This window comes from Phocoena sinus, chromosome 4, assembly GCF_008692025.1.
Source record: "Phocoena sinus isolate mPhoSin1 chromosome 4, mPhoSin1.pri, whole genome shotgun sequence".
In the NCBI taxonomy this organism is placed as follows: Eukaryota; Metazoa; Chordata; class Mammalia; order Artiodactyla; family Phocoenidae; genus Phocoena; species Phocoena sinus.
This window is the reverse complement of record NC_045766.1, coordinates 22,524,831-22,596,919: the sequence shown is the minus strand read 5'-3', so window position 1 is coordinate 22,596,919 and position 72,089 is coordinate 22,524,831. Positions and strand designations below refer to the sequence as shown.

The 72,089-nt window shown below is 44.1% G+C and overlaps 1 protein-coding gene across 1 annotated transcript; it reads right to left on the bottom strand.

Annotated features, from left to right (window-relative positions):
• Positions 1 to 24,023: 24,023 nt before the first annotated feature.
• GRK7 (G protein-coupled receptor kinase 7) lies at positions 24,024 to 59,672 on the bottom strand. Its single transcript, XM_032631108.1, has 4 exons — positions 58,970 to 59,672; positions 56,976 to 57,413; positions 34,194 to 34,468; positions 24,024 to 25,040 (listed from the first exon to the last, which is right to left on the bottom strand). The coding sequence occupies exons 1-4, from the start codon at positions 59,573 to 59,575 to the stop codon at positions 24,704 to 24,706; spliced, it is 1,656 nt and encodes a 551-aa protein (XP_032486999.1). The 5' UTR covers positions 59,576 to 59,672; the 3' UTR covers positions 24,024 to 24,703.
• Positions 59,673 to 72,089: the final 12,417 nt, after the last annotated feature.

The window sequence follows — 72,089 nt, the reverse complement described above, 5'->3', positions numbered from 1 at the left end:
GCAATGAGAAGCCCGCGCACCTCAACGAAGAGTAGCCCCTGCTCGCCGCAACTAGAGAAAGCCAGCGCACAGCAACAGAGACCCAATGCAACCAAAAATAAATAAATAAATAAATTTTTAAAAAATTATAAAACAAAACAAAACCAAATTAACAAGGACAAGATTTAATGCACCATATATCCAGAAACAGTAATTGGATGGGAAAGGACATTGAGATCCTTGCAAGGGTATTTAGAAGAGATTAAGTTGAGTCATGATGCGGGGAGGGATGCAGTGCAAATATTTGGAGTGCTCTTATGTGGGAGAACGAGTGAATTTCTGCATCATTCCAGAGCGTCTAGCCCAACTCTATGCAGGGCTAGATGTTGGATGCAGTCCAACACCAGCATGCTTGCTCTAATGCACAGGCAACTTCTGAACTGCTTTTTTGTTTTTAATTCCTTCAGCCCCCAGTTCATTTGACTCATTTTCTATTTGAGGCCTGGAAGCTGGCTCTCAAATCCAACCCTTGGTCCAACCTTTGGTCTAGCAACTTCTTCCTTCATCCTGACTGGATTTTCCCCCTAGAAGGCTGCCTCCAGCTGCCTCTGGGTAAATACCTTGCTGGGTTTGCCAGGACTCACTAGTAGGACTTGGACTCAGAAGAGAAACTGGGACCAAGGAATTCAAGTTGCAGGGGATAGGTTTCCGCTCCAGGAAGTGAAGGAGGCTGTCCTTCACCCTGTCACTGGGCATATGCTACAAGTGACTGGAGGGTCACCTCTCTGAATGGAGCAAAGGGAACTCCTGCACTGTGATGGGGTTGAAGGCCAGCACCTTTTCCAAATCTCATCTCCCAACGGCCCAAGAACTGACAATACAAAGTGGTCTAGGACTAGCCAAGGATATGACTCTTCATGTTCATGTCCATTTTGTATTCCAGAAGATGGTGAAGGTGTTCCAGATTTAACCATTTTGAGTCTGTTTCTTTAGCTCTAAAAATTGGGAAAATAAAAATACTATACCACAGGGGTTATTGTGAGAATTAGGGGTGTTCATTTTGTAAAACACTTGAAAATATAAATAGGTCTGGAAGAGAATAAACCAAACTGTTGACAGTGGTTACTCCCAAGGAGTGGCCTTGAATAAAAACTTTGAATCCTTTTCAATGACCTTGTATTAACTTTGCCATAAAAAAAGTAAAGATTTTAAAATATTACACATAGTATATAGTGATTCTGTAATTACACATGAACCCATAAGCATGTTTCTACGAAGACGTATATCCTTTCAGTCTTTTTCTCCCTTTGACCATCAGGTTATAATATGAGTTAACATCATTCCATGCTATTACACATTCTTTGATAACATTCCTATAACGATGCCCAGAGATTTACTTAACTGGTTCCTTATTGTGGCTGTCTGGGTTGGCTCCAGTTTTTCCATATTATAAACAATACTGTGATGAATATTCTTGTGTCTATTTCTGATTATTCCCTTAGGATGGCTTCCTAGAATTAGAATTCCTGGGTCAAAGGGAAAGCTTGTTTTCCACACTTCTGATTCTTGTTACCAAAAAGCCCTCCATAAAAATTGTACCAATTATGTTTCTGCCAGCGGTGTATTGTCGAAAAAAATTGAAGTCCAACGTACTGAAACCATGAAAATGCAAAATAAATGACAGCAGCTGGATGGTTTCTCTGCCAGATGACCCAGGAAACTTTGAGTTGAGGTGGGAGATTCGTGGGCTGGTTCAGGCCCTGAAGGGAAGTCTTACTTTACTAGAACCTTGTCATTTGTAAACTGCTTTAAGCTTCCATGTTTCATTTCCCCTGTAAGAAGCCCACTGGGTCAGATACACCCCCTCCACTGTGGTACCTCTTGGCGTGAGCAGGGTGGAGACACTCCCTCTAGCTCTCCCAGGCCCACCTTCTAGGAGCCAAGCTGATAGAGTGGTCTGGTAGCCCAGCCAGCCTGGCCAGCTTCCTGCATAGCCTGCAGCTAGAATGAGTCTCTTTGCTGCTGGCTTCGCTGTCCTTCGCCCCCAAATTATCTGAAAACTGGCTGTGGATCAGGTCCTGCAAAGGAGCAGAAGCCCAGCCCTTTCCCCTCCCCTTGTGCAGAAGTGGATCCACACCACCCCCAACCCCCAACCCTGCTTGAGGTTTTTAATGAACGTGGGCCCAGCCTCACCAGCAGAACTGACAAGGTCAGCATTTTCTCTCCTATTCCCCACCACCACCCCAAGACCTAGAGGAAATGAATAACAATTCTTTTCATGCTTTCAAGTATTTGTTGTTGTTGTTGCTATGGTTATCCGGAGTCAAATCTGAAGCAGAAAGGAAGGGAGGCCTCTGGAAAGTCTTTGACCTCTTATTTCTTCAATAGCTTTTGGTTCCCAGCTTGTACTGTAATGTTTTGCCATTTCCAGGCTGAACAGCAGATGGTGTGGTAGGGGGTGGGGTGGGGTGTGTAGGGGAGAAAGCATCATTTCTGGACAGTAGAGACATAGAAAACACCTGTGGATTAGTGAAAAAGACCACTGGACTCAATATCCTAGGCGTCTTCACACTGTACTTCATTATAGCCCCAAAGTGGAAGAATCAATCCTCGTGTCTGTCCATAGCAGGTAAGTAAATTGTGGTATAGTCACACAACAGAATACTATACAGCCATGAAAAAGAACATATTCCATTTATACAGAACATGGGTGGCTCTCACAAACATAATGTTGGATGAAAGAAGCCTGACCCAGCCTGACTCTGGGTATCATATGACCCCATTTATACAAAGTTCAGTAAGAGGCAAGATGTAACTACAGTAAGTCCCCTACATACAAATGAGTTCTGTTCTGAGTACGCATTCATAAGTCCAGTTTGTTCGTAAGTCTGACAAAGTTAGCCGAGGTACCCAACTAACACAATCAGCTGTGTACTATAATAGGTTTATAATACTTTTCATGCAAATAATACATAAAAAACAAACACAAAAAATAAAGAAAACATGTTTAATCTTACAGTATGGTAGCGTGAAAAGTACAGTAGTCCAGTACAACAGCTGGCATCCAGGGGCTGGCATCGCGTGAACAGGCAAGAAGAGTTACTGACTGGAGGAGGGAGAGGAGGTGGGAGATGGTAGAGCTGAAGGATCGTCAGCAACAGGAGATGGAGGGCAAGCTGCAATTTCACTCACGCCTGACTTTGATGGCACAGGTTCTGGTTCCTTGCTGGATTCAATTCTATCTACCCTCTTTTTTTTTTTTTTTTTTTTTAAATACATTTATTTATTTATTTTTGGCTGTGTTGGGTCTTTGTTGCTGTGCGTGGGCTTCCACTAGTTGCAGCGAGCAGGGCCCACCCTTCTTTGCGGTGCAGGCTTCTCACTGCGGCGGCCTCTCCCGCTGCGGAACATGGGCTCCGGGCGTGTGGGCTTCAGTAGTTGTGGCACGCAGGCTCAGCAGCTGTGTCTCATGGGCTCTCGAGCACAGGCTCAGTAGCTGTGGTGCATGGGCCCAGTTGCTCCGCGGCATGTGGGATCTTCCCAGACCAGGGATCGAACCCGTGTCCCCCGCATCGGCAGGCAGACTCCCAACCACTGGGCCACCAGAGAAGCCCCTATCTACCCTCTTGAAAAAACAATCCAGTGATGCCTGGCTAGTAGCTCTTTTTTCTTCGTCATCGATGACACAGTAGCACTGGATTGCATTCTGAACGGGTGCTGCAACCTTCGTGTACCTTTCTGCATTCGGGTCCTGTGCCTCAGAGACTAACAGTGCCTCCTGAAATAAAGAAAATCCCCTGCCATTTCCTGCTTTGTGAATCTCTTCAGTTCTGCAGTTACTTCTTCCTCTTGTCTCTCTTGGCGATTCTTAGCAGTACCAGCTTACATCACCACCGCTTTTACACTTGCTTCTGGACATACTGAGCTTGAAATAAAGATATTGTACTACTGTACTCTATACAGTACTGTACAGTAAAGTACACAAAAGCACAACCACTTGTAGAGGATGCATGCACATGACAATGTTCTCCAGACAGGTGAACTAACTTATGTGATTGGACATGGGAACGCACGTTCGCATCTTTGAAAGATTGCAACTTGAAGGTTCGTGTGAGGAGGACTTACTGTATAGTGTTTAGGAATGCCTATTGGGTAATACACTATTAAGAAAAGGAAATAAGTGATTTCCATAAAAGTCAAGGTAGTAGTTACCTCTGGTAGAAGAGACGGTGATTGGGAGGGGGCATGACGGGGCTTCTGGTGGCTGGTGATGAGCTCTTTCTTTTTTTTTTTTAATTGAGGTGTAGTTGATGTACAACATTATATAAGTTTCAGGTGTACAACGTAGTGATTCACAATATTTAAAAACAATATTTATTTATTTGGCTGCGCCACGTCTTAGTTGCAGCACGCAGGATCTTTGTTGTGGCCTGCAGGATCTTTAGTTGTGGCATGCAAACTCTTAGTTGTGGCATGTGGGATCTAGTTCCCTGACCAGGGATCAAACCTGGGCCCCCTGCATTGGGAACGTGGAGTCTTAGCCACTGGACCACCAGGGAAGTCCTGTGATTCACGATTTTTAAAGGTTATATTCCATTTATAGTTATTATAAAATATTGTCTATATTCTCCATGTTGCACAATATATCCTTATAGCTAATTTATGGTGATGAGCTATTTCTTTCTTTCTTTTTTTAAAGGCAATTTTATTTTATTTATTTATTTATTTATTTTTAAATTATTGATTGATTGATTGATTTATGGCTGTGTTGGGTCTTCGTTTCTGTGCGAGGGCTTTCTCCAGTTGTGGCAAGCGGGGGCCACTCTTCATCGCGGTGCACTGGCCTCTCACTATCGCGGCCTCTCTTGTTGCGGAGCACAGGCTCCAGATGCGCAGGCTCAGCAGTTGTAGCTCACGGGCCTCGCTGCTCCCCGGCATGTGGGATCTTCCCAGACCAGGGCTCGAACTCGTGTCCCCTGCATTGGCAGGCAGATTCTCAGCCACTGCGCCACCAGCGAAGCCCAATGAGCTATTTCTTGACCTGGGAGGTAGTTATATGGATTTTTACTTTATCATAATTCTTCAAGCTTGCATTCTATGTTTTGTCCATTTTTAGGTATGTCTGTTGTTTCTCACAACTTGAAAAGTGTGTCTGTGTGTTTTTGTGTTTGTGTATGTTTAGAAAGATTAAGAGTCACTATTTTCCAGAGTCAAACGTTCTATGATGCAAACGTTCTATGTCTGTGATGTATTTCGAGGACCCCTCTGAGGCCACACATGTTATACCACCCTGGTGAAGGACAACTAGGACTGTGTGACAGGGCAGAAAAAGAAGGAGAGCAACCCAACTACTGAGTCACAAAGCTGTTGACATACTTATCTATTTTACCTTCTCAAAGACTAGAGCAGTGGGAATCACAAAAGAATCATTCCTGTTTAAAAGGTGGAGCATAATCTATTAGAAAGAAATGGAGTCAAATAGCCTGGAGTCAAAACTTGTCCAAGCTTGAGGGATCTGTAAAACAGAGCAGAATAATCCCTTCCTCTAGGGCTTTGGAGAGGAATAAGTGAGCTTATCGGTAAAGTGCCTGAAACATGTAGATAATAAATGGTAGAAATAGTATCCTCATTTTACTCAAGAAGACACAGAGCCCAGTCTGGCTGGGACTTGCCCAAGGTCACCCAGCTAGCAAGGGGAGGACCAGAGAGTCAAGCCTGGGCATCTCCCTTTTGGAGCTCAGGGCACCACCTCCCCACAAGCTGTGTTGTAATAGAAGTTTCCTCTGGGAACTCAGGGGAGGCAGCAGGTACATGGCTGGGTGGGAAGGCTTGTCACAGAGGATGTGACTTTTGAGCTAATCCTTGAAGAAGATGAGGGATATGTTAGGCAGAAGAGAGAGGGAGCACAGACCAGCCTAGGAGGTGTGAAAATTTGTAGAATCACAGGGGAATGGTTGGTGAACGATTAAGTCACTGAACTACACTAGGCATCAAGTTCCGCACGCATGGGGCTGAAAGTAAGAAAAGCTGCCCTGCTTTTTTCAAAGTGTTATTCCAAGGATGGAAGGAAGGTGTATTTGAAAGCTCTTTATAAATTGTTCAGCATTACACAAACGTAAGACCGTGTGTGTGTGTGTGTGTGTGCGTGCACATGTATCCCAGGGAAAATTTAATACTTGGCTTCTGTCTGTGGGTAAAAGAAGGAATCATGGCCTTTCCTTTTGTCCTATAGAGACCACTCCCAAGCCTGGGGCACCGGGGACTAAAGGAAAATTCCTGGAAGTTACTTAGCACAACAATTAAGCCTAGAGTATAGGTATATACTGTTAGGCCAAACGTTGGTAGTTAGAGTTAATTGTTAATAAGAATTGAATTGTTAACACAAACCCTAGGATGACTAGTATCTGCTGGTAGCAAATTTCAGGGGGCAAGGATGAGCCCATCTTCTGGGAAAACTCTATGAACAAAGGACTGGTTTCATTAGCAAAATCACATTCTCCTGGCATCTTGTGCTCCTCTGAAAGTGTTAACAGCTAACACTTCTTCTGTGCTTACCGTGTGTCAGACACTTTGATAAGTACTCTATATGATTTCTTACTATTAAATTAATAATTATAAACATATTGTTAATCATCAGAACAATTCAGTGAGGTATGCTACTTTGCTCACCTCCATTTTACAGATGCGGAGACCTTAGGTAACCTGACCAGGGTCACATAGCTAGTACAAGGTGGAATTTGAACCCAGGCAGGTCTGATCCCAGAGTTCACATGCTTATCCATTTCTCTCTACTATCTTTCAGCCTGATTAATTTTATCAATGACAGTGACCGTTTACAAGAAGAGACTGATTATTTACTTTATCTTTTTCAAATTCAGCCTAGAGTCTCTACACTTCTTAAAGCCAAACTTTCGTCACCAATTTTGAATTCAATGCCACATGTAGAATACAGGTGAGGGTCACCTGTATCTCTGAGAAGTGTTTTTGAATGTTTATTTACTTGTTCAAAGCTTTGAGAGTTTCAAAAAACATATGACCCATGTTCGAGAACTTTGAGAAATCCTAATGAAACCACCGACGATAAAGGAAACAGGTAGAACTGAATGAAGGTCTGTGATGATGGTGAAGCGGGAAAAAAGAGTGAAGACAGAGGAGAGCCTGGGAAAGATGCAGAGCCTGAGAACCATGGGGCTTATCTGAGCTGTAATCAACAGGCACCATTCCCAGTAACGTGTGATGTTGGAGACAGCATGGTGCACTTTGACAGAAATAATGATGTTTAATTAATGTCCATTAAGATATGCCAGCACAGCCCACCAAAACACATGGATAGGTAAAGACAATTTAGTTTGTTTGACCAGGTTACTCTCTATCCTGCTTTCTTAACATCCCTTTTTAAATTGCCTTCTGAGCTTCAGCCAGAAGTGGGTGAATTGGCAAGTGGGCTGTGTGGCTGATTGCTGACGCCCTGGAGAAAGGGAAGGGTGTCCAGGCTCTCTGTCCCCCAGCTCGAAGTCCCAGACATCACAGAACCTGTCAACCACGGCTCCTTTCTGCTACAGATGATTAAGACACACCCTACCTGAGCTGTGCTGCAGGCAGGCTTTGACACCAGAGACAGAGGATTAACTCAAAGTGAGATTTTTTCCTCCAGCAGAAAAAAAATTGGCAATTGACAGAACTAAGGAAACGAGCTGAGAAAAGGCCAGACAAAGAATAGTGGTTGGATGATTCATAAGGTGGGGTGCTCCTTTCCGGCAAAAAAAAATTATTATTGTAAGATTGTAATCTTCTGGTGGCTGTCTTGTTCTTTAATGACTATGTTCTCCTTCAGAATTCTAAGTGTAGGTTAGGTCTGGAAGGGGGAAAAATGTTGAAGGGAAGGACTCTTGTTATAAGTGGGTCCTTCACCTCTGCCTTCCCTTTCTGTGAGCGCTGTGGCCATGACCTTGTTGCCAGCCTTGCAACCCTGCCCAGGTGATGTAACTCATTAGGCTTTGCCACCTTGGAAGACGTAAGGTGGAAAGAGCTTTTAAAATTCTGCCTTGGTTTGCTCCAAAGAGACCTGGGGATTTTTTGCAGGTTACTTGCTTTCCCAGTCCAGTAATGTTTTCCCCTGCTATTGTGAGCGCTTTCATTGTTTTAAGCAAATAATAGTCCAGGAGTGGCCAGGACTTTTTCTTTTTGACAGGAAGACCCCAGGAAGAGCTGTCCATTAGTAACCATTCACAACATACAATTGTTGCGTGTCTATCATCGTTTCCAGTGCTGCGGAAGAGCTAAAAGTTTGGACGTCCAGCTCTAACTAGATTAAGGAGGGGGAAATCATAAACATTGTCCCCTCAGATTCTGCCCGGAGAGGGTTTGCTTTGAGAACAGTAGTTTCTGGGACCTCCTTGGCGGTCCAGTGGTTAGGACTTCGCCTTCCAATGCAGGGGCGGGTTTGATCCCTGGTTGCGGAGCTAAGATCCCACATGCCTCGCGGCCAAAAAACCAAAACATAAAATAGAAGCAATATTGTAACAAATTCAATAAAGACTTTAAAAATGGTCCACATCAAAAAACTCTTAAAAAAAAGAAGGAATAGTAGTTTCTGTTATCGATCAGAAAAGAAGTTTAAGGAACGTGAAGTTCCATAAAAATCCTTCCATTAGGAGGGAGTGAGCAGTGACAGGCGTGAGGGGAGGTGGAGGTATAGAATAGCAGTGACAAGATTCCAGTCACATGTGTGCTCCTGGAAAACTGGGTGGGGACCAGCCTGGCCTGAAAGGAATTTAATTAATTAATTAAGTTATTTATTTATTGGCTGCATTGGGTCTTCGCTGCTGCGTGCAGGCTTTCTCTATTTGTGGCGAGCGGGGGCTACTCTTTGTTGTGGTGTGCGGGCTTCTCATTGCCGTGGCTTCTCTTGTGGTGGAGCACGGGCTCTAGGCGCGCTGGCTTCAGTAGTTGTGGCATGCGGGGTCAGTAGTTGTCGCTCGCGGGCTCTAGAGCCCAGGCTCCGTAGTTGTGGCGCACGGGCTTAATTCCTCCGTGGCATATGGGATCTTCCTGGACCAGGGCTTGAACCCGTGTCCCCTGCATTGGCAGGTGGATTCTTAACCACTGAGCCACAAGGGAAGTCCCTGAAAGGAATTATTCATTCAGTTTCCCTTCCAGGATTAAAAATAAATGATGTGCTGATAATCCATGGTTAAATTCGGGTTTTGGACGTTATTTGTCTGGACTTGAATCTGGGATCTTCAAGGTATTTGCTGTGTGTCCTTTGTCTAGTTACTTCACCTCTTAGTGCCTTTTTTTTTCTTCTCTGTCGCTTTAGCTTTTATTTTTAGTAAAGTGGTACATATCCATTATTTTAAAAAGTCAAATTGTTCTACAAGGTCAATTGTGAAAAACACAGCTCTCTGGTCCCCTTCTCCCTCTATTCCTACTTCCCAAAGATAACCCATTTCATCTATTTTAGCTGCTTCTTTGAGTGTATCCATATTGCTAAATAATTTTTTTTTTTTTTTTCGGTACGCGGGCCTCTCACTGTTGTGGCCTCTCCCGTTGCGGAACACAGGCTCCGGACGCACAGGCTCAGCGGCCATGGCTCACGGGCCCAGCCGCTCCGCGGCATGTGGGATCCTCCCGGACCGGGGCATGAACCCGTGTCCCCTGCATCGGCACGCAGACTCTCAACCACTGTGTCACCAGGGAAGCCCTAAATAATTTATTTTTAATAAATCTTTTTTTTCTGATTGAATACCCTGTGTGAAGGATGAAGATTTCGTCCTCTTACTCGCTCCTTTAAACCACATACATACATCCCTCCCCCATCCTCCTGTATATAATTTTTAGTTTGATCTATATTCAGTTTTTAGATTATTGTGGCTGACAAGTGCCTTCTCAAATGTAAAATGGGGAGGGACCAAATAATGAATCATGAAAAACATGGAGTAAGTGCTCAGCAGATATTAGCTACTATTATTAGGCTACATCATTGTAATAAGTCTTCTGCAGCACAGAAATTCCCGAAAGTTTTCGATTAACTGTACGACCTTGGGGCTGAATTTTCTCATCTGTAAAATTTGGAAGCTGGATCAGATAAGGTCTGAACTGACCTTAAAGGTCTCAAATTACATTCTTTGCATTTTCCTAATGGAAATAGTGAATCATACATCCTAGTAGTACCTGCTCCTGATACATGGCAACCTAGCAACAATCAGGCTGAGGAGGTGGATGGCCCCCAAGCCTTTGATTCTAATAGTTTTCTATTATCTTATCAGAAGATCACAGCCCATGGTTCATGAGAGTGCAACCTGGTATAACATTCCTGGAGGTCAATCTGGCAATATTTATCCAAAGCCTTAAAATTATGTATACCCCCAAATTCCATTTCTAGGAGTTCATCCTAGGACAAAGATAAATAATAATTAGAGATGTTGCAAGATAGCTACAAGGATGTTCATTACAGGATTATTTATAATAAGGAAAAATTGAAAAAATAGTGATAATCAAAACAGAGGATTGGTTAAATTATGGTGCATCTATGGAATGAAATGCAGTTGTAAAAATGATTAACAAGGAATTTTTTGACACGGGAAGATGTTTATAATGCATTGTTAAATGGAAAACACATTCTCAAACAATATATATACTGTGACCCCAGAGTGGTTAAAAACCAATGTGTATCTCTCCACCACAGTCCACCAAATCCACCAAATATATAACCAGTCCGCTAAATGTATTCACCAAAATCTACCAAAATATAAATGGTTTGCTTAAGACAGTGTTTCTTTTTTGTATTTGGTTTTTTACTAATTTTATCCATTGAATATATTTTTTCTGAACTTTTAGTTTTGGAAAAATTAAAACATAAACAAAAAATAGAAAAAATTGTGATAGCCCCCCTCTTCACTATCTACCCATCACTGAATTTCAGTAATTTTTAACCCATGATCAATCTTGCTTCATCTTGTACTACTTTCTAATAGAAAAAAAAATGTTACTTAAAATTTTTTTCAAGACTCTCACCTTATAAGAGGAATTACTGTTCATTTCACCCCAACTACAGGACAAATAATAAAGAAATTAGCTCAAGATTCACAGTGGTCCAGTGGCATTTTTAATCATATCAGGAGCAAGTAAGAGCAATTCTGCACAGACCTAGGCCGGGTCTTTACCAGGCAACCATACCAGTCAAGAGTAGCTTCTGGTACAAGTACAGAAACCCACGGCTACCAAGTGAAGTGGAAAGCAATTGGCTCTTGTGATCCCATGGGAGTGGGAGTGGGGGGCAGACAGAGGTAAAGTGTCCCTGGGGACTCAGGGAATTTCCCGGCGGTCCATCGGTTAGTGTCTCAGGAGCCTAATGCTCCTCTCATGCCTCTGACCTAAGTCACGGGAGCAGCAGCTCACAGGCTCTCAGCAAATGATAAGGGGAGTCCCACTGCTGTCAGTCACACAACCTCGAGTGGCCTCTGTCTGGTAGGCCTTGGGTCAAGTCACTTCCCTATGACCAGAGGGCAGAGAGCCAGGGCCACACTGAGATCGTTAGAGGTTCTCACTATAATATTAACAGCAACAGCTTCCCAACATAAAGCACCTGCTCTGTGCCAGGCACTGTCTAAACACTATGTGTAGATACACTCATTGAAGCCTCACAACAGCCCTAAGATGTAGGTGCTAGTATTAGCATCATTACCCTATTTTAGAGATGGGAAAAACGAAGGCAAGAAAAAGAAAAGAAGAAATCAAGCAACTCGTCCAAGGTTGTATAACTAGTAAGTGACAGAACAGGATTCAAACCCAAGCAGCCTGGCCCTAGGTGCAGTGAGCCCCTCTGTGATTCTATTGCTTGAGATTCTGAGCACCAAAAGCATTGTGCCTCTGGCCATATATAATCCAAATCCAAATCACACTAAATTCTGAAGGAGGGTAAGAAATTTAAAAAATGTTTCCTATGACGACTATGATTTTTTTTTTTTTTTTTTGCGTTACGCGGGCCTCTCACTGTTGTGGCCTCTCCCGTTGTGGAGCACAGGCTCTGGATGCGCAGGCTCAGCGGCCATGGCTCACGGGCCCAACTGCTCCACGGCATGTGGGATCTTCCCGGACCGGGACACGAACCCGCGTCCCCTGCATCAGCAGGCGGGCTCTCAACCACTGTGCCACCAGGGAAGCCCGACGTCTATGATTTTTGCTATTGCATGTTTTTCTCATGGTTCTGGTGCTGGTGCCCTAAGTAAATAACGCTTTGTCTGTCACTTGGATAACCGGCCCCAGTGTTTGGAAAAGGATTTCAGGTGGGCAGAGTGCACAGATGTAGTTCTACCAGCCAAAGTTGTGTTGGGTGTCCCCTGCCCCCCCACAGGGTGTCCTCCAGTCCCCTCTGGGGACTCACTTTGGAAGCTTTGGCAGCAACTGTAGGCCTGACAGTCCACTTTTTCTTTTTTAAAGGGTGATTCAGGGAATTCCCTGGCAGTCCATTGGTTAGGACTCAGCGCTCTCACTGCTGTGGCCCGGGTTCAATCCCTGGTTGGGGAACTAAGATCCCACAAGTTGTGTGGCGTGGCAAAACAAAAAAGTGTGATTCAAATGTTCAATGTCTTTATTGGGGTGGTGGTTACACAGTTTTATACCTAATACAAAATTCATCAAGTTGAACACTTAACGGTGAAGTTTCAACAATTTTAGATTTATTTTTTACTGAAGTGACATTGGTTTATAACACTATACAAGTTTCATGTGTACGACATTACATTTCTACTTCTGGATACCCTGCAGTGTACTCACCACCAAAAATTTAGCTTCCATCTGTCATCACACAGTTGATTCCCTTTACCGTCTCACCCTCCTCTGCACCTCCCACCCCTTCCCCTCTGGTAACCGCTCCTCTGTTCTCTGCTTCTATGCGTTTGTTTTCTGACAGCCCTCTTCTGTAAAAGCATGATATGCATTCCTCTGGATTTCCATCTATTTCCAACTTCTCTCTCGTATTCTTTAAGTGCGTTTGGCAGCAAGTAACCAGAATCTTGACTATCAGTGCAAATTTAAGCCTTAAGAGGCCTATTATCTTCTTCAGAAGTCTGAGGGTGGTAGGTTTGACAGCTCAATAGTGTCATCAAGAACCCAGGCCCTGGGAATTCCCTGGTGGTCCAGTGGTTAGGACTCTGTGCTCTCAAGGTCAAGGGTCTGAGGCGAGGCTGAAAAAAAAAAAAAGAACCCAGGCCCTTCCATCTTGCCACTCTGCCTCATGTGTTAGCTGTTATCTTCAAGCTCATACACTATGGTCTCAAGATGGCCACCTCAGGGCAAGGCATCATGGTCCTCTTCTAACTTAAACATTAAAAAAGAAATGGGCAGGGCTTCCCTGGTGGCGCAGTGGTTGAGAGTCCGCCTGCCGAGGCAGGGGACAAGGGTTCAAGCCCCGGTCTGTGAAGATCCCACATGCCGCGGAGCGGTTGGGCCCGTGAGCCATGGCCGCTGAGCCTGCGCGTCCGGAGCCTGTGCTCCGCAATGGGAGAGGCCACAACAGTAAGAGGCCTGTGTACCGCTAACAGAAAAAAAAAAAAGAAGTGGGCAAAAGGGCTTCTTTTTCATGTGGTTCTTTTTATTTAGAACAATGACCAAAAAATCCATCCAAAAGCATCTCAACAGGCATCTGTTTACTTCTCATTGGCCAGGAAGAGGTCACATGACCGTGCCTAGACCAATTATTGGCAAAGGGGATGCTGGGCTTAGACCAATCATGATTCATCCCCTAGGCAAGGGCATGCAGCTTCCCTGAACGATATTTGGCATCCGTGTGTAATGAAGAAGAAGAGGTGCCTGTTGGGTAGGCTGCCATATAACCTCTTTCTCCTTCTTCTCATGTCCTTCCTCCCAAAAGTCCTAAAAAAAAAACCCTGCCCTCCCCTGGGGCAGGGCCAAGGTCAGGATTGGAGAATAGGGGGCATTGTTTGCTAATTAACACAATTTATAGTTATTCCTTTACAGAATAATTGACCTCTGTATTTTCCTAATTCTCCTAAAGCCTCAGAAAGTTCTTTAATTCCAAGGCCAGAAAAAATATGTTGTACCTTGTATTAGTTTCCTACGTCTTCTGTAACAAATTACCACAAAGTTGATGACTTAACACAAATTTATTCACTTATAGCTCTGGATTCAGAAATCCAAAATCTGTTTCACTGGGCTAAAAGTCAAGTAGTTGGCTGGACTGGTTGCTTCTTGAGAATCCAGGGAGAATCCATTTCCTTGCTTTATTCAGTTTCTGGTAGCTTAGTGCCCCTTCCGCCATCTTCAATGTGGGTAATTCCACCAATGGCATCTGCTTCCCTATATCCCACAGCCCTCTCTGACAGACTCTTGCATCCCCCTTAGAAGGAGGGTTGCAATTATTAATGCGGGATAATCTCCGTATCTCAAGATCCTTTTTTTTTTTTTTTTCACTTTGTCTCCAAGACCTAAAACTGAAAACCACCAGTCAGTCAGTCACGTGGTGCTGGAACTCCTGTAGCACTGGAATGGAACTGACAGCCACAGGCAGACTCGAGATTCTTAAATTAATCACATCTGTAAAGTCCCTTTTGCCATATAAGGTTAACACTGACCAGGAATTAGGACATGAATATCTCCGGGGGCTATTAATCAGCCTATCACCCACCCTAATACCTGATCCTCCAATCTCAAAAGTTTCTGAAGGGGGAACTTACTAGGCAGGAGTGAGTTCTAATGTCTTCTTAGTGACATTCAGCAGCCCAGCAGCTCGTAAGTGTGGTCTTGGGGTCTATGGCTTAAGTTTGTGGGAGATGCTTGGGGTGATGTTTGTGCCCGAAGGACAGAACTCCTAGCAGAAGGAAGTCTCTCTTGGGAACCTGTGGGGGACACTTTTAACTCTGTGCGTCTTGTATTTTTGCAGATGAATGAATCATATTTGCTTTAAGTCAGTGCACATGGAAGAGGTGGCAGATCCCATTAACGTGAAAAAACTTCCATCAAATCACATGCCCACATTAGCTTCGTCACATTTTTAATGAACCCTTGTTGTGGAGTGATGATTCCACAGGACATCTTAGGACGTTAAGTAAAGTTTTGTAGTGAACTTACAGACCACTTGGACCATTTTCCTCTCCCTGCCTTTCTTTCCTTTTGTTCTGGTTTTGGTGGTTGCCCCTCTTTCACGTTCTCTTACGGTCCTCTTTCAGATGTTGGTAGCCTTGCATCCAGCTTTTCCTGGCATTTCTCAGCTTCTCTGGCTGGTGAGTATCTCCCATGGGCAGTGGCTTGTGACTTTAGTTGGTTTCTCCCCTACAGCCTTGCCCACCCCCTGCAAATAGAAGCAAGTCTTGGGGCAGAACTTGTGGGGTGCCGGGCAGAGTCATAACTTAACCAGACACAGTATGTTCCAGGGACAAGTCAGTGAAAAGCTGGTAATGCTTAACAACCCTCTCCCCAGAAAAAAACAAACCTGATTTGTAGGATTTGCCAATTTTCGTGATGGCAGATACACCCACTGCTGTCCAATCCAAGCTACTGAGGTCACCTAGACCGTGGAGTTGGGGAGAGATGCACACACCACGGGGCCAGTGCAGACATGTCCTCATGACACAATATTTCAATAGTCCGCCTCTTCCGAAACAGGGAAGAACTAGTCAAACACATTCTCTCTGGAATTTTTTCTAAAGGAAACCTTCCATGCTCTCACATTCTCCCCGAGTTAGTCTCTGGTGCAAGGGTATGATTAGAAGTAAGCTTTGATGTGGAATTGCACTTTGCTTTTAGTCTATCCCACTGTCCCTCCTTCTTCCTTGTGTCAAGGGATGCTGGCTTATAGTCACTTTTACTGGCAAGATGGTCACCATGCCAGGGAGGAAAAGGGCTAAATATAGGCGATCCAGCTCCTGTGTGTCTCATGTGGTACACACAAGAAAATTCCAACTTAATGTAAATTAAGGTGAATTAGCTGAGTTATCTTTTCATAAAAGAAAGGGGGGTGGGTGGGAGATGTGAGCAGATAGAGTACGTCATTTAAGTGCTAAGAATCCAGAAACCAGTTAATGGCTTTGGCCCTCTTCTTAAATTCCTGTTCCAAAATGGAACGGATTTATTTCTTTTCCTTTCTGCAGCCCTGCACACAATGGGGTAGGGCACAGTGAGTGACAAAGTGACCCCAAATGCACTGTAGGAGGGAGAGGCAAGGTGGCCAGAGAGTCTACAAACTGCAGGTGAGTCTTAAGTGACTTAGAATTGATCAAGCACTCAACTGTGACAGGAAATGCCAACATCGTCATAAAGTAATCATAATCATGAAAACTCCACATGTCCGGGCCAAGCTCTGCCCTGCGGTATGTGCTGTGCTGTTTTATGGGCCTAGCCCGGAACACAACGAGGCAGAGGCCAGGGCCGGAGGGCACCCCGCTCCCTGGGAAGCGAGGTACAGACAAGGGCATCCAAATGTTTGTTTGGTTGAGCTGCTGTTTCACCATTGTTCGCCTCGTTACCAGTTATGACACGTGCCAGAGCAGGCTTTGCCCCCTTCATTCCACTGGCATTTGTTAAAACAACATTCACCAAGATCTGATCTGGATGTGTCTTTTGGCCTGCCTGTAACTTTCCACTTTCAGGGAGATGTAACGAGGAGTTTACAAGTCTTGATTTCACAGCTTTTTAAGGACAAGGAATTTTTTTTTTTTTTTTTTTTTTCCGATACGCGGGCCTCTCACTGTCGTGGCCTCTCCCGTTGCGGAGCACAGGCTCCGGACGCGCAGGCTCAGCGGCCATGGCTCACGGGCCCAGCCGCTCCGCGGCATGTGGGATCTTCCCGGACCGGGACACGAACCCGTGTCCCCTGCATCGGCAGGCGGACTCCCAACCACTGCGCCACCAGGGAAGCCCAAGGACAAAGATTTTAAAGCATAAACCTGGGAGAAATTTTATTTTTTATTTTTTTATTTCTTGGCCACGCCGCGCAGCATGGGGGTTCTTAGTTCCCCGACCACGGATTGAACCCGTGCCCCCTGCAGTGGAAGCTCAGAGTCTTAACCATTGGACCACTAGGGAAGTCCCTGGGAGAAATTTTTTAAAGAGGAGAGGAAGAAGGGAAACTGAATTTCAGTTCTTAACTAACTACCTGGCCCCTGGGCATTGTGCTTCCAAGTCCTTGGCATCAATTAAAGTATGATAAGAGAAGGAAGAAAAATTACTGATCGTGGGACTTTCCTGATGGCGCAGTGGTTAAGAATCCACCTGCCAATGCAAGGGACGTGGGTTCCATCCCTGGTCCGGGAAGATCCCACATGCCGCAGAGCAACTAAGTCCATGCGCCACAACTACTGAGCCCACGCACCACGACTACTGAAGCCTGCACGCATAGAGCCTGTGCTCTACCGCAAGAGAAGCCACCACAGTGAGAAGCCTGCACACTGCAACGAAGACCCAACGCAGCCAAAAATAAATAAAAAATTTAAAATATATTGATCGATATTGCCTAATAGAGATCCAGCCGAAAGGGGACATGTTCTGGACGTGCGTGGTCTGTCTTGGGTGGTATTCCCATCTCCTACAACAAGGCCTAGCATATGGTAAGGCCTCACTTAGAATTTGTTGTATGAATGAATACAGATGATTGTGAAGATGCAGAGAAATAAAGAAATGTAGCTTCAAAAGGATTTTGCTAAGTATCTACACCTGAGCTGTCTAGGACACAGGCCCAGAGTTAGGGTGAGGGGAATGAAAGGTCTAAGGTACAGAACTGAAGGAGGCACTCACTTCCAGTTTTATGCAAGTTTCAAGGCTGCACTTACTGGCATGATCCTGAGAGTGAGTGCCATCTTACATGTCCTAAATATTGTGCCCTACTGCCTCACTCACCTCACTCCTATCCCCGCCCTGCTAGTCCATTTAGAACTGACAAAATATATTTAAAAAAATGATTTCCCCTTTGGGCTTGGTCCACTAGCTCTGCTCTGAAACACAGGAGATGTTTTAGGGAATAGGAACAGAGGCTCTTCTTACCTAGGAAACCAGTGACCACACAGCCAAGAGCTGTCAGGTAGATCCGGGTTTACTCAGCACTTACTGTGTACTTGGATAAGTCCGTTAACCTCCGGAGCTTTCCTTCTTCATCCATAAAATGCAGATAAGAATACCCACTTCACTGGATGATTGTGAGCATTGGGAGTAATATACAAAAAGTGCCAAGTGCAGCACCCGGCACATAGTAAGTGCTCAATAAATGGGAGTCTTTATTGTGTTACTATTAGTGGTGATGCTGGCGATGCCGGCAATGCCGCTTAGCCAACTCTTTAGGTGAAATACAGCACACATATGCACTTGTCGAAAAAGATTCAGGTGGACTTCTGAAGCTGTCTTTGGTTCTTGTGGCTCCTGGCTCTCTCCTCCCTGCTTCTTCTTCCCTGATAGCATCCCCTGCTGTATGCAGGAACTGTGGGCATGGCAGGAATGTGTGTGACAGCTGGCCATGCAGACAGGAGAGGCAGGGTGAGGAGAATAGGTTTAAAAATATAGACTAGTCAGCTGGCCCCATGCACCTCAACCAAACTCCCTGGGAAATGCTAGTGGCTTTCTGGCCTCACCACCGCTCCCACCAGCCCTCTGTTTAGGGGCTCTGCTCTCTGCTGTGTGTTTCATAAGAGAACAAAAAGACAGAGGTTACTTGCTGAGAACTTCTGCTTATGGAAGCAGAATTTTTAAAATGTGCCCCAGGTTCCATGATGGCATTGTGACATTCTGCCTTGTGTTAATGGATAATTCTCAAAAAAAAGGGTAAAATCATGACTGTCATACAGAAATAAAAATGAAAACATGTTAAAGATTTTATTTAACTCTTTAAGGAGGAAACTGGCGTTTCAACCAGTTCAGAGAAGCAATAAAACCCACAGATTTATATGGGGTAAAGGAATGTTGGAACGAATGAGCAAATGGACATAAAATTGGCTTAAGGGGTGTTATAGGCTGAATTGTGTCTCCCCAAATTCATGTGTTAAAGTCCTAACCCTCAGGTACCTCGGACTGTGACTGTATTTGCAGATAGGGTCTTTAAAGAGGTAATCAAGTTAAAATGAGGTCATTAGGGTGGGCCTTAATCCTATATGACTGTTGTCCTTATAAGGAGAAGAAATTAGGACACAGACCCACACAGAAGGAGAACCATGAGACAGAAGGTGGCCATCTAGAAATCAAGCAAGGACAGAGGCCTCATAAGAAACCAATCCCAATGACACATTGATCTCAGACTTCTAGCCTCCAGAACTGAGATAAACTTCGGTTGTATAAACCACCCAGCACTTTGTTATCATAGCCCTAACAAACTAATTCAGTGGGGAAGGGTTATTTGAACATCTATAGACAAGAATTAATTTACATCCCAATTAGTTATCTATAATTTATAGAGTTGTAAAATAGCTCTGTTTGAATCAGATAACCCAGCCAGTTTAATAATGAGACTTATTTACAACTACAATCAGTAAACTACAGCTTGTGGGTCAAATCCAGCTCCACCACCTGTTTTTATAAGTAAAGCTTTATTGGCACACAGACAGAGTTGGTCCTTTCCCTTGTCTGTGGCTGCTTTCCCACTACAAAGGCAGAGTTAAGTAGTTGTCATCTGCAAAAGTCTAAAATATTTACTATATGGTCTTTTTCAGAAAAAGTTTGTAGATCTTCCTCTAGAAAATGCATCATTTCCCACTGAAGCACAATTTCCTTACAGTTGGAATGTCCTTCAAGGTCATCCAGTCCAGGGGGTTCCAGATTTTGAAATCTCATGCATCAATAAAATTTCAAAAAAATACTTGAGGAATAGTCACTGGTCTTCAATTTTTACTTCTGTCGAATATCAACTACTTCATAAAAGAAGACATTTCAGCTATGTGATAAAATAAGATATTTTGAAGAGCGTAGTGCCTGAAAGACTCACTGCATTGTCCTTTCTTTTTTTTCTTTGAGGTTTGGTAAAAACTTTGCCACCAACTAGCCACAGTTCATGGTCTGGATTGTGGGACAACTAATCTGGCTCAACTGTAGACACCAACTGCTGGCTCTGTCCAGGGAGACTCTGCTGGCTCAGACCAGGAGTCCTGGACTTACTCCTGGTTACCAGGCTAGTTCATGTCTTTCGGCCAGGAAGGAGGTCCTCAGGGTCTGGTTATTGCCAGAGCCAGCCTGGGCACACACCCAGCTCCAATTATGACAGGGCCTGCCTTGCTTTAAAAAATATATTTTTTCTTTTCTTTTTTTTTTTTTTACATCTTTATTGGAGTATAATTGCTTTACAATGGTGTGTTAGTTTCTGCTTTATAACAAAGTGAATCAGTTATACATACACATATGTTCCTATATCTCTTCCCTCTTGCGTCTCCCTCCCTCCCACCCTTCCTATCCCACCCCTCTAAGTGGTCACAAGGCACCGAGCTGATCTCCCTGTGCTATGCGGCTGCTTCCCACTAGCTATCTACCTTACATTTGGTAGTGTATATATGTCCATGCCACTCTCTCGCTTTGTCATAGCTTCCCCTTCCTGCTCCCCATATCCTCAAGTCCATTCTCTGGTAGGTCTGTGTCTTTATTCCTGTCTTACTCCTAGGTTCTTCATGACATTTTAAAAAATATATATATTTTTTCTTGATTTTTAAAAGAAAGATATGTGCAGTGCAGAAAACTTAGGAAAAAAATGGAAAGATCAAAACTCATCTCTACCCAGAGAGATATAAAAGTTTAGTGATACACAGGGTGAACAAAAGTGCTTTCCAATCTAAAAAGTTTAAAGGGGCAAAACCCAGCATATCTCCCCGAAATGAGGCCTGGCACATGGCAGGCACCAATAGTTATTGAAAGAATAATTAAACCTAAACAACTGCAATTATTTTTCCCAGATGATCCAAGAAAATTCAGTCTTTTTACTTTTTTGATGATCAAAATGGCTAATATGGTAAATCTTCCAGGTTGGCCTCCTCACCACCAAAAAAATCTTGTATCTATTTTTTTTCTTCTTAAGGCTTATAACTGCCAAGAACAATCATTTAAGAAGCAAGTATTATATATTTTCACTATTTTCATCATGTTTTACTGTCCAAAAATTAACATCAAACTGCCCTAATGATAAACACAATATAATAATAATGATCTTTAAAAATCGATGTAGTATTCTCTCTGATTTCTTTTTCTTTCTTTCTTTGTTTTTTTGTTTTTTGGCAGCACCACACAACTTGTGGGATCATAGTTCCCCGACCAGGGATTGAACCCAGGCCACTGCAGTGCCCAGTGAAAGTGCACTGGGTGAAAGTGAAAGTGAAAGTGCACATCGGTTAGAGTCCTAATCACTGGACTTCCAGGGAATTCTCTCAATGACTTCAAATGAGCAATTCCTAAGAAGCAAAGTTTAAATTATTCAATTATTTCACATTCATGCCTGGTCACCTAAATGAGAAACATCTTGAATTTGATATTCAAAGTAAACAATTGAGAATACTTTTTAAACTCTTTGTGGCTTACAATCCTAAAATTGGGGACTTCCCTGGCGGTCCAGTGGTTAGGACTCTGTGCTTCCACTGCAGGGGCATAGGTTCAATCCCTGGTGGGGGAATTAAGATTTAGCATGCCTCGTGGTGTGGCCAAAAAAAGAAAAGAAGAAAAATTACAACTAAAATCAATCATTCATCACTGTTTCCTGTGAAAACATCATCCATACCTCCTGCTTTGCAAGGCACTTCTAAGCCCCTTCAAGCGGTTTATTAATTCCATCTACCCCTTTAAGAAACAAACATTTCAAACAATCCCTGACAAACCAGAAGAATAAAAATGACTTCTCCTTGGTTCTTCTTTGTCTGAATAGTTCACTCATATATGTCTGTGTTTCCCCTGATGTTTCATTTTGTTTATACGTAAAATTTTTCTCTAAAAACATAAGCTCATTTTAACTGTTTAAAAATAAGCAAGTATCATCCCTTTTCAAAAATCACTTCTTTTCTTTGATAAAACATCTGGTTGCATCTTATTTCAGTCTTGAATCCCACACACAATCTGAGCCAATCCCTTTGCACTGGCTTATTTCGCTCCATCTCTAACATTTAATCTCCATGCTGAGGTCTGTCCCTTACCTGCCCTGCCCCTGTGAGCCTCCTGTACTCTGACTTGGCCCAGGTGGATTCCCACCTGGCATATGATGGGCAGGAGATCTGGGATGGGCCCCCATGCCTCCACTTATTCCAATTAGATTTTTCTTTCATTGTGTGTAAAAAATTTCCTTCTCAACCACTCCCCAGGAACCAGCTCTCTTGCTTCTCTCACCTCCTCTGGAACTTTCAGTGAAGGTTCAGGTCTTAATAGTTTGTCCTTGGACCAGGAATCATTCGACCTGCTGCTACTTACTGACCGTGATCTTCAATTTAGTATGCCCTTACTGTATGCAAGTCAAGCACTAGGTGCTTCCTATACATTATTTCTAGTCTTCACAACAACCCTGCAGAGCTGTGTGACCTTGGACCAGCTACAAAACATCTATGGGCATCAGTTTCCTCTTTTAAAATGTGAATAATAACACCCATAGGAGTCTGCATGCTCCACTACACCACAGGGCCTTTCTTAGATGGTTGTCTTATTTCTCTGCTGTGTCCCCAACATCACCCAGTGCAGGGCTCAATGTATAACTAGAGCTCAACACATACTTACTTACTTGGTGATTCTTTGAATATAGGTATCTTATTCAATTATTTTCCTGAGTTACTTCTAAAACATGAAACAGATTTGCATTTAAAGTTTATCAAAAGCAGTAGGCATTCACATGAAAGAACCAATGCAAGTAGAAGTCACTTTTTAAAATGTCTGATGTTTATAAAGCTAAATCCTGAGATCTACGCTTGGAATGCTCTAGTTAATTGAATTTCTGTTAACTGTTGATTAGTTTTTGTTAAACAGACTTAGAAATTTTATCAAATTTTAATCTACTTTCTTGCCTTAGGGAGAAGAATCTGCAGGACACACCTGTATTCTGCTTTGGTGATTCAGGACTCTACAGTGTCTCTAGGGTAGGGTTTGGAGCTTCAAGGAGCTCACTGAGGATGGAGGATGAGCAGGTGAGTGGCAGGTGTTCTAACCCAGGACTCAACTGCATGGGGGTTTCTTCCTCCTTGTTCCAGATATGGTTGATGTTGTCTTGTAGTTGAGGATTACTGTTAGCTGGATTCCAGTTAACCAAAAAATTTTTGGCCAGTGTTTTTTTGTAATTCTTGGTACCTTTACTCAAGGGACAAAACTTTTAAAATAACTTCAGCCAGGTTTCTCACCTTTGGGCCAAGAGAGATTTCCTTGGGCACACATACATCTTAAAAAAAATATATATATATACACACACACACACACACACACACACATATATATATGGTCACCCCAGATGTATATTTGTGTCATATATATATATATTTTTGGGGGGGGCCTTAAAATTCTCACTTTGGCTGTGCTTTCGAGAAGTGCTAATTCTCCTATAAAGTGCTGGCTGGGCAGCCACCTGAAATGAGGGCCACTGTTTGTTCAAATCAGTTTCTAAGCCCATATGTGTCCTTCAGGTCTTGAAATAGTCAAGAGATCTACTTCCCAAGATATGTGTGAAGAACTAAAGTGTCCAAGGGCAAGGAAATCTACAAGATGAATACGGATGATCTTCAGTTTCATTTAACTGCAATTGCCAAAGTTATGCATTTTTTTGGGTATTTGAAAAGTTGTGGTCAAAATGTAAGACTGAGGTTTTGAGCAACCAAAACAGGGACCCATATGCACTAACGTTTAAATCTGCATGACTGTGGTTCCCAAACTGTTGCACACTGGAACCACCTGGGCAGATTTTGAAAATCTAGATGCCCAGGTTGTACTCCAGACCAATTAAAATCTGGGAGTGGGAGTCACATGTTAGTATTTTAAAAGATTTCTGGGTGATTCCAAAGTTCAGCAAAGTTTGGGAACTGATGGCATACGGAATTATACAGGTAAGCAATTTGTAGACTACTACCTAAAGAACTCAACTTACAGAATACTTTAATCCCCAGACCTCATGTGTATTTACGTTTAACGTGCTTCAACGTTATAATGGTAGAATATTTCAGAAATATGAAAAAGAGACTCTATAAATTAAAACTGATTCTGTAATCAAATATTTCCAAAATAGTACAATCCACTCCTTTTTTTGCAGGGAGGGGGAAAATCAGAAATATTTATTTCCAGGTTCAAAATCCCTTTTATAAGTACAGAAGAAGGAGAAATACTGAAAGATGAAAGGATGAAAAGATATAAACAAAGAAAAACTAAAATGATTGTTTACTAAGAATTGCAAATGCTCGTTTTCTGAGCATACCACAAAGTTCCATTCTCTGTTCTTAGGACTTTGTGTAATTGTCAGGGACATGATGACAAAGGCTCATGCTTTTAGTTTAGCAAAATAAACCTGAGGGTTCCTTTTCAACCAGGTCTCAGTGAAAACTGAGACTGTACGCTTCTTTATGAAGGAAGAAAGAAAGAATAAAGAAAGGAAGTAAGTTAGGGGGGAAGGGAGGAAGGAAGGAAGGAGAGAAAATACGTCTTAGTGGTGAGCTCACCTAACCTTTGAACTGTTTTGTGGTTGAAACGCCCTTCCTGACTGATCAGTGCTCATTCAACAGATTTTCACGTATTAGGAACATTCGAGGATTATGTCAGCTGAGACTCCTGCTGCCCGTGTGGTAGAGAGAACAACTTATAATAGCAAACATATACCAGACTTAGACGAATTACCCTCCCCGCAACCTGCAGGCCTGTTGGGGTCATTCAATTCGGCAAACAGCCCTGTTTCTATAATCTCTTCCTGCCAAGCTATAGGGACAGCACCTGTTGCAAATCTTTGGAAGAACTGCGTATCTTTATCATCAAATTCGACTCCTCGAACCTCAGAGAAATCTTCAATTTCACCGATATCTTTGGCATAAACCACTGATGGGTCTGGCACAAATGGAGGCTCAACTAGGCCAGCTTCCAGGCGAGGAAAGTTGATGGTTTTGAAGAAATGGTGTTTCCTGGGATCATCAGACTTTTCTCTGTGAAGAAAGGAGATGGCCAGCCTGAGACACAGTAACAAACCCAAACAGGAACTGTTCTAGCAATTCAAAATATGTGGCCTTCTTTTCCTGGAATACATTTCATTTTAATTGCAGAGACAATATCACATAAAGAACAATTTAGAAAAATAACAACTTTCAAAACCACCCACAGGGAATTCCCTGGTGGTCCAGTGGTTAGGACTCCATGCTTTCACTGCCAAGGGCCTGGATTCTATCCCTAGTTGGGGAACTAAGGTCCCACGAGCCACACATGGCCAAAAAAAAAAAATTTACCCCACACTTCTACTATATGCAGATAGTCGCATTTTCATTGTTTGTAGACCACCTTCACATTTAGATGTAATTTTTTTTTTTTTTTTGCCATACGCGGGCCTCTCACCGTCGTGGCCCCTCTCGCTGCGGAGCACAGGCTCCGGACGCGCAGGCCCAGCGGCCATGGCTCACGGGCCCAGCCGCTCCGCGGCATGTGGGATCTTCCCGGACCAGGGCACGAACCCGTGTCCTCTGCATCGGCAGGCGGACTCCCAACCACTGCGCCACCAGGGAAGCCCCTAGATGTAATTTTTAAACAGCCAAGTAGTTGACGTGACTTTTGTTCTTGGTGTTTCATGGAAACACCAGCAAAATTCAGTGGGGTCAGAACCTGCTTGCCTGCAGCTTCCAAGGTGTGCTCACTGCCTCTTGCTCTGTCCTTCAGGGTTACATAGAACAAGTGAAGCATGTCTCTTCTTACTTGACCGCCACTTACATTTTAAAAGACAGCAGTCAGATCTCCTCACTCTTCATATGACATGATTTCTAGGAGCCCCACCTACCTCCCTCAACTGCCACAGTAATCTTTAAAGACTTTTAAATAATCCATTAGCAATTTTTAGCAGCATAACTGAGCATACATTCGGTGCTCAAGACTACAGTTGTTTGTTATCAAACCCTCCTTCCCCATGCTAGAAATTATTCTAGTATTTGCCTTAGAATATGGGGGAAAAAAATGTGTGTTTCCAGTTAGTTGTGTAACCTTTTATATTAGTTACCTATTGCTGTGTAACAGATTGCCCCAAGATTTAGTGGCTTAAAACAACAAACATTTGGAACTTTCCTGGCAGTCCAGCGGTTAAGATTCTGTGCTCCCAGTGCAGGGGGCCCGGGTTTGATCCGTGGTCAGGGAACTAGATCCCACATGCTACAATTAAGAAAGAGTTCACGTGCTGCAACTAAGAGTCCTCATGCTGCAACTAAAGATCCTTCATGCAGCAATGAAGATCCTGTGTACTGCAGCTAAGACCCAGAGCAGCTAAATAAATGAATAAATAAATATTTTTTTAAAAGGCTTTATTTAAAAAAACAAAAACATGTATTATTATCTCACAGTTTCTGTGGGGCAAGAATCTAGATTTGGGTTAACTGGGTGCCTCTGACTCAAGGTCGCTAGAGACATCACAGTAAAGCTGTTGGTCAAGGCTGTGGTCTCATCTGAAGGTTCGACTGGGGTGGGGGGTCAGGGTTGGGGTAATCTGCTTCCAGGCTCACTCATATGGTTATTGGAAAGCCTCCATCCCTCACCATGTGAGCCTCTTCACAGGGCTGCCTGATACCATTGTAACTGTCTTTCTTCAGGACAAATGGTCATAGCAAGAGAGAGATAGAGAGAGAGCTCAAGATGTAAGACACAGTATTTTTATAACTTAATCTTAGAAATGACATCTCATTACTTCTGCCATATTCTACTTGTTAGAAGCAAGTCAGTACATACAAGTAAGTCCAGCCCATCCTTAAGGGAAGGGGTTACTCAAGGGTGTGGATGGCAGGAGGTAGGGATCTTTGGGGATCATATTAGGGGTGGTCTACCATACACTCCTCTTGGTTCTTCTTGAGTCCAAGTTTTAAAGAAATAAAAAGAGGGCTGTTTTGTGGCATCAGGTTCAAACGACTTTTTTCTCTTTTTCATTTTTTTAAAAAGATTTACTATTTAATTTATTTATTTATGGCTGCATTGGGTCTTAGTTGCGGCATGCAGGATCTTCGCTGAGGCATACGGGATCTTTCATCATGGCGCACAGGCTTCTCTCTAGTTGTGGTGTGCAGGTTTTCTCTTCTCTAGTTGTGGCATGCAGGCTCCAGGGCGTGTGGGTTCTCTAGTTGAGGTGCACGAGCTCAGTAGTTGTGGCATGCGGGCTTAGTTGCCCCATGGCATGTAGGATCTTAGTTCCCTGACCAGGGATTGAACCCATGACCCCTGCATTGTAAGGCAGATTCTTTACAACTGGACCACCAGGGAAGTCCCCTCTTTTTCTTTTATATGAGTAGGTATGCTGGTCTGACTAAGAGATGTCTTCCTTTTGGAAGAAGTCAATTTATAAATCAACCTTAATAAAGCAAATTACATGCATGGTCTTCCCTTTTTCATTTTTGTTCTAGTAATCAGAAAGCTTTTAGGAAAGGGATTAAGGGCTTCCCACATACATCCCCTTCAGAGACTCCCTACTGTGTTTGAGGATTACTGCAGCAGACTCTGTCCAATAAGATGACTAGAGTCTAAACTCAATAATCACGTTACTAATAACAGGTGGAAATGACCAACATTTATGCAGAGCTACTCTCGGCTAACACAACATTATGCTCTTCACTTACTTTGTCACATTTAACCATCACAACAACCCTATCTGCCTTTTAACTGTATTTTAAACCTCTTTTAACCTCTTTATACTTGCTTTTGCATTTATAAATAGCCGTGTATCTCAGAAACCCAGCAAATATAGGTGAATTTTTCAAAGGAAAAATTGTAGTCAAATATTATTATGGAAAAGAGAAACTCAGTCGAAGGTTTCTGATGTCCAGCAATTCCCCAGTTCTTGCTTTGTGATTCAAGCCTAGCTCCATCCAGAAAGGCCCATCCAGGTTTTCCCATTATGACCCCACTGAAAAGAGAGGTATGGAAAACTGTATCATAAGATACTATAAGGTAACTCTGTTCTCCCCAAAGCCACTGAGTCTCCATGAATTGAAAGAAAGGGAAATGCAGGCTTGCCACCTATTAGAACCTACTGATCAGACTTCCCTGGTGGCACAGTGGTTAAGAATCGGCCTGTCAAAGCAGGCGACACGGGTTCGATCCTTGGTCCAGGAAGATCCCACATGCCACGGAGCAACTAATCCCGTGGCCACAACTACTGAGCCTGCACGCTGCAGCTATTGAAGCCCATGCGCCTAGAGCCCATGCTCCCCAACAAGAGAGGCCACCGCAATGAGAAGCCCGTGCACCGCAATGAAGAGTAGCCCCTGCTCGCCACAACTAGAGAAAGCCCACGCACAGCAACGAAGACCCAATGCAGCCAAAAAAAAAAGAACCTACTGACCAATGTCTGTGTGGTTTACATCCTGTAGAGTAAGAGCCTTGAGGGAGGGTTACTAAGATGAATTGAAACTTCAAGGATGGATTTTTTTTAAAAGTCAGATCTACTGAGGTATAATTTACACAGCAACCTTTTAAAGTATCAGAAAGATTTGAGGAATGGGGGTTGGTACCAGATTTTAAATGTGTTAGAACAAGGATAGAGGTAAAATTCCACCCAAGTAGATCAGGAATGAACCTCAGGCCTGTGTGTCTCAAAGAGAACAGAGGAGTTAGAATGGGACCAGGTGCCATGAGGAAGAAGCTTGTACCATCTTGATGGCCGCTGGCAGGTATGAACACACTGTACCAGAGGTCAAGAGGGCACCTTTAAAGTCACTCTGAGCAGATTTAACTTGGATAAAGGAGAGTGCCCATGGGCTTGGTGACCGTGGGGAACTTGCCATACCAGTCCTCACATCAAGATGCACGATTTTCTTATCTAGGAAATAGACTCACAGATGTAGAGAACAGACTTGCAGTTGCCAAGGGGCAGGGGTGGATTGGGAGTTTGGGATTAGCAGATGTAAACTATTATACACAGGATGGATAAACAACAAGGTCCTGCTGTATAGCACAGGGAACTATATTCAACATCCTGTAATAAACTATAATGGAAAAGAATATGAAAAAAAGAGTATATATATGTATAACTGAATCACTTTGCTGTACAGCAGAAATTAACACAACGTTGTAAATCAACTCTACTTCAATAGAATAAACTTTTTAAAAAATGCGCACCGTTCTTAACTAACATCTCAACCAGGCCCGGATGGCCTTGGCGTGTCCATTAGGGATGGCCAACTGCAGCCTTTTTGCAACTAGTCACAGAAGACTGGGGAAAAACGGGCCACATTGAGGTTTTCTTTATGTTCTGTCACATCCCCAACTAGATGCCCCTGGAGGGCAGGACCCATGCCTTATGCCCCTTTCCAATAAATACCTGTGGGTGCTGATGCTAACAACAAAAGACTAGGCTCTCCAACTTCTGCTCCTTTCCCTCTGCGTCCAGGCTACGGGAAAGCTGATCACTTGGCTATTTTGCACTAGCCATGCTTACCTCAGTTGTGTAATTAGAGTGAAGCTTATTTGACTCCTGAACCTTTCCCTGGCAGATTCGTTCAGGGCTCTTTTTTTTTTTTTTTTTTTTTGCGGTACACGGGCCTCTCACTGTTGTGGCCTCTCCCGTTGCGGAGCACAGGCTCCGGACGCGCAGGCTCAATGGCCATGGCTCACGGGCCCAGCCGCTCCGCGGCATGTGGGATCTTCCCGGACCGGAGCACGAACCCGCGTCCCCTGCATCGGCAGGCGGACCCTCAACCACTGCGCCACCAGGGAAGCCCTGTTCAGGGCTCTTTTGGCCCATCATCATGCAGTGCCCTTGGGCAAATAGGGGAGACTATGGAGGGTGGCAGCACCTTTTGTAAGGGCCAAATCAGCAGCTGCAGGGAGACTTCTCCTGCTTATTGAATATATTTCAGAGCATTGACAGGGGCTATTGTGTTACCAAACCCCACACAGAGATTACAATGGATTTTCTAATAACAGTCAATGAAGGAAAGATACCAGCTGCCCATACATGAGGACCACGCTGTGGGGTTTGGTCTGCCAAGAACAGTGGCTATTGGCCTGAGAAGCACTTAAGTCAGAGACTTGCATGGTTATTTGCCCTTACTTGGCTGCACTGTCTTATCAGAATAAATCCTGCAAAGTACTTAAGTCTTCACCTTTCATTTTATTGGAACACACCATAATTGACCCTATCTGGAGTCCCTGTGAGATGATCAGAAAAGCTTCTGGCTTCTCTGCAAAATTAATTCACAGACCCATAAAGGCAAAAGAGGAGATTCCCTTCAGTGATGTCTAAGGAAGGAGAAGGGGTTTATTTTCTTCCTTTCAAATGCTCGTGAATGCAACAGGGAGGGGGCACTTGACCTCTCCGCTGTGTAACACATTGTCTAGGTATTTGCTCGGCTTTGGAGGATGCCCACGAAAGTAATCAAACATTATCTCATTTGAATGAATGTCTTAAAAATACAAAGAGTTGAAATGAAAACGTTGGAAGGTTTTCTCTTTCACTGAACAGCTGGTTTTTATATGCTTTCTCTCTAATGTTGTAAACAGTTTTTATACAAAACAGTCACAACAACAAATGCTTTTTAAAAAGGTTTTGCTTGACAGAGCAGCTTCAGGCCATGGTCCAGTGCTTTAAGGTGGTGTTTTCCCGAAGAAGTTAGTCAATGTTTCATTTTACAGATTCAAAGTGTGCTTGTAGACTGCCTGGAGGGGTGGGATAGGGAGGGTGGGTGGGAGGGAGACTCGAGAGGGAAGAGATATGGGAACATATGTATATGTATAACTGATTCACTTTGTTATAAAGCAGAAACTAACACACCATTGTAAAGCAATTATACTCCAATAAAGATGTAAAAAAAACAAAAACAAAGTGTGCTTATAAAGTACTGAGATAGATTTTTATTCAAAGACACCAAGTGGGTTGTGTTCCTTTCAGGGAAGTCATCTAAAGAAACTGTTCACTTCTTTCCCTGTCTTGGCCACTGTTGGTACATTCTCTGATTCCCCCCGCATGGGCTTGAGAGCCAAGATGGTAGAGATGGTCTGTGTTCACCATATCCAGCTCTCCTCTCCTTCCTGGACAGACAGAAAGCAGGACTAGTCAGCTCCCTTGCCCTAAGGCAGGGCCCGAGGACTCCTTCTGTCCAACAGAAGTGTATCTGAAATGACCTGTAAAGTGGGTCTGAGGCAGGACAAAGCTCCCCAGGTTCTCTGCATTCTCTCTTATTGCCATAGCAACCGAAACCACCAGTTCCAGTGGGGCTGAAAGGTGGAAGCAGCCTGAAGCTCTGAGTCACCATTCAGAAGGGAGATACCTGGAGAATCCCTGGACCCATAAAGGACTTCATATGAATGAGAAATAATCCTTTAGTTTTAAGCCGCTGAGACTTTGGGATTTGCTTGTTATCACAACGTGGCCTATTTTGACCACACTAATACAACAATGTTGGAATCTACACAGGAAAATCACTTCCACATTTTACTTTCACATCAGTGAAGAGTTCCATCTCATTTCAAAATACTCATTTGTTAGTTTTGCTACCTTTGAAATGCTTTGAAAGTCATTACAAATGAATTTTGTTTCGCTATTTTAAAAAATCTGATCAAAAATAACAAGCTTGCCTCCATACGTAAACATTGTGAGCTAAGGTAGCCCTGTTCTAGAGCTTCCACTGACAACTACTCAGAAGATTTAGAGTAATTTGCCTCTCTAAGTTTTGGTGTAATATTAAAAATCAGTCATATTACTTTATGGTTGTAACTTTCTTTTTGTATGTATTTTTAGATTTTGAAAATTCAGTCCAAGTAATTTAAGACACACGAGCTCGTAGTTTAGTCAAAATATTATCTGATGTCACCCTTGGAACTAATTAATAATAATTGCTATCACATTGAATGATTCCTAAGCTATGTTATATCTAACTTTGCAAGCATTATGTCTAAACCTCAAAATATCCCACTGAATTAGTTAGGGTTCCTTAGAGAAACAGAACCAAAAGGGCGCTGAACTGTCCAAAATGCACAACAGTGGCATAAAAATTATTTTGAGCTGAAGTTATTTGAGAGTCAACAGATGCAGGTTTTGAACTCCCCTTTGTCCGCCTTTAAGATAAGCAGAGTCTTGGAAAAAAACTCAACTCATAAATCTTCTCTCCGGGAATTTCAGGAGTTTTGGAACCAGGAAAGATTGACTCTTATCACCAGTGACAGAACTCAGCACCACACCTAAATAGACATTGCCACAAAGCTATCATATCTCCCATCTATTCTTCTAAGGGCCATTTATCTTTCCTAAAAGTCAACTGTTCTCCCATAAGTACCCTTACCCCACTATTTCAAAGAAGTCATTTGTTTTCCTGTAAGTGACCTTCTCCCCATCCCCCTCCCCTATTAAATGGAATATAAACCCTCAATTCTAACTGCCACCTAGTAACATTTTTTTTTTTGCAGTACGTGGGCCTCTCACTGCCGTGGCCTCTCCCATTGCGGAGCACAGGCTCCGGACCCTCAGGCTCAGTGGCCCTAGCTCACGGGCCTAGCCGCTCCATGGCATGTGGGATCTTCCCGGACCGGGGCACAAACCCGTGTCTCCTGCATCGGCAGGCGGACTCTCAACCACTGCGCCACCAGGGAAGCCCCCTAGTTACACTTTTTTGTGAACTCTTGTGTATGTACATAAATAAAAATCTGTCTTTTCTCTTGCTAATCATCTTTTGGCAGTTTAATTTTTAGGCTTCCATTCCTAAACCTAAGAGGGTAGAAGAAAAGTTCTTTCCTCTCCCCCCAGTACATGTGTATGTATGAGAGAGAGCGAGAGAGAGAGTGAGAGAGAGAGAGAGAGAGAGGGTGGGGGGGGAGGGAGGGAGAGAGGGAGGGAGAGAGAGAGAGAGTTTATTTTAAGGAACTGGCTCAGGCAACTGTGGAGGTTTGGCAAGTTCAAATTCTGCAAGGTAGGCTGTGTAGCTGGAGACTCAGGGAAGAGTCACAGTTCAAGTTCAAAGGTGGTTTGCTGGCAGAATTCCTTCTTCTCCCAGGGAGGTCAGTCCTTTTCTATTAAGGCCTTCAACAAATCACATGAGGCTCATCCACATAATGAAGAATAACCTGCTTTACTCAAAACCTACTCATTTATGTGTTAATCTTACCTTAAAAATACCTGCACAGAAACATCTAGAATAGTATTTGATCAAATATCTGAGTACTGTGGCCTAGTCAAGTTAAGACATAAAATTAACAATCACACCCACAAAAAAACCCCATTTTATATATGAGGATATTGAGACTCCAAGAAAGTAATTCAGTTGCTTGGGGTAAAATGATCAGTATGTAGCCAAGCTGGGTTGTGAGTCTATGTCTGTGACTTGAAAACCCTTGGTTTTCTCCTTACATAACACAGTTACTCACTGCCATAGATCAGGTTTTCTTATTTTTTTCTTCTAAAATATCTTGATCTTATTATTTCTTTGTGGGCAATAAAACTTGACTTTCCTCAAAACTAATTTCAACTGTACTTAACATAGCTGGCAACATCATATGTACTTAATAAATATTTGTTGACTGATTAATGATATTTTACAGATATGTTTAAAGGGGCAGAAACTTTCACTTTAAAATACATCTTGGAGGACTTCCCTGGTAGCGCAGTGGTTAAGAATCCACCTGCCAATGCAGGGGACACGGGTTCAAGCCCTGGTCTGGGAAGATCCCACATGCTGCGGAGCAACTAAGCCCATGTGCCACAACTACTGAGCCCGCGTGCCACAACTACTGAAGCCCGTGTGCCTAGAGCCCATGCTCGGCAACAGGAGAAGCCACCGCAATACGAAGCCAGTGCACGGCAACGAAGAGTAGCCCCCGCTCGTTGCAACTAGAGAAAACCTGCGTGCAGCAACGAAGACCCAGCACAGCCAAAAATAAATAAATAAATAAAATAAAATTTAAAAACTGCAGTATTTATTTTTAAAAAAATACGTCTTGGAGATTGTTCCATATCAAATGTTCATAGTGTTTGAAAGTGTTGAAAATACTTAACCACATAATATACAAATAATAACAGGAAAATACTACTACTACTTAATCCCAAGCCTTTGTCATTAATCCAAAGTATTCTCCAAATCCCTGTGGAAATGCTGACATCACTAATCATGTCTTTATATGATAGTTACCTGCTTCCTAAGCGTTGCTCTGGTGTCTTAGCCAAGAAGAGTCTGCAAATGTCTTTTGCTTCCTCTGTGAAGTTATCGTGTTGGAATCTGACTTCCTCCTTCAGTGTTCTTTGCTTTAAATCCGCTTTACTGACTTTTTCCTTGTAATCTTTGAATGGTGTTCGTCCAGCAACCATTTCATAAATACTGCATCCCATTGCAAACCAGTCCACAGGATAGGAATAACTCGCTTTTTCCATTAGGATTTCAGGAGCCATATAACCATTGGTTCCAGCCTGTAATGCCCCAAACAAAAACAAAACAAAACAAAAACACTAACGTGAGTTGAACAGACACTGCTGACAGCCTACTCAACACCCTTTATCCTTTTCTTTCCTTGTTGAGGGAACCCTAATTTACTTGGAGTGGCCATGTGTCTAACCTATTCTATTCCCTGCTTTCCCAGCAGCCTCTGGTGTAGTCAGGGCAGGCCATGCAATCCATTCTGGCCAATGAGACATAAAGAGGATTTGGTTGGAGTGCATTATGAAAGAGAGAGATACGGCTGATCTTGAAGTGGGAAAATCACCTAGACTCTCCTAGTCCCCTCACCTCATCTTTAAGGTAAAAAGTTCACGCGGCTGTCTCTAAGATCCCCTAAGTCCTGCTTCTGCTTTTTATTCACAGATAATAGAAAATTAGACGCGTGATTTTTTTTAAGTGGAGTTCTTTATTGCTAATATTGGACGTTCACATAATATTATCTGGTCTATGATTTTTTTTACTCTATTTGCTATGTAATGATACTAATGTATCAGCCATCTTTGCCTGTTTGTCTCTGCACTGAAAATTTAATACAGAAATTTTAATCCATAAAATTCCACACATGAAACTTCATTTAACATGCAAGACTACATATTGTAGGCACACTTCTACCGACAATATATACCAAATGACCATTGGGTTAATGTGTGTATATATATATTTTTAAATATACGTAGCATACAATTTACCATCTTACCATTTTAAGTGTTTAAAGAGTTTTAAGTACATTTATGTTGTGCAATGAATCTCCAGAACTCTTCAATCTTTAAAAGCTGAAACTCTATACCCATTAAACAATTCCCCATTGGGCTTCCCTGGTGGTGCAGTGGTTAAGAATCTGCCTGCCAATGTAGGGGACACAGGTTCGAGCCCTGGTCCGGGAAGATCCCACATGCCGTGGAGCAACTAAGCCCGTGCACCACGACTACTGAGCCTACGCTCTACAGCCCATGAACCACAACTACTGAGCCCACGTGCCACAACTACTGAAGCCCGTGTGCCTAGAGCCTGTGCTCTGCAACAAGAGAAGCCACCTCAATGAGAAGCCTGAGCACTGCAACAAAGAGTAGCCCCTGCTCGCCGCAACTAGAGAAAGCCCGCGTGAAGCAACGAAGACCCAACACAGCCAAAGAAAACAAAGCAAAACAAACAAAAAAAAACCCAAAAAACAATTCCCCATTACCCCAACTGCCCAGGCCCTGGCAACCGCCATTCTACTTTCTGTCTCTATGAATCTGACAATTCTAGGTACCTCATATAAGTGGAATCACGCAGCATCTGTCTCTTTGTAACTGAGTATAATTTCATACGTTCATTCATTCAACAAATATTTAATGAATACCTGCAACATACCTTGTAATTATAAAGTATGTATTTACATTATAATATGTTTTCATAAAAACTAAGCTGCTTTTGATTAAAGTATAATGTATAACCTTTGCAGCACTTAAAAATGCAAAGAACACCCTAAAACGACAATAAGCTTCTATTAATATTTACATAAAAATGAGAACATAAATTATTGGCAGAGTTGTGAGAAACAGATGTGCTCTGTAATTTGACTCCGATTTTTAGGAGAGCAGTAAGACACAGAGCATAGACAATGAGATGTATCAACTGTTCCTGTTCTTCAACCAGGTCACTTGACTTTGGAGCAAGTAGCTCAAAGAATTGATTCAGAAGAAAGGGAAAGGGATCTACATCGCGATGTTCATAGCGTCATTATTCTTAACGGTTGCAAGCTGGAAACACCCAATGCCTTTCAATAAAGACAACAGACCAGGAGACTTCCCTGGCAGTCCAGTGGTTAAGACTCTGTACTCCCACTGTAGGGGGCATGCCCACGTGCCCGCCATGCGACCAAAAAAAAAAAAAAATAGACTAGAGTCTAGTGTTAATACCAAGAAGTGCATATATGTAATGGGTTACTGATTATAAATGTGAATTCAGTACATCAAAAAAGGTTGGAAAGTATTTTTAGTTGTTTACTGGGTGATTATTTTTCTGTCTAGTTGCTTAAATATATGTTTTTAATGTATACAATATATGTAATACCTTAGGAACATTAAATTTCACGGATGATTTTTACATGGATAACAACAATGAAAAACATAAATGACCTAAGCACTAATGAGGAGTAATTGGCTTGAGCAAGAAAATTGTGGAAGTGACCTTGGTCTGACAGGCTGGGCATGAGTCAGCATGGCACTGCTGTTTTCGTAGGAGTGTGTATGTAATTTGGGTGACCATATGTTCCGGTTGCCCTGGGACAACAGTTTACATCTGTTGTCCTGGCATCTTGTCCAGAGTTACGTCTGCCAAAACAAAAGGGTGCTGTAGGCTCCTCTGAGGCCCAGGATACAGTCTTACTCATCTTTGTATCAAACTGGGTGTTTACCCCCGAGCCTCCCTTGCTGCACGCCCAACGAAATGTTTCTTACGTAAACAATAGTGAAGATGGTAACTAGATGTTTTCCATCCACTATCCAACAAATATTTGTTAAGCCACACCCTGCAGTGATTTCTAGGGATACCAAGACATACTAGGCCTGGCCCCTGACCTTGAGGATTTATAGGCTGGTGGAGACAGGTCAAAAGGTTAATTCAGTAAAGGAGGGTAAATGCCTTAATGGGAGTGGAAAACAAACATAGGGAGGCCAGAGTGTGTGTGTGTGTGTGTGTGTGTGTGTGTGTGTGTGTGAATGTGTGTGTTGGGGATACGTTACTGAAAAGTGACAGCTGAGCTGAATTATGAGGGAAGAACCTTCTCACAAAGAGAAGGCTGTCCAGGTAATGGACATGTGCAAGAGATGGAGTCCGGAAAAATGTGGGGTGCTTGGGGAACTTTAATTAATTTGGCATTTCTGGAGTATAAGCTCTGTGGGATGCAATGGTAGGAGGGGAGACTGGAGGGGGAGATGTAGATGAAATTGAGAAACACTGTCTGCCAAGGTGGCGAAAGTCCATTCCCAGGCTCCCTTTTCCCTTTGTCCCTTTACTATAGAGCCAGAAGGCTAAGCACTCCATCTCCCAGCCTCACATGTTGCACCGAGGGTGGCCATGTGGTAATGTGATATGAGCTTCACTTGAGAGGTGTGCAAGGTGAAGGCACTGACGGTTGGGAAAAAGCTTAAAAAATGGGGGAAATATCCAGTGAGAACACGAGTAAAAGTTCAAGCAAGTCCTTCATAATGTTTAGTTTTCATGTAAGAAATACACACTCATTTTTTAAATATCTCATTTTTAAAAGCTCATTCTCTAATTTTAAGTACTTCGGAAAGGAAAAAAGTAATATTTATCAGAGGAGAAAGAAAGTTAACTAGGCCAGAAAATAAGATATATACTTATAAATTTCTTAGGTCAGAGAGCATGGTATTAAAAATGTGAAGGTCAAAGCACATGTTTAACAGAAAACACTGCCAATTTTTCATCATTGCTCTTATTATCTTATGTAATCTCACCCTCAATGACTCAGAATTCTGTGTGCTCAACAACAAGAACAACAAAATGGGGGAAACACGTGAAAGATATAAGATGGATTAATGGATCAACAGAGGGATGGAGAGATGGATGGGCATGTGATAAAGCAAGTCTAATAAAATGTTAATAATGCACAATGGGATATTGTTCAGCTATAAAAAAGAATGAAGTATTGACACATGTTATGACATGGATGAACCCTGAAAACATTATGCTATGAGTGAAAGAAGCCAGTCGCCAAAGACCACTTACTGTAGGATTCCACTGAAATGCAGTATCTAAAATTGCATGCAACCAATTTTAGTGGTTGTTTAGGGTTGGGAGAAGGGGAATGGGAGTGATTGCTAATGGGTAGGGGGTTTCTTTTGGGGGTGCAGAAAATATTCTAAAATTGCGATAATGTTTGTATATCTCTGTGAATATACTAGAAACCACTGAACTGTACACTTTAAATGGGTCAATTTTATGGTATTTAAATTATATCTCAATAAAGGTGTTTAAAATGTCAAAGGTAAACTCTAGGTCATGGGTGTACAGGTGCTCGCTGTGAATTCCCTCAACTTCCCTGTATGTCTGAAAGTTTTCATAATAGAATGCACAGGGGAAAAAGGAGTAAGGGGTGGGGGGATGTGACGCCAGACGTTACCACACTGGCTGCTAGTTCATCAGCACATGAAACTCTTCTGCAAGAGTCACAAGGAAGAACCACAGGGGAGAGCAGAGGAGGGGCATCTATCGGCCCAGCTCCCTCCCATCTCCTACTTCCATTAGTCAATAGTTAACCCCATATGATATCACTTATACGTGGAATCTAAAAAATACAACAAACAAGTGAATATAACAAAAAAGAAGCAGACTCACAGATACAGAGAACAAAGTAGTGGTTACCAGTGGGGCAAGGGAAGTGGGGAGGGGCAATACAGGGGTAGGACTTTAAGAGGTACAAACTAATAGGTATAAACTAAGCTACAAGGATATATTGTACAACATAGAGAATATAGCCAATATTTTATAATAGCTATAAATGGAGTATGACCTTTAAAAATTGTGACTCACTATACTGTACACCTATAACATATAATATTGTACCACAACTATATTTCAGTTAAAAAAAGAAATGTCATTTTGAATTCTCTGACATGTAAATGTTTAATTATATATTGAGATTATACATCACTAAAAATAATAAAAAATAGAATTGTTAAAGGATGAAATAAAAAAGAATTATCCCAAATCTAGTTTGTCTCTATTTCCAGATATGTCATCCAGACACTTAGCAGTTGCCTGGAAAACCAGGTCCCACATCATACTACAGCATAATATTTCACCCAGCTCTAAAAGTGGAGGAACAACTTGGCCTACAAGTGGTGCCAACAGGGTGTTGCCCAAGAGAGAGAGAAAAGGAGGCCGTAGAGAGAATGTAAGAGGGTGTGTGAGGTCTGTGGCCCAGTACACCAACTTCATGAAATTTCTCAGCGATAGGCTTTGCTGTGAGGTATTTTTCATCCCTGGTGCTGGCTACTGGCTGGCCTCTCAATCCAGAAACTAGTGGCTGTCAGTATTGGGAAATTTTCTGAAATTATTTCTTTGATCATTTTCTCCCTTTCATTTTCTTTCTTCTCTCTCCCCTCCCCCCTTTTTTTAAATCCTGAACTTACCCTTTGTGTTTCTTATTTTTGCTCCCACTTTCTGTCTCTTTGTCTTCTGTTTTCTTTCTTTTTTTTTTTTTTTTCTGGGAGACTTCCTCAATTTTTCTTCTAACTCCTCTATTTTTTTAAAGTACTTTATTAATGGGAAATTTCACACATACACAAAAGAAAAGACACTAGAATAATAAACCCAGTGTACTCTATACCCAGCTTCAACAATTATCGACACATGACCAATCTTGTTTCCTGTGTCCCTACTCACGCCCAATGCCCCCCACCCCTGCCACTAACTTAGATATCATTTGTAAGTATTTCATTATGAATCTCTAAAAGATAAGGTCACTTAAAAAAACAAGCAAATAAACACAAAGCACTGCAAACACCATTATCTCACTTTAAACATAACAATAATTCTTGAATATTATCAAATATCTGGACATATTTATACTTTCCCAATTGTCCTACACACTTGCCCCCTAAATAGTTTGTTTAAATTTAGGTCCAAGTAAGGTTCACACAGTGTGATTGATTGATATGTCTCTTAAATCTTCGGGACTATATACGTTTTTCCTCTTTCTCTCCTCACTCCCTGCAAGATTTTGTTGGAAAAAAAAGCTGGTTAAACTGCAGTTTCCCACAGTCAGATTTTGCTGACTGCATTCCTGTGGTGTTATTTAACATGTTCCTCTATTCTTTGTATTTCCTGTAAGTTGAGAGCTAGATCAACTTACAGGAAATAGCTAGATCTAGAAACTTCTACTGAACTTTTCATTTCTGCAAATATGTTTTTGTTAACATATAATTAACACAGAATAATGTACTTATAGTTTGGGTTCAGTACATCTTGATAATTGACTACACCCGTGTAAATACAACAAGATAAAGAACATTTCCATTCATTTCCTTTGTGCCCCTTCTGGTTCATTCTCCTCCCCTCTTCCCAGGCAACCACTTTCTGATCTCTGTCACCATATATTAGTTTTGTTTGCTCTTGGATTTCATGTAGATGGTATGGTAGAAACTCTTTTGTGTCTGACTTTTTTTTAACATAATGTTTTTTGAGATTTATCCACGTTGTTCTGAAAACATATTTATATATTTTTAATTTCCAAATGTCCTTGTTCTTCTCTGAATGTTCTTTGTTTTACAACATCTGTCCTTGTTTCATGGATGCCGTATCTTCCCTTAAATCTCAAAAGATATTAATTGTAGGTGTTAAAAAAATTGTTCTTTTCTACTCCCCGCATTGTTCCTGTTTCCTACAATTTCTTTCTTCTGTTTGTTTTGGCATTGTCTTTCATTTTGGAGGGTTTTTTCAAATGACAAGTGATCTTTGACTCTCTGTTTGTATTTAAGAGTGCGACACCAAAAAGCTGACAAGAAGCTGGTCGACTGATGGGCTTCACTGTAGGGTGATTATGCCAGGCCATGTCACTGGGGACCCTGCCTGTATCTGTAGACCTTCTGTGTTAGGCTGCTCAGTTTCCCCAGAAGGGAGATCCTCCAATATCCCACCTGAGAGGTGTCAGCCTGTTTGCCCTCACTGTGGGAGCTGAGATGGGAAAGGGGCTGAGGGTCTCCCTGTATGTAGTATTGCATTCTCTACAGCTCTGAGTTGGGCTATATGTTCCTGGGTCAGGCTTCTCCCTGGCTCAGTCTCTTGAGCTGGGGTGGGAGAGGCATGAAGAAAGACTATATACAACATCCCACTGCATTTCAGACGGGTGTGATTGTAAGTTCTACTCGGCCACATTTACTGTGAGCTTGCTCCGTGTGTGGCAAGTTTCCAGCAAGCAGATTTCAGAGGCGAGTGACTTCCTAATCGGGACACTGGATAAACATCAGTCGCTCAGTGGAAGGTGTAGGGTAAAGAGTGGGCAGCATATGCCAGTCGTGAACAAAGGATTGTGAGACACACACCGGGAGAAAAATTGGAAATAATAATGGGCAATATTTATTGAGTGTTTATGACATGCTAAATATTTTGTCAAGCGCTTCACGTGAACTTCTTGTTTAATCGTCATGATAAACCTATGAGATAGAGCCTATTTTATCCTCCATTTTGCAGATTAGAAAACTAAACCACAGAGAGGTCATATCTTGCCTAAGGTCACCCACCCAAGATTCACGCACAGGCTTGCACTGTGAACCACTACATAACACTGCCTCTGTGGAAACAGGCGAGGGAGCCTTTTCTTATCCTTCCAAGTTCCCTTCAGGATTTCTTTTCTCCCTCTAGAGTATCCCCCTTCCCTCTCCCCATCTGCCAGGTACTAAGTCCTCATCTTGGTCCGTTCTTGCTTAAGCTGCTTCTCTTCTTTTCCCAACAAGTTCTCTGTTCTTTGCCGGCATCACTGCTCAGGCAAGCTGGCTGGCCTGCTCCACACCACAGAGGTTGCCGGTCGCTCGGCACCAGACCCTGAGCCACGCCGGGACCAACTTGGTCCCACCCCCAGGAAACGAGTGAAGAATCGCCGGCCGTCTTTATGGCACTATAGCCCCTTGGAATCTTGGAAAGAGCGCTCATGGCATGCAGGGTAACCTCAGATTCGTTCCAAATAATTATCAGGACTCTACCTCTTGGCCCTAAAGACAGAAAATGTCAGTGATGGAATTCTGAAGGGCACCACCTCCTTGAAGAGTGGAGGTATTTCACAGAGGAGAAGAATGGAATTAGCAGCGTGCGCCAGAGTCTAAGCACCCAAATTCCATCGCAGCCTCCAGCTGAAAAAATTAATTGCCTGCCCTTTATGCCATTTGTCTTCGGCCTGTGAACTGCCTCCTCAGAGTGGGGTGGGAGGAGAGGACGGGCCAAGCAGCATGGGGCAAGGTCTAACCACGCTGACCTCTCGTGGCTCAGTTTAACTCCTGCCGTTACAAAGGGCCCCGCACGTCAGTCTCTGTGGCATCAAAACAATCTCCTTCGGACCGTGAGATGGAGAACTGCCGTTGCCAGGGCTGTAGGGATCACTCGAGCGTCAGCAGCAACGGAACTCCGTGGTGGGTTCTGTGTAGAGTTTAACTTTTTTTTTTTTTTTTTTTTTGCTTCATTTTGTTTTGCTTTGGTTCTAGAGTGCCCTTTGGTGGGTCCACTCCGTCAGCACCTGGTCAGGCAAAACGAAGTATGCCCAGCATTCAGGGCATCAAGCATCAGGAAGCCAGATGGGGTCCAAATCCCTCCCCCCGGTGGGCAGCAAGAAGTCCATCTGCCACTGTCACCACATGTGGGTTGCTTAGTCCCATCAGGGCCACCTGTCACCTACAGGTGTCCAGACTTTGAGGAAGGTGGATCAGAGCCAGCTTGTGGGGACCTGTGCGGACACCCCCTTCCTTGCTCTTGCTGTTGGATGCTGGCTTCCACTGACCCTGCAGTTGTTGTCACTCTCACCCCCGGGGCCCATGGGAGCTAAGTGGCAGGGCCCAGGCGGGGCGGGGTCTGCACACTGAGTAGCCCAGTGTGGCTCTGGGCAGGAGCGAACTGTGACCTCATCCGCAGTGATGAGAACAGGGTGTGGCCTTTCAGTGGGGGGCTTAGAGGGCATAGTTCTCATCCGACTAGTTTTAAACGTCCATTAAGGAGTGTGCGTGTCCCCGCGCATGCTTGCGTGTGTATGGGCAGGTCCTTCAAGGTCAAGGTCACTTCCAGGTCCCAGTGAACCTGAAAAGTTGGCAACCTTAAATTCCATCATTAAAGGAAATGCCTGTATCCCGGTGCCCTTGGTGTGGCCAGGCCAGGCTGGATTTACTGAGCCGCGCGGGGAGAAAGACGCCGTCAAGGAAGCTGTTTCTGCGTTTCCCGATGGCCCAGCAAACTGGCCGGCGGAGCGAGAAACCGCCCGCGGATGCCTCTTCCCCCCAGTTCATCACACACCAGATCCACTCGACAGCACAATCCAAACAGAAGAGGGAATCAGAATGTACATCTTTTGTTTGCCGTGGCAGGAGAACTGTCGAGCAGAGGAAAAAAACAAGCTGAGCTTAGCGCTATCGGCTGCTTCCTGGGGCTCGCTCCTTCCTTCCTCCGAGGGGGGCCCGGCCGCTTTGTTCTCGTTCCCAGCTGCTCCTCTGCGCCTTTAAGCGGTGGCCTTTGCAGACCTCAGAGGAATGCGGCCCGGGACCCCAGGGGACTTTGCTCCAAGGCTCCGCCCCGTGTGCTCAGCCCCGGGCTGCAGCCTCCAGAGCGCGGACCTAACTTTTGCTCCTTGCCCTCCCGCCCCCGTCGCTTTCTGCCAGCCGCTTCCGGCTTTCCTGCTCTCCCTGACACCCCTGGGAAGAGGGGATCCGAAAGAGGGATCCCTGCAAGAACGAATTCTGCAGCTATACAGTCTGGCATCAGTCTGCTCTGGTGCAGATCTCAGCTCTACCAATTACCAGCTGGTCACCCCCAGGCCAGTTACTCAACCTCTCTGAGCTTCACAGCTCTTACCTCATAGGACTGTGATGAAGATTAAAGCCATAAGACACACGGCTTGCCTTTCCAAAGCCTGGCACATAGCAGGCCCTCACTAGGTGTTAGCCACGATGGTCACCAAGCCAGGCTCTGGTTGTCTCAGGCAGGGCAGCTACGTGAAAAGAAAAACCCAGAAGCCTCTAAGACTCCATCAGATTGAAAGACGGGCCTGGTACATCATCAGAGATCAATAGCTGTGATTCTTCCACTGGAGTGTGTTCTTTGGTGGTTTCACATTCTGCGAATCTGTCCAGCAGCAGGCTGATGCCTATTTTCCATGGTGACTCTAAGATACTCAGAATAAAATCACAGACGAAGCTCCACGTGGCTGTGAGGAAGTGAGACAATGGCATGTGGCTGCTTGGCTCAGCTTCCAGGCGAGCTGCGCCTTCATCCACTGCCCACCCGGCTGCAGCCTTGGGGTCCTGCTGGCTCCTAGTGTCCCTCAGAGAACAGAGCATGGCAGCAAAGGTCCTCTGAGCAGCTACAGTGCCTTTCAGGTGAGGCAGAAACAATGCAACAGTGGGGATCGTGGCAGAGGGTCTAGCGCTGGGCTTCTTGTAAAACAATCATAGCAATCATTTTGTGAGTGCCTACCAAGTGGCTGACCTCTGCTAGGCATTCATCTACTTTAATCTTCTCATCAAGCCTAAGAGGGGAGCAGTATTAATCAGGCTCAGAGAAGAGGCATGACTTGTCTGGGGTCACATGCAGGGCTATGGCAAGCCTAAGTGGCACGTCTGGGCCCGTCAGAAGGAGGTTCTCCACCTGGGTTTGTGGTCAGCCTGTGCATCTGTACACAGCAGCCATAGTAAGTGGCAGAACCAGATTGGCAGACTCACCCTCCTTCCATCTTTTTGATCCCGTGGACCGTATTTCATCAGCTGCACTTGATCTGAAAGGATGCTCTGAGCTTCCAACGTGTCTACCTCAAATTAGGTGATGCGGCAACGGTTTGTTCCCTGGATCGCATCATCGTGCGTGACAGCCCTCTCCTGCTGCACCCTGCAAGCCTCACGGCTCTCTTTCTCTCCTCACTGCCACAACTCAACAGACGACGTGCCAGCCTGGCACTTCCCACGGAAGACGGAGGGCCAACCCATGCTCCACGCACCAAGCCGTGCAGAGTGCCAGATTCTCTTCCCTCTCCCCTTTGTTTCCTGTATCTGTGAGTCTGTTTTGCATATACATTCGCTTGTACTATCTTTTACATTCTCGATATAAATGGTATTATACACCCTTTGTCTTTGACTTATTTCACTAAGCATAATATTCTCGAGGCTCATCCATGCTGCTGCACATGGCAGGATTCCATTCCTTTTTATGAAGGAGTAATATTCCATTTGACATATATATTATACCCCATCTTCTTAAGCCAACTGTCTGTTGATGGGTGTTTCCATGTCTTGGCTATTGTAAATACTGCTGCTGTGAACATTGCACTCCTCTCCTCCTTACCCTCATCCCAACTCCCTCTTCCTGTTGGCCCTTCCAAGGCTGATTTTGTCACTTTCCTGCCTGGAAACTTTCAGTGGCTCCCCAGCACCCTTGGCACTGGGTTTGAATGCCCTTGTCTGACTCCTCCAGCCTCCTAGGGCCTGACACAGGCTCCGCTCTTGGTGGCACCTGTTGTCTCCCTCACAGCCTGTGACTCCATACTCTAGACAGCTGCAGAGTCACACTGTCCTTGGCTGAGCCCCAGGCCTCTGGCCAGGGTTTTCACTGCAGCACTATGGACATGGTGGATCATTATTTGTGGGGAGGGGCTGTGGTGTGCGTTGTAAGACGTTCGCAGCATCCCTGGCCTTTACCCAGTAGATGCCAGTAGCAACTCCCCAGTCATGACAACCAAAAAGGTCTCCAGACATTGTCCAAGTGCTCTAGGGGCCAAAATCGCCCTCAGTTGAGGACCACCCCCTATGCTGATTGCTGTGCCAAGCCCACTCTCCTTTCTCTTCACCTGCCTCACTTCTTTTGTTTTAACATCTTTATTGGAGTATAACTGCTTTACAGTGTTGTGCTAGTTTCTGCTTTATAACAAAGTGAATCAGTTATACATATACATATGCTCCCATATCTCTTCCCGCTTGCGTCTCCCTCTCTCCCACCCTCCCTATCCCACCCCTCCAGGTGGTCACAAAGCACCGAGCTGATCTCCCTGTGCTATGCGGCTGCTTCCCACTAGCTATCTATTTTACATTTCGTAGTGTATATATGTCCATGCCACTCTCTCACTTTGTCACAGCTTACCCTTCCCCCACCCCCAATCTTCAAGTCCATTCTCTAGTAGGTCTGTGTCTTTATTCCTGTCTTACCCCTAGGTTCTTCATGACATTTTTTTCCCCTTAAATTCCATATACATGTGTTAGCATACGGTATTTGTCTTTCTCTTTCTGACTTGCTTCACTCTATATGACAGACTCTAGGTCCATCTACCTCACTACAAATAACTCAGTTTCGTTTCTTTTTATGGCTGAGTAATATTCCACTGTATATATGTGCCACATCTTCTTTATCCATTCATCTGTCGATGGACACTTAGGTTGCTTCCATGTCCTGGCTCTTGTAAATAGAGCTGCAATGAACATTGTGGTACATGTCTCTTTCTGAATTATGGTTTTCTCAGGGTATATGACCAGTAGTGGGATTGCTGGGTCGTATGGTAGTTCTATTTTTAGTTTTTCAAGGAACCTCCATACTGTTCTCCATAGTGGCTGTATCAATTTACATTCCCACCAACAGTGCAAGAGGGTTCCCTTTTCTCCACACCCTCTCCAGCATTTATTGTTTCTAGATCTTTTAATGATGACCTGCCTCACTTCTGTTTGCCTTTTAAGTCTCGACTCAGTTGTCATTTCCTCCTGAAAGCCCTTCCTGAGCCCATGACCCAATGTCGGGCTGGTGCCCTTCCTATGCACTCAACTTGGACAGTCTGACTGCTGTATTGTCAGGGCCCTTTGACTTATCAGTGTCTTCCCTGTCCTCGGCTTCATGAAGGCAGACATTTGTTTGCCTGGTATCCTGTTGTATTCAGGGCCAAGTCTGTACCTGTGACATGACTTCACCTAGTAAATCACCCTTGACAGCCCTCTCTCCCTTAGCCCATGTCCAAACTATCACTGAGGCCCAGTCATTCTGGAATCTCTTCCCAGTTCAAACACTGTGCTCTGGCTCCACCACCCCTCCTGTTGGCTGAGCTGCTATCATCTCTCACCTGGATTACAAATGACCACAATCCACCCGAATCCCCTCTGATCTGCTCTCACTTCAGATGGAGTGATTCTTTTTTTTTTTTTTTTTTTTGCGGTATGCGGGCCTCTCACTATCGTGGCCTCTCCTGTTGCGGAGCACAGGCTCCGGACGCGCAGGCTCAGCGGCCATGGCTCACGGGCCCAGCCGCTCCGCGGCATGTGGGATCCTCCCGGACCAGGGCACGAACCCGTGTCCCCTGCATCAGCAGGCAGATTCTTAACCACTGCACCACCAGAGAAGCCCGGTGTTTAGGATTTTGGTAGAGACCGATATGTGACCATGAAGTAGCCAGAATGCCTGTCCTGTGTGGTTCTCAGAAGTAAATTCTCAAAGAGAAAATTTTTTGGAGCAGGGTCATAATGGTTGTGATGTATGTAGGTATTAACTTCTGATGAAACACACTCAGAGATCTTTTTAAAATCACTTATTCAGGGCTTCCCTGGTGGCACAGTGGTTAAGAATCCGCCTGCCAATGCAGGGGACACAGGTTTGAGCCCTGGCCCGGGAAGATCCCACATGCCGCAGAGCAACTAAGCCCATGCGCCACAACTACTGAGCCTGTGCTCTAGAGCCCGCGAGCCACAACTACTGAGCCCACGAGCCACAACTACTGAAGCCCGGGTGCCCTAGAGCCCGTGCTCTGCAACAAGAGAAGCCACTGCAATGAGAAGCCCGCACACTGCAACGAAGAGTGGCCCCCGCTCGCCGCAACTAGAGAAAGCCCGCGTGCAGCAATGAAGACCAAACACAGCCAAAAATAAATAAAAATAAAATAAATAAATTTTAAAAATAGACAAAATCACTTATTCAGTGTGTCACTAGCATTGTAGTCAGCACGACAGAAGCTTCAAAATAAATATTATGCCCAAACTCTATGACATTATCCCTCTGAATGTGAGGAGTTGGTTAGAGGCAGGACATGGTAACCAAACATATCACAAGCTTTTGGGTCACTGCACTAACTTCATTCCAATTCCTGACAATACAGCAAGTTTTAAGGACTCAGTCATGTTCCACAATATCTGAAGGTCACTGTTCTCCACATAGATGGTTGAATTTGAAAAGTCCCAGCACGAGTCCCATTGCCCGATTTTCCTGTTATATTTACCTGGCAGTTCTAAAAATGCTGAGTTAGTTTTATTGTGTGCACTTGGATGTCAGCTGAGAACAGGCAGGAGTGCTTATCACATTTATTAAAGGTGAATATCGACAGTGGCTGGGACCACGTTTAATGATATTGTGTCTGGGTGTGGGAAGGCTGACTGAGATATTAGTCACATCGTTCCCTGTAAAGGTTGGGCCAATCCTCTTCCAAAGTCTTAACTCCATTAGAGGTCCGACTAGGCTTGAGGTTGAGATCCATATCAGACCAGACTGAGGAAGATATGCTATGTCATCACATGCACTCATTCTGAGTTTTACTCAGTGGAGGGCCTTTTATAGCATTACAAACCAGAGGTCACATTCTGCTCCGTGTGAACTTGACAAGGTGGAGTCAAAACCGTAAGTGCTCTTGAATCTGGCACACCTGGGTTCATCTCACATATGAGAGATGTGACTTTGGGGGGGTAACTTAACCTCTCTGAGTCTCAATTTCTCCATCTCCATAATACTCCCTATCTTGTAAGTCTTTATAGAAAGGCTCTAGATCCCATCATCCCTTGATTAAGAGGTCAGGACTCTTCCAAACTTTTCAAACCATTGAGATAACAGCAGTTATTAGGGGTACCCACTGTTTTTGCTTATCTGAATTCCATTTCATCATTCTCTTCCACCCCTCTTTTCTTTCTTTCTCTTTTGGCCACGCCACGCAGCATGTGGGATCTTAGTTCCTCCACCAGGGATCGAACCCTCGCCCCCTGCACTGGAAGCGCGGAGCCTTAACCACTGGACCACCAGGGAAGTCCCTCCATCCCTACTTTCCATTGGAGAACACTTTCCTCTGCCCTCAGTTCCTGATATAGATATAGAACAGAACGTCTCCCTGGTTCCTGAGCACAGCAGAGATCTAGCCTGGCTAATGGACTTGGTTATGGTTGGGCATGTGACTTGAGCAGTCCATTGAGAGTCTTCCCTGGGAATTTGAAGGAACTGTTCGTAAAGAACTGTTCTCTTTCCACGGGATTGCTCGGTTGGTAGGATATGTGTCGAGCTGTCGGTGGCCCCCACTCAGGAGCCCCTGAGAGCAGGAGTGAGGCCAACGCCGAGGAGAGCAGAGCTGGGGCACGGAAGGAGAGTTTCCCGCTCATACTGCTCAGACCCTGGATCACTCTGGGCTTCTTAGTTATGTAAACCATTAATTTCATTTTCTTAAGTAACTTCCCTTTGTCCGGTAAGAACCCTTACGGATATCCCAGTAAATCATAGTAAAACGTATGCCATGTGTTTACCTTTGGTGTTTGCGAGTCTTTTCCTACAAATAATTCAAAGACTATCTCATAGACTCATGAAATCTTAGAGATTAAGGATGCTCTGGGGCCTGCCTGAGATGCCAGACACAGTGAGTCAGCCATAAGCCAGGGTTTCTGCCTCCCAGGTCAGTGCTCTTTTTTTGTGTGTGTGGTACGCGGGCCTCTTACTGTTGTGGTCTCTCCCGCTGTGGAGCACAGGCTCCGGACGCGTAGGCTCAGAGGCCATGGCTCACGGGCCCAGCCGCTCCGCGGCATGTGGGATCCTCCCGGACCGGGGCACGAACCCGTGTCCCCTGCCTCGGCAGGCGGACTCTCAACCACTGCGCCACCAGGGAAGCCCGTGGCCAGTGCTCTTAAGCCTTCCTGTCTCTTGTCGTGTGTCTGCCTCAGTCTTTCTCAGACTCGAGCAGAACTACCCTCGCCTTTCCTTCCTGAGTCACTGCCCAATTACCAGCAGCCAGGGGCTCCACGGGGCAAAAGGCACCACCTTCTAGAAGTGGCTCCATTCTCTCCACAACCCCGCCCCCTCCACTGGGGACAGCCGTGATTTAAGAGAAGTGAGTACAGACGTGGGTCTTGATGGAGGCTAGGTGAAGCCAGGCAGCTGAGCTCTGGATGTAAGACTGCTCAGAGCCCTGGGCCCTACTTCAACCCTCATTACCTCATGTGGGAGTTATTACAGTAGCTCCTTACCGGCCCCCCTTTCTCCTGAACCCCAGGCTCCCTCTACTTGAATTCATCATAGTTTCAGTCATCTCCTTAAAGAATCATTCTGTATACCCAGACAAAACTATAATTCAAAAAGATACATGCACCCCCATGTTCATAGCAGCACTATTTACAATAGCCAAGACATGGAAACAACCTAAATGTCCATTGACAGATGAATGGATAAAGAAGATGTGGTACATATATAAAATGGAATACTACTCAGCCATAAAAAAGAATGAAATAATGCCATTTGCAGCAATATGGATGGTCTTAGAGATTATCATATTAAGTGAAGTCAGAAAGATAAAGACAAATACCATATGATATCACTTATATGTGGAATCTAAAATACGACACAAATGAACTTATCTATGAAACAGAAACAGACTCACAGACATACAGAACAGACTTGTGGTTGCCAAGGGGAAAGGGGGTGGAAGGATTGGGAGTTTGGAATTACCAGAGGCAAACTATTATATATAGGATAGATAAACAACAAGGTCCTACTGTATAGCACAGGGACCTATACTCAGTATCCTGTGATAAACCATAATGGAAAAGAATATGAAAAAGAATATATATATAAAACTGAGTCACTTTGCTGTACAGCAGAAATTAACACAACGTTGTAAATCAAATATACTTCAATAAAATTAAAAAAAAATAAGAATCACTCTGGTCATGCCATTTCCTGTTGATAAACCTTCAATGGCTCCTTGCTGCCTATAAAGCAATGTCCAAAGTATTTCACCTGGTGTCCTGAAATAGCCTGACAGGGCCTGTGTCCCTCCAGGGAGGCTCAGCTCATACCTAGGGAAGGGTTACCCACTGGGAAGAATCACTTCCAGAGTTTCAAATTCAATTAAGAGTTTCAAGTTCTATTATACAAGCATACCTCGTTTTATTGTGCTTTGCTTTACTGCACTTCGCAGATACTGAATTTTTTACAAATTGAAGGTTTATGGCAACCCTGCAAGTCCTTTGTGCCATTTTGCCAATAGCATTATTTTAAAATTGAGGTATGTATAAAGTTTTTTAGACATAATTCTACTGCATACTTCGTAGACATAACTTTTATATACACTGGGAAACCAAAAAATGTCTGGAATCAAACCCACAATATCTCTGTGGTATGTCTGTAGTAGATGGTAGGTGTACTGATCCCTGCTGGAAAAGAAAACGTCCCTCTAACAGTGTCCAGTACCTTGCTCTCGTCACCATTAACGTTGATGCCATTTTTCATCTTTCCATTGGCTATCTTCCTTTATTAATGAGTTTTCTATTGGTGTGTAACAAATTACCACAAACTTAGTAGCTTAAAACAACACCCATTTATTACCTCACAGTTCTGTAGGTTGGAGCACAGCATCGGAGGGGTTCTCCGGTCAGGATCTCACAAAGCCAAAGTCAGGATTCTGCTGGGCTGCACTGCCATCTGGAGCTCAGGACGCTCTTCCAAGTCCATGTGGTTGTGGCCGAATTCAGTTCACTGTGGTTGTAAGACTGAGGTCCCTGCTATGTTTCTGGCTGTCATTCAGAGGCAGCCCTCGGCTCTGGAGACCACCTACATTCCTTGCCATGTGGTTCACTCCATCTTCAAAGCCAGCAATGGTGTGTTGAAGCCCTCTCATGCTTTCAGTTTCTGAGTTCTGCTGTCTCTGGCCTCTATACCCATATTTAAAGGACTCACGTGATTAGGTCAGCCCCACTTGGTTAATTTCTCTTTTGAGTAACTCAGAATCAACTGATTAGTAACCATAAATGCATCTTCAGAATCCATTTTGCCTTATAATGTAATACAATCACGGGAGTGATAGCTCACAGGTCTTGCCCACAAGTCAATGGGAAAAAAATTATACAGGGGCAAGGGTCATTGGAGGTCATCTTAGAATTCTACCTACCACACCATTGTAACAATGATTTGCGAATTTTAATGCCTGTGTGAGTTAAAAACTGAACAAGATTTCCTCATCTTTTTCAATACTTTTTTCCTGGGGGCTGGTGACAGATGCTGTCAGCTCATCCAACACTTGATCTCACTCCCCATCTCCTTTATCATCCCCTGCAATAGAGGCTGGACAATGAAAAACTATTTTTCAGGCTCCCTTACAGCTAGAGGTGAACATGTGGCATGGTCCTGGCCAACGCGGTGTAAGCAGAGTCTGTTAACATTCTCCCTTCTCTTCCTTTCTTCCATCCTGGAATGTGGACTTGATGTTTGGAGCTGCAAAAGCCATCTTGTGACAGGAGGAAAAGGCCAGGAGATTTACACAGAGACCTTGGCACTGAAATTGTTGAGAATCTGGCATTCTTTCATATGTAGCAGAAAGCAATGCTGGCTTACAAAAGACTGAATGAGTAGCTGAATGAGAAGCAGCTAGCCATGTCTCCAAAGCCACGATGCCTTAACTTTTCTGGAAGGATTGCAGAGTTCAGGCAGGTATCAACCTTCATAATCAGGGTGATTTTTCCTTCACACCTTCTTCATAATGTTCACAGTACTTCTTTATACAGTATCTTGACATCAAAACAATGTTAGTGGTTACAGAAGCCCTGTAAATATGTTCCTTTTCACTTCTTCTGTGAAATGTTGTGAGTATAATGACCTTAAAGTCCACTTGGGGGCCCAGTTACATGTGTGGGACCTACAGTAAATAGGAAACCGAGGGGCTCTACTTAGCTATGTGGAGGGGTAAACAGTGAAAGAGGGATGCTTTCCATTTTTCTGTCTTTTTTTTTTTTTTTGCGGTACACAGGCCTCTCACTGCCGTGGCCTCTCCCGTTGCGGAGCACAGGCTCCGGACGCGCAGGCTCAGTGGCCATGGCTCACAGGCCCAGCCGCTCCGCGGCATGTGGGATCTTCCCATACCGGGGCACGAACCCGTGTCCCCTGCACCGGCAGGCGGACTCTCAACCACTGCGCCACCTGGGAAACCCTGTCTTTCTTTTTATGGCTTCTAAACTTTCTCTCTGACTCTTCCCCTCCCCATCCTGCACCCTTCCTGAGGGTCCCGTGGGATTTGGAGGCAGGTCTGAGGACTGGGGCAAGTGGTCTAAACCCAGAAATTTGGTCTCATGGGACAAAGAGGGACTCAGGAAAGGCAAAAGGGTAGAGGTCTCCAGTGAGTAAACTTCTCCACCAACTGCGTTCATTATAGTGGACAATACTGAGGAGGCACGGAAAGCTTCCTCCAGTTTCCAAAAGAGTCAGACAGCTGGACACAGGAGCCACTGAAGGAACTGTCCCTAAATATTCTCTTGGCCCATGAATAGAGCTGGAGGAAGACTGAGAAAGGATTTACAAGAGACAGAGCTATGTGTCTCCTCAACCTTCAGCAAGGTGGAGATGTACCACCGATTAGCATGATACATGCCTATGAGACACTCAGAAGGAACACCTCTCCTCTGCATAAGTGACAATGCGAATTCAAAATCCTGAAGAAATACACTTTGGTTTTTCCATGCATAGACAGACATGGATTCATGACGTTTCCGTTTTTTTTTTTTTAATTTTATTTGTTTATTTTTGGTTGCGTTGGGTCTTCATTGCTGCGTGCGGCTTTCTCTAGTTGCAGCGAGCGGGGGCTACTCTTTGTTGTGGTGCGCGGGCTTCTCATTGCGGTGGCTTCTCTTGTTGCGGAGCACAGGCTCTAGGCGTGTGGGCTTCAGTAGTTGTGGCTCGCGGGCTCAGTAGTTGTGGCTCGCGGGTTCTAGAGCTCAGGCTCAGTAGTTGTGGCACACGGGTTTAGTTGCTCCGCAGCGTGTGGGATCTTCCCGGACCAAGGCTCAAACCCATGTCCCCTGCACTGGCAGGCGGATTCTCTTAACCATTGCGCCACCAGGGAAGTCCCACGATGTTTCTGTTTTCATAGTGAAGTCCCACGGAGGCGAACACTCTGCTTCCCCGCCATCTTCCCGCTTCTTCCACCCCAACTTAGAAGACAGTGATATGGAAGTCCTCCATCCCATCCCCACCTCTTCCTCGGTTTCTCCACCTTCATTCAGCCTCTCCTTCCTACAGAACCAGTACTTTCTCTCCTGATTCTTGTCTCAGCATCTAAATCTCCCCTCCTTAAAACTCCATCCTCCTCCCTGTGTCCTCCTGTAGTGACCAGTCTCCCTCCTTCCTTTGTCTCACTTTCTACTCCCAGGTCAATCCAACCTCCACAGTCTGAGTTCTGACCTTGAACATCACTCTTCCTGAGAACACTGCGGTTTCCTGACTGTCAAATCCCCTGCTGACCTGTTGGCAGCACTCGACAGTGCTGACCACTCTCCTCCCTTAAATCCTCTTCTCCTTTGGCTCCTGTGGAGAAGGCTGCCAGTTACCTGCTCCATATCCTGTGTTTCTCATTCCAAAAAAAAAAAAAAGTCATTTATCAGCTTCCCCTACAGGTAGGGTAGCCAGATAATAGTTCTAGCCAATGATATTTAAATGGAAGCTGTCAGATGGGCCTTCCAAGGAAGTTCATATTCGGAGACATATTCGGTTGGTGCATGCATGCCTATTTACTCCTGACCTTTCCTCCTTTCTCCTGCCTGGAACGTGGACCTGATGTCTGGGGCTAGGGCAGCCATCTTGCAGACGTCAAAAAGGCCAAAATGACAGAGATGTTGACCCCATTATCCTGGAGCTGCGGAACTAATACCAACCATGCTTATTGCCACACTACTTGTTACATAAGAAAAATAACCCCCTCTTTTGTTTAATCCACTATTATTTGGGTTTTCTATGATATGCTGCTGAAATCAACCCTTAACTGATACAGCTCCCATGACTCTGTCACTCTCGTCCTACTTCTTTAACCTCTTCAAGGCCCCTTTGCTTCAACACCCCCTACATGTTGATGTTCCTTAGCTACCATCCCTGGTCCTCTTCCTCCACTGTTTCCCAAACAACCCAGTGGTGTCTGCTGCTTCCCAGGTCATGATGACTCCAAATCCTAATGTCTAGCTCCGACCTTTCATCAGAGCACCAGATCTTTATCTAAATGTCTACCTGCCTGTCACATAGGAGCCTCATATACACTACACTCACAATTAAACTTACCAGCTTTCGCATAACTCTGTTCCTCCTTCTAGTCACTGGAGCTAGAGACCTTCCGCATCACTTACCCTCATACCCAGCTGGTCCTGAAGTCCCATCAGGTCTCTTTCCAACAGCTCTGCTTTATTCCCACTTCTTCAGTCCTACTGTTTTATACAGGCCTCATCATCTCTTCCTGAGCCACCGCATACGCCTCCTAACTAGCTCCTTTGCCTCTCATCTACAATCCAAACTGGTGTTTAAAAACATGCAAATCTAGGGCTTCCCTGGTGGCGCAGTGGTTGAGAGTCCGCCCGCCGATGCAGAGGACACGGGTTCGTGCCCCGGTCCGGGAAGATCCCACGTGCCACGGAGCGGCTGGGCCCGTGAGCCATGGCCGCTGAGCCTGCACGTCCGGAGCCTGTGCTCTGCAACGGGAGAGGCCACAACAGTGAGAGGCCCGCGTACCGCTAAAAAAAAAAAATAAAAAATAAATGCAAATCTAATCACACCATTCCCTTTCTTAAAACCCTTCAATGGCTTCTGGTCCCTCACAAGAAAGAATTCCAATGCCTTTGCATGATCTGAGCCCTACACATCTTGTCAACATTCCTTACATTATAGCCACATAAATTCACCTGTGGTTTCCCAAACTTGCCATGATTTTTCTCACTTCCTTGCCTGACTGTCCTCTCTGACTTGTAAGCTGGGAACTGTGCAAAAACAAAGTTTTAAGTGGATGTTTAGGAACCTGACTTGGGCCCTTATCTTCCTGGGAATTCTCCCACCTTTGTGCACAGAAACTCAGTGGTAAAGAACGGTCAGAATCGGAGAGATTTTTGTATTGTTCACTTAACATAATTGCTTAATTATAATTCCTTTTTTAAAGAATTCTCTGCCATCACCTGGAACCAAATTGATCAAAATAAACATCAATTGCCTTTGTTGTCTTGTATATGTATTTTCATTTAAAATTTCACCTTTGATCAATGTAAAACATTCCCCCAGTGCGTACTCAACAGAAAAGGAGATATTTACTTTAATGTGCTAAATGCTGGGGTTACTTCTATTTCTTATTCTATTAAATTTTACCTCCTAGAATCCTGAAATTTTAGGGTCCAGCCCCTAAAATTTTCCAGGAAAGGAAACCAAGGCTCTATTGACTCAGGAACATGGCACCAGGGAGGTGGTTATTGGTGGGACATACCTAGATCCTGGCTAGGGCTTCAGCTCTTACCATCTCATGGTGAAGGCACAGATCATCTCCAACTCACAAAGAAGGCTCCCCTCTGCTTCCAGTGAGAGGAAAGTAAAGTAGCCCCCAAGGAGCTAATCCTCTTATACCACTCCACTTAAGGCAAGATGACAGCATAAGGGCTTTAAGAACAAGGAAATTAAAAGCATTAAGTCCAAGGTTCTGCTTGCCCTGGGAATAGAATGGCCCTCTCCCCTCCTCTCTGACTCTATGCCCCACCTTTGGGCCCACGAAGAGCCACTCACCCTCTGGGTGATGGGCTTGCCATCCTGGATCTCCACAGCCAGCCCCAGGTCGGACAGTCTGCAGTTGCCAAGGTCGTCCAGAAGCACATTCTCGGGCTTCAGGTCCCGGTAGACGATGCTGAGGGAGTGGAGGTGCAACACGCCGCAGGTCATCTGGGCCGAGTAGAAGACCACCCTGCTCATGTCCAGGCCCCGCTCGCCCACACTGTAAATGTGGAACTTGAGGTCTCCCCCATTCATCAGGCTCATAACCAGGCAGAGATGGGACTTGCTCTCAAAGGCATAGGCCAGAGAGACAATGAAAGGGCTGCTGACCCTCTCCAAGATTTCCTTTTCCAAGAGAGCCATTTTCTCACCATTTTTCTTCTTCAGCCGCTTCTTGTCCAGTTTCTTACAGGCATACATCTTGCCGGTGTTTTTCACCTGGACAGCACATACCTTAAGGAGAGAAAGAAAGGGAGAGGAAGAAGTAGACAGTACTGGAGACAGGAAGGGGAAGGGGGATACAGAGGGTGGAGGAGCAGGAAGCCACCAAGGTGGAAAGATGGCAGGCTTCTGAGAAAAGAGAAGCTTTGAGATAGAGCTGGGACGATAGTGAGGTATCACTTCACCCCCACTATGTGAGATATAATTAAAAAAAAAAAAGGAAAAATAACAAGTGCTGGCAAGGATGTGGAGAAATTGAAACCCTCACGTGTTGCTGGTGGGAACTTAAAACTTGGAAGAGTTTGGTGATTTCTCAAAACGTTGAACATGGAATTGCCCTAAGACCTAGCAATTCCACTCCTAGACATATACGAAAGAGAAATGAAAGCAGGTATTCAAACAAATTCTTGTACATAAATGTTCACAGCACCCCTATTCACGCTAGCCAAAAGGTGGAAACAACCCAACTGTCCAGCAATAGATGAATGGATACATGAATTGAATGTAGTATTCCCATACAACGGAATGTTATTCAGCCCTAAAAAGGAATGAAGTACTGATACATGCTGCAATGTGAATGAACCTCTGAACCTTACGCACAGTGAAAGAAGCCAGCCACAAAAGCTCAAATACTGTATGACTCCATTGATATGACACACCAGAATCGGCAAATCCATAGAGACAGAAAGCAGCCCAGTGGTCGCCAGGGGCTGGGTGGGTTGGGGGAGTGGGGGAAATGGGTAGTAATTGTTAATGGGCACAGGGGTGACGAAAATATCTTGGAACTAGATAGAGATGATAGTTATACAAGATTGTAATGTACCAAATGCTATTAAATTGTACACTCTAAAATGGTTAATGGCTAATGTGACTTTTACCTTAAAGAATTTTTTTCAACTTAAAAAAAAGAAAGATGAGCACAGCATTGGTGCAAAAGGAATTCCAGGCTTTAATTCAAGATGAGTGTTTTCTTAGCTCTCTGAAGTTTTTCTCAAATTACCTCCATTACCACAATTAAGGGGAAAGGGGGATCCCCCATTGTTTGTTGCTATCATTCACCAGAGGGGCATTTCAGTGTGTGCCTGCCTGTTGTAGACCCCACGATAAAGATCCTTGGTCAGGGGCTTCCCTGGTGGCACAGTGGTTGAGAGTCCGCCTGCCGATGCAGGGGACACGGGTTCGTGCCCCGGTCCGGGAAGATCCCACATGCCGCGGAGCGGCTGGGCCCGTGAGCCATGGCTGCTGAGCCCGCGTGTCTGGAGCCTGTGCTCCGCAACGGAAGAGGCCACAACAGTGAGAGCCCCGCGTACCACAAAAAAAAAAAAAAAAAAAAGATTCTTGGTCAGTTCCACATTTTGTTAGTTTTTCCTATGCCATTCTCATTTTATGTCACGTGGTGACCGGAAAGAAGACGCGAGAGCAAGCTAGGAATTCTTTCTCCACATGTGGCACTGAGATTAGTTCTAAGTTCCCTTGAGATTAAAAAAAAAAAAAAGAAGAAGAGGTGAAATAAAACTCTATTATGCTGTCTATTTCATCTTCCAGCCTGGCTATTCTGAAACACTTACCTCCCCAAAACCACCTTTCCCCAGCACCCGGAACTCTTCGAAGTACTTGTCTGACACGGGTTGCATCTCAAAGACTTTCCACTGCAGAAACTTGTCATAGAAGGGGCTGGCCAGGAACTCTAGGAAGGGCTGGTCCTGCAAGAAGGCCATGGCCTCAGCCTTGGCCAGCTCCACCAGGGATACTCGCTCTTCCTCCGTGGTGGCTGCTTGGCACTTGGTGACCAGAGCTGGGCTGAGGAAGGGGTGTGGGTGCCCCGGGGAGGCCGCACAAGTGGTCACCAGCCCCTGCAGCGTGCTGCCCTTGGCGGGACCCTCTTCGGCCAGCTCCCAGCTCTGCACCTCCTCCAAGAAGCCCACGGCCTCCTGGTACGCGGGCACCGTGGCTAGGAAGTCCCGGAAGAGGCGGCGGCCGATGGGCTGCTGCTCGCACAGGCTGTGGAAGTCGTTGGGCGGGGCCTGGCGGAGCCGCTCGCAGCTCTGCGGCCCGGGCAGCATCAGGGTCCGGCGTCGGCGCTGCAGTTCCTTGCTTTCGGTATCCGAGGACTTCCGCGCCTGCAGGTAGGCCGAGTTGGCGATCAGGTTGTCCAGGCCCCCCATGTCGACCATGGCGGAGCACCAATCGTGCTTCCTCGGCACAGAAAAGGAAGGATGGAGGGCTGCGGCGGGGACGCCGTCAGGCCCGGGCCAAGCTGGCTGCTGTCCGGTCCAAGGTGCAGTGACTTCTGCGGGATTTACAGCGAAGCTTCGTGTCTGCGGGTGGGACTGATGGAGGGTGAGGAAAGAGGTTTCTCTTGTAAGAAGCTTTGCTGGCTATGTATAGCCGGCCAGGGAAGGGCACCTCACGGGTCACCCACCGAGGGGAAAGCAGTCTGTGACACCTGCAGGGTCTACCTTTTCATCATGGGGCCTTTCTCATCTACACCTGCTCCCTGAATCCCCAGCTACCAATTTCCAAAGGAAAGGTGGTGTGTTATTTGTTGATGACAGCAGTGTTTTCAACTGTGTCTGATTTTACGTATTTCCCAGCAGGTGCAAGTTAAATAAACTCCTAGGAATGACAGGTCAGGAAGACGAGCTGTGGGAAGCTGGAGAGGTTGTGTCTAGCAGCGTGATCCAGAGCAGGTTACAGAAGGGGATGCTCTGAGCTGTGAGTCACGAGACATGTTCCCAGAGGCCCTTGGGAACCCAGGTCGTGGCCCTCAGAGTGGGCTGTGGCTCTCCCATAGCCGGCGACACCCTCTACAGCCTACAGAGATCCTCCAGCCATGGCTTTCTTAGTTCTGAGGAGTCTGTGACCTACAGTACCCAGTTAAAAAGGGGAGGGTCACCTTGACCCAAAACATCCCGTGAAATGACATCAGCAGGAAAATCACACCACTTCACATCATGTGGTCCAGACTATTCCAAGGAGACAAGCCTAAAAGGGGAATCTGAAGGCGAAGGAGCTGTGTGTGGAGACCCCGAGCCGTGAAGTTCCAGGCGTGGCCCTTCGACACCTCGGTCCAGGCTCCCTCATGAAGCCAGGAAGCTTCCCTCCACAGAGATCACTCAGAGCCGCCCCAGACCACGACCTCACAAAGAACAGAAATTGGTTTAGACAGAGATCAGGCTAAGAATCTCTGCTCCAAAAATAACACTTGTGTCCTACAGGGAAAGAACACTCAGGCTTTTTCTTCACAAAGCAAGGCTAAGGCAGCTTAAAAACAAAGTCATTCAGTATTATGCCAGAGTGTTTAAAAGGGCTAAAAAAAAAGAGAGAGAGGAAGGACAAGGGGGAGGAAAAATACCTGGTGAGTCTTTTTCCAAACAAACAACCTGTAGCACACTCTGTCAAAACATCATCGTGACGGCCGTGGTCTGCCTGACAGAGCCTGCTGACTGTCCCCCAGAGCAGATACACACTTGGCCACATGCTACCAAGAATTATGTAATGAACTCGTGGGTGCCCTTTGGCTTTGCACTGCTGCGCTGTAAACCCTCAGCCCAATGGCAGAGGTGGGGGATCTGCACGAGGGACCACCGCTCGGAACCACACCATCCGCTTTGCAACCCACGCTAGAAATGTTGGGACTTTTTTTGTTCTTGATATGTCATTCCAGGCCCACATTTCTGACTAGAGAAAAATCAGTCTGAGACTCTCTCCTAAGGAGGAAATGCCTTTTCCTGGGGTTCTTATGAATACAGCGGCAACAGGGCAGAACTTTGAGAAAATGGTAGAATTGTCATCACATGACTACTTCACCTTATCGCTGAAAAAAGAACATTTTTCACTGATGACCATATCTGCTATGAGCTGCTTGATCCCACTCGCACTGATACTGTCTTTTATCCCCGAGTAATCATTAATCACCGGCACTGTCCAATAGATAAATGCAAAGCCACATACGGAATTTCAGATTTTCTAGTAACCACATTAAAAAAAGTAAAAAGAAACGTGTGAAGTTAGCTTTAAAATATATTTTACTTGGCCCAGTATATGCAACATATTATCATTTCAATATATAATTGATATAAAAATTGCTAATGGAATATTTTACATCTTTTTTGTGTCCTGAGTTTTCAGAATATGCTTTGTATTTTACACTTACCAGTTCTAGCCACACACATTTGAAATGCTCAGTAATCACATGTGGCCAGTGTCTACCTTTTTGGACAGCACAGACAAAACTTTTGGCTGTAGCTTTGTCACTCATAAATAAGAGAAAGTTTTTCTTATGTTTTTTTTTTTTCTAATCAGAATACCATAGACCATCTGGGTTAAAAAAAGACTCTCTTAGTAATTAAAAATGATCTGACTGATGAGAACAGAATTTAAATAATATCTGACACAAAGTTTAGAAGTTATAAAATGATTATACATTGACCACCAGCCATTTTAAACAGAGTACCATTATTTTCAAAGTTTTACCCACCTGAAAAAAAAAGTCTATTTAAAATGGAACACTCTATGTGATTACTAACAGTTAGGGTCCAGGGCTTTTCCCAACTTGATGAAACAGTAATTTTAGGTCCAGTTAAAGAACAGCACTGAATACTTAGCTTAGAAGCACAGCCAAGTGCTGGGCACATTCAGGATACCCTGCACCAAAGGGGAAAAATATCAGAAATCTTGGATTGGAGATGTGACCCTATGGTTACAAGCACTAACTCCAGCACTGCTTGGGAGAGCTGAGTCCTGGCTCTAGCGAGTCCTAGCTGTGTGACCTTCTGCAAGTTACTTAACTTCTCTGAGTCTCAGTCTCATTATGTGAAAACAGAGCTAATGTTGATTCTTCTTTTTTTTAAAAAATTATAGTTTGTGTACAATATTACATGTTACAGGTGTATAATATAGTGATTCACAATTTTTAAAAGTTATACTTCATTTATATCACTGTTGAGTTTTGAGTAAGTTCTTGAGAGAATTAAATGCCAAATAGTGCCTGGCACAAAGAAGTGATCAAAAAATATTTGATAAAATACTTTTTATCAAAGTATAAAAGTATCACTTTTATTTTATTTATTTTAAAATTATTTATTTATTTTAAAACAAATAAATAGATTTATTTATTTTAAAATAAATATATTAATTTATTTATTTTTGGCTGCGTTAGGTCTTTGTTGCTGCGCGCGGGCTTTCTCTAGTTGCAGTGAGCAGGGCCTACTCTTTGTTGTGGTGCAAGGGCTTCTCATTGCGGTGGCTTCTCTTGCTGTGGAACATGGGCTCTAGGCGCGCGGGCTTCAGTAGTTGTGGCTCCCGGGCTCTAGAGAGCAGGCTCAGTAGTTGTGGCACACGGGCTTAGTTGCTCCACGGCATGTGGGATCTTTCCTGACCAGGGATTGAACCCGTGTCCCCTGAATTGGCCGGTGGATTCTTAACCGCTTTGCCACCAGGGAAGTCCCTCACTTTTAAATAATGACTATCAATCATCAAAACCTGATCCAGAATTATGCTTTTCTGATATGCAGATTGGAGACAGGAGATACCTAAGCAATGTGGAAGAAGGTGGGTTCCATGCCCATCTAGTATAGAGCTGCCAACTCAGGGTCTCACATGACCTTGGAAAGCTGTGGGGACCCGTGGAGCAGGAAGACAGGGAGATCGGATTCATTAAGTGACATGCAAGACTTAGAACAACAAACTATTGCAACTAAGCGATTTACTATATTCTGCCATGAAAAGGAAGACTAAATTCTGTCATGTGAAAAGAGGAGATATTTCAGTTTGAAAGAAAAAACAACTTTGATGCTAGGAAGAAAAACAATGAAAATATTTTAGTATCTTTTATGTCTAATTTTGTAACCTAAAGAAAAGGAAAAAATGCTCTTTACCCAGCCAGGTCTTCCATTACATTTTGTATCATGTGGTTTAAAGCATTATTTATGACATGTATGTTCTTACATTTTTTTTTTTTTTTTTTTTTTTTTTTTTTTTTTTTGGCGGTATGCGGGCCTCTCACTGTTGTGGCCTCTCCCGTTGCGGAGCACAGGCTCCGAACGCGCAGGCTCAGCGGCCATGGCTCACGGGCCCAGCCGCTCTGCGGCATGTGGGATCCTCCTGGACCGGGGCACGAACCCGTGTCCCCTGCATCGGCAGGCGGACTCTCAACCACTGCGCCACCAGGGAAGCCCTGTTCTTACATTTTAAAATGCTCTGATGTCATACAACATCTGAAACACAAAGAACATTTTTTAAGAAGTTTAGGTTAATGGTTAGTAATAGGGTATGCTTGGTTTGCTTCTCTTTCTGAGGATTTTTAATTTTGAAAATACACCCTAGGATGAGGAAAACGTGAAGCTAGGTTTCTAGGAAGAGCATGACCATCCTTTACAATTCACAATTCTCTACATGGTCCAATAGCACATATTTGAGGTTCAAGAATTATGCAGTTATAGAGCTCGGTATTATGTGCTCTCAGAACCAGAAGGTATTTTGAGCAGTGTTAAGTTCTGAAGCAGATGAATATGTTAGCATTAGGACACCCAAAGAACCCAGACTGTTCTTCGACTTCTGATTTAAATCCTTCCATAGTAAAGATTTTTGCTTTTTTTGTCCAGTAGCAGCCCTCTACTGGAAGAAAAAGCAAAAGGGTCTTATCCTTCCAACCACAGCTGACCACACTTCACATTTTAATAATTTGAAGAAATCAAGGGTATCCCTTGCTTGTTAAAATTCACTGATACTAAACAGAGAAGAGGTGGAGCTAGATAAACTTTATTGTTTCAATGTAGTCACAGAATTTTCACACAGAAATGTAGTTTTCAAGCACCTTGTCTTTTAGATTGAAATACTGAATAGTAAGACCAGTGGTAGGCCTACTGAATTGTCTTCAACAGAGTTCTACAGACAATTGAGGTTTTCTTAGTGAAGTAAGAAAGGAATCATACACAGGTATTTTCATAGAACTAAGTGTCAAAATTCTGTAAGGGATAAATCACCATTTTATCACACCATTTTTAGAGATCTTTTTGTTTTGGAAAATCTCAAATGTGCATAAAAGTGGTGAGAATAGTAAAAGAAACTCCCATATGCTCATCATTCAACTTTATCATCAGCATTTTCCCAATATTCTTTCACTTTCATCTAACACCCCCTTGTTTTGTTTTAAATACTTAAATTTTTTAGAGCAGTTTTAGATTCATAGCAAAATTGAGAAGAAGGTACAGAGTTCCCACATGTCCCCACACATGCATAGCCTCCCCCCATTATCAACATCCCACCACCAGAGTGGTACTCTTCTTACGATTCATGAACCTACACTGACACATCATAATCCTCCAAAGTCCACAGCTTACATTAGGATTCTCCCCAGCCCTTTTTTTTGATGGAGTATTTTAAAGAAAATCCCATGTCACTGTATCTGTACATACTTTGGTATATATAATATACATCTATATAGGTACATACGCATACATATATATTATGTATTTTGTGTAATATAAACAAACAGGGTTTGGTGAAGCAGCTCAGAGATTAGCTCTAACAGAAAGCTGCTTCCACCCCTAGGGCTGGAGGAGGTGTGTTCTCAGAGCCTAGGGCCACAAACACCCAATGGGCCATGGAACCATGAGGGGAGATATAGTGGATTGAACGATATGTTCAAGTCCTGAAACCCAATACTTGTGAATGTGACTTTATTAGGCAATAGGGAGCTTGCAAATGCAATCAAGTCAAGATGAGGTCATACTAGATTAGGGTTGACCCTAAATCTGATGACTGGTATCTTTATTTTTAAAAAAAGAAAAAAAAGAGAGAGAGAAAGAGATTTGGATGCAGTGACACAGAGGAGACACGTGAAGAGGCCATGTGAAGACAGAGGCAGAGGCTGGAGTAATGCATCTACAAGCCAAGGAACATTGCTGACAACCACCAGAAGTTAGGAGAGAAGCACAGAACAGAGGCTTCAGAAAGAACCAACTCTGCTGACACCTTGATTTTGGACTTCCGGTCTCCAGAAAGGTGAGAGAATAAATTTCAGCTGTTTAAGCCACTCATTCTGTGGTATTTTGTTAGCAGTCCTAGCAGGTTGGTACAACAAGGGAGGCTGGGAGGTGAGCCCCCTGAGATGCAGATCAGAGAAGGGCAAAGTCAGAGGACATATCTGAGAACAAACATGTCGATGATCAGCATAACTATTATGCCATTGTCCCCCCAACACAGTTCCCAATAGCTCCTTGATACAATGTCATATCCAGAAATAAACTTTTATGTGTTAATTGTTGAGATTTGGGGGTTTCTTTATTACCCAGCCCAATTTAGCTTATCCTAAAATTGTTTATCAGCCTGTATGTATTACTGCTTGCTCCTAGTCAACTGCTATTCTAAAACATTTGTGCCTGCATTCATTTGTTCAGAACACTGAATAATGTTCACCTACTGTGAACATTATTGTGAATTGTATTGAATAAGCACCTACTGTGTGTCAGAAATCACAGCCAGTTTGTAGGGGTACAATGACGAATAAGGTCCCTGCCACCTGCCTTCTTCCTCCCTCCAGCATGTCTTTATTGGGGTCTCCCATGTGCCTGGCATTGTGCTGGGGCTGTGGCCACAGTGGAGAGCCAGGGCAGATGTGGTCCCTGCCCCCATGGAACTTATTGTCTAGTGAGGAAGGCGAAATTTACCACGTGATTTTCCATTTGTGTGAAGTGATCCAGTGATCTTCTGGACTGGAAGAAACTAGGATTTCACACAGAAATGATCCTTGTGCTTTGTTTCCTGCCAAAATGGCAGCTTTTCTAGTTCTCAGGCTTACATGGTGTCATGGTATAACACCAAGCATTTAGTTCAGCTCTACTGCAATTGATGGTGAAACCAGTCATTGTGCATCTGAAGGAAAAAATCCTTTCATCAACAGGAATCCTGATCTTCTTTAAAAGCCATACCAAGAAATCTTGCTTTTGAGGCTACTTAGGATAGAAGAAGTTGCAAAAGGCCCAAAGAATCTGTAGACCTTGTTTAAGGTCTCTTGTTTTTATCATAAATTAAATTCATAAATATTGAACCTTAGGATCCATAATCTGGTATAACATAAATATCTTCCTCTCAAAACAAGAATCTAATTGTTCTAATAATGACTACACACCCGTAACAGAGGATATCATTCTTAAACAAAGAGCCATAATAGCTGAGAGAGAAAATTAATTGATTCGTATATTTGGAGGAAATAGAAAATACTTCCCAATAGAGGTTCAATTTAGAAATGGATCATGGCAGGTGTACAAAAGGAAATGAACTGTATGTGTTTACACAATGAGATTTTAAACATCTATAAACAACTTTCCAGAGAGTGAGAGATTTTATTAAAGAAGACTAAGAGATTATTAGAGAAGACCAAACAATATAATGTTAACAAAGAAAAAGCAAAATAAAGTCCACTAAACATATATTTGGTAAGTGAGGGAAATGTGGGAAACAGCAAGAAGAAGTTCTTGTGGTTATAAAGAGTGAAACAAGGGAGTAAAAGTCAAAGTTATTTTTAGTAGAACATAAAAGACTATTGTGGAAGTGCAAACTATCAGGTATAAAATTAGCTTAAAGGATATATTGTACAACACTGGAAATATAGCCAATATTTTATAATGACTATAAATAGAATATAACCTTTAAAAATTGTGACTCACTCTATTGTACACCTGTAACTTATATAATATTGTATAATAGATCACCTATATATCTGTGTGTTCATTCATCCTACAGGTGGAGAGAGAGAGAGAGAGAGAGAGAGGGAGAAGATAGGTAAATAGATAGATAGGACATATGTCAAGTATTGTTCTAGGCACTGGGTATGTAGCAGTAAACAAAATAGACAGAAGTCCCTGTCTTTATGGACATTACATTTTAGTGGATGAGAATGTCAATAAACAAAATAAGTAAAATATATAATATATTAAAAGGTGGTGTTACAAACTACCCAAAAACTTCATAGTCTAAAATAATGACTTATAACTTCTCAGGGTTCTGTGCTTTGGCAGCTCTTTGCAGGTCTCACTCAGTGGCTGAATTCAGCTGGCGGGTTGGCAGATGGCTGAGCTCAGGTGGGAGAACTGGAAGCCACTGGAAGTTTTCAGCGGAGGAATGCTATGGTGGATGGACGATTTAACAGGATCATAGGCTGAAGTGGGCAAGTGTAAAAACAAAATCAGGGACTTCCCCGGTGGCGCAGTGGTTAAGAATCCGCCTGCCAATGCAGGGGACACGGGTTCGAGCCCTGGTCTGGGAAGATCTCACATGCCACGGAGCAACTAAGCCCATGTGCCACAACTACTGAGCCTGTGCTCTAGAGCCCGCGCATCACAACTACTGAGTACACGTGCTGCAACTACTGAAGCCCATGCGCCTAGAGCCTGTGCTCTGCAACAAAGAGAAGCCACTGCAGTGAGAAGCCCACGCACCACTACGAAGAGTAGCCCTGCTCGCCGCAACTAGAGAAAGCCTGCACGCAGTAATGAAGACCCAACGCAGCCAAAAATAAATAAATAAATTAAAAAACAAACAAACAAAAAAAAAAAACAAAAAAAACAAAATCAATTTGGAGTCTATGGCAGTAGCTCTGATGAGAGGTCAGTTGAGGCCGTAAGAGGGTTTGTTCCTGAGTTGAATGTGGGGTGTGGCAGAAAGACAGAGGACAGGGTGAACTCTGGGGTTTGGGGCCTGAGTAACTGGAAGGATGAATTTCCCCTAAACTCAGCTGAAAATGCTCTGGAGGGGCAGGTTTCAGGGAAGATGAGGAACTCAGTCTTGTACCTGTTCAATCTGAACTGCTCATGGGGCATCCGAATGGAGATCTTAATCCGCTGGATCTATGGGTCTGGAGTGCAGGGGAGAGGCCTGGGCTGGAGATATTCATTGTCACCCTGCATATAAATGGCATGTAAAGCCGTGGGACTGGATGCAACACACTGGGGTGATAGCAGAGAAGAAGGCTGAGGACTGAGCCCTAGAGGTGGGGTGGGGGTAGGGGGAGAGGGCAGTGGGGAAGAAGGAAATCCGGCAGAAGATGCTAACCTAGGAACCATGTGCAGAAAGGCTGTCCCGGAAGAGAGTGATCAGCTGTGACAAATGCTGCTGGCAGGCCAAGCGAGATAAGGATTGAAGAACTAACCGACTGTCGTTGACAGTTTTATTTATTGGTTTCTTTGTGAAGCTGAAAAGGAATATTAAATGGGATGAAAGATACTGACTTTACTTATAAAAGTGGGTACTTAAGAATGAGAAGTTATGCTATGTATAAAGGAAAACCAACCAACCAACCAACCAACCAAATAACCTAGTAGTATTGTCAGCTGGGTGCCACACCAGCATTGATTCTTTGGGCAGATAAATGAATTCTGTTCAGGAGAGCTTTAATTCAGAATTTTTCCAAGGTCTAGTTTTTACTAGCAGATTTGACTTTGAAATATTTCTGTTGCTTATCATGATCAAGGATATTTGAAATCACTACTGTGTTGTGCTACATCTTCTGGCGGGGGGCCGGGGGTGGCGGCGAGGGAGACAAAGTTAACACAGCTCTGATTAATAGCAATAAAAGATGCTATTTTAATAAAATACTGAAACAAAAAGTGTTGCAATTTAAAGGTCACTAGGGAGCTTGGCAAGAGCAGTTTCAATGGAGTGATGTGATGAAACCCTTATTAGAGTCAGTTCAATAGGGAATGGAAGGAGATAAGTTGGAAGCTGGTAGCGTAAGCTTCTCTTTTGAGGAGTTTTGCTCTGGTGTGACCACTGGAGTGAGAAGCCGAGGTAGGGGTGGAGAGCACACAATCACTGGAGGAGAGGAGGTCGGGGATTGAGAAACCAGGGTATTAGAAGCATCATTCATGTGAAAGATGAGATCACCAAGAACTATCCAAAGAGCAGTGATGGAGAGACTGACAGAGAGCCAGGAGCTAGCATCTTCATCCAACAAAGGGGAGTGACAGTGTGAGGCCATTAGTGAGCAGTGGAGTCTAATGACATGAGAGTGCAAGCTGGGTGGTTTTAGGGAGGGAAGCAGCAACAGAGAGAAATGAAGACATCTCCCACATTGCCAGGTCCAGCGGTACGAGGGACCAGGAGGGCTGCTGAAGGAGCAGTGCTCTCGGGGGAGAAGCAGGTTTAAGCGGGAATAAGAAAGTGAAAGGAACTTTTGGAGAAGGATGAAGATGGAGGATGTTTGCGGTGTGAATATCAGAGGGCACAGAGGAAGAGTTTCAGAAGTTGGGGAGGGGTGGGAGACGAAGGAATAAAAGGGAATTTAAAGAACTACTTCGGGGGCTTTGGTGGCGCAGTGGTTGAGAGTCCGTCTGCCGATGCAGGGGACGCGGGTTCGTGCTCCGGTCCGGGAAGATCCCACATGCCCTGGAGCGGCTGGGCCCGTGAGCCATGGCCGCTGAGCCTGCGCGTCCGGAGCTTGTGCTCCGCAACGGGAGAGGCCACAACAGTGAGAGGCTCGCGTACTGCAAAAAAAAAAAAAAAAAAAAAAAGAACTACTTCGAATTAGATTTCAGAGAATGCGAGGTGACTGGGAAAGCCTGGGTTTCTTGCACTGACTAGGGATGAAGAGCAGGGTGAGATTGATCGTCTCAAAGCAGATGATGGGGTCAGACTCTGAGTTTTCCAGGCAGGGAGGAGTGCATGCAGGGTGCTAGAGCTGGAGCTCCCACTGGACCACTGTGGCCAGAGTTGAGAGAGGTCTCATTTGGAGACCTTGGGCCCCTCCCACCTGGCCCACGGAGGAGCTGGCAGGGGGTTGGTCTGACCTGAGCTGGGAGGGCCTGGAGTATTCACATGGTTAGACAATGGGTTTGAGGGCTGCGTGTGGAGACCTCATAAGGACTTTAAGAGGAAACTCCTTTGACTTTGCATCTGCCTAAAGGACCCAACAGCAGGGCTGTGGAGGAGTTGGGGGGACTTCAGCATTCCTAAGCTTTATTCGGTATCTGTATGCACTCATAAAACCTCAGTTCCGGGCCATCTGTCCAACAGAAACCCAACACTACAGCCTCAGGGCTGTCAAGGGCTATTTTAACCATAAGGTCTGGGAAAGACATACATCCATATCTAAGAAGATCTAAGCCTGTTAGAAAAGTTCAGAGTTAGTGTTGTTCAGTTTAGAGTTCAGTGAAGAATTTCAGGCTACCCTAAAATTTCCATCTTATAATAGGGGGCAACTCTAAGATTTTGTACATTTAAAACCCTGAGAAACATTCTAGAAGAGAGTTGGAAAGAATAAAACGTTTGCTCTTTAAAAAAATCACTTCTTGCTTTACTTATTTCTTCTGCATTTTGCTAAACTTCTTGAAAATGTAGCCCTTCTAATGAACTCCAAGGAGCTTTCTCAGATTACCTCCACAGGGGACCAGAACAAGATGAGAAAACACAATTATTTTGATTTGACTGCTTTCTTGAAGAGTTGAACAATAAAACAAATGGAACAACCATTAATGCATTTTCCACTTAGCAGCAAATGTAAAAGGGTGTTGGCTGTGATCTTAAATAATAATATCCCTTTCTCTTTTCTAAATTTATTTATTTATTTATTGGCTGTGTTTTGGTCTTCGTTGCTGCGCGCGGGCTTTCTTTAGTTGTGGCGAGCGAGAGCTACTCTTCGTTGCGGTGCTTGGTCTTCTCATTGCGGTGGCTTCTCTTTTTGCAGAGCATGGGCTCTAGGTGCACAGGCTTCAGTAGTTGCGGCACGTGGGCTCAGTAGTTGTGGCTCATGGGCTCTAGAGTGCAGGCTCAGTAGTTGTGGCGCACAGGCTTAGTTGCTCCGTGGCATGTGGGATCTTCCCGGACCAGGGCTTGAACCCGTGTCCCCTGCATTGGCAGGTGGATTCCTAATCACTGTGCCACCAGGGAAGTCCCCATTTCTCTTTTTACATGTGGGTTTATTTTACATAGAGGAAAATGTATAGATCTTAAATGTACAGTTTGAAGAGTTTTGACAAATGTATAAACTCATGTAACCATCACCCAAGTCAACTTATAGAACATTTCTATCACCACTGAAAATTTTCTTATGCCTTTTCCAGTCAATAGCCCACTGAGAAGCTACCATTCTTCCGATTTCTAACACTGCAGTTTAGTTTTGCCTGTTCTTGAACTCTGTAGAAACAGAATCATGTAGTTAAGTACCCTTTTATGACTGGATTCTTTTGATCAACACAATGTTTTGACATTCATCCATATTGTAGCATGTATCAGTTTTTCCTTTTTTTTTTTCCTGCTATTCAATTCATTCCATTCTATGAATAGAACATTATTCTTCTGTTGATGGACATTTGGGTTGTTTCCAGTTTGGAGCTAGTATAAGTATGAAAAATGCTCCTTTAATTCATCTATGTCTTTTTGTGGACAAATGTTTTCATTGTTCTTGGGCAAATACCTAGGAATAGAATTGCTGTGTCATAGGATAGATGCATACTTAACTTTTTATGATACTGCTTTCTGTTCTCCAAAATGGCTGTTCCATTTTTCATTCTCACCAGCAATGGAGGAGAATTTCAGAGCCTTCACATCTTCACCAAGACATGGTGTTATCAGTCTTTTAAACTTGAGCTGTTCTACAGGGTGCGTAGAGGTATTTCATGGCAATTTTAACTTGCATTTCTGATGAGGAATATTAGGTATATTTTCATGTGCTGACTGCCTATTTGTATA

Coding starts and splice junctions, on each gene's coding strand:
- GRK7 (XM_032631108.1), bottom strand. CDS start 59,575: ATGGTCGACATGGGGGGCCTGGACAACCTGATCGCCAACTCGGCCTAC. Junction 57,414..58,969: donor GGAAAGGTGGTTTTGGGGAG/GTAAGTGTTTCA, acceptor TCTCTCCTTAAG/GTATGTGCTGTCCAGGTGAA. Junction 25,041..34,193: donor GAGCAACGCTTAGGAAGCAG/GTAACTATCATA, acceptor CTTTCTTCACAG/AGAAAAGTCTGATGATCCCA.